A 72,089-nucleotide genomic window follows, 5' to 3' on the forward strand; every position below is an offset into this window, starting at 1 on the left:
ATGGCTTCCCAGGGAAATTCTACCAAAGATTTAAAGAAGAATTAATACCTATTCTTCTGAAACTGTTCCAAAAAATAGAAATGGAAGGAAAACTTCCAAACTCATTTTATGAGGCCAAAATTATCTTGATCCCCAAACCAGACAAAGACCCCATCAAAAAGGAGAACTACAGACCAATATCCCTGATGAACATGGATGCAAAAATTCTCACCAAAATACTAGCCAATAGGATCCAACAGTACATTAAAAGGATTATTCACCATGACCAAGTGGGATTTATCCCTGGGCTGCAAGGTTGGTTCAACATCTGCAAATCAATCAACATGATACAATACATTAACAAAAGAAAGAACAAGAATCATATGATCCTCTCAATAGATGCAGAAAAAGCATTTGACAAAGTACAGCATCCTTTCTTGATCAAAACTCTTCAGAGTATAGGCATAGAGGGTACATACCTCAATATCATAAAAACCATCTATGAAAAACCTACAGCAAATATCATTCTCAATGGGGAAAAACTGAGAGCTTTCCCCCTAAGGTCAGGAACGCGGCAGGGATGTCCACTATCACCACTGCTATTCAACATAGTATTAGAAGTCCTAGCCACAGCAATCAGACAACAAAAAGAAATCAAAGGCATCCAAATTGGCAAAGAAGAAGTCAAACTCTCACTCTTTGCAGATGATATGATACTTTATGTGGAAAACCCCAAAGACTCCACCCCAAAACTGCTAGAACTCATACAGGAATTCAGTAAAGTGGCAGGATATAAAACCAATGCACAGAAGTCAGTGGCATTCCTATACACCAACAACAAGACAGAAGAAAGAGAAATTAAGGAGTCGATCCCATTTAAAATTACACCCAAAACCATAAGATACCTAGGAATAAATCTAACCAAAGAGGCAAAGGATCTGTACTCAGAAAACTATAAAATACTCATGAAAGAAATTGAGGAAGACACAAAGAAATGGAAAAACGTTCCATGCTCATGGATTGGAAGAACAAATATTGTGAAGATGTCAATGCTACCTAGAGCAATCTACACATTCAATGCAATCCCCATCAAAATACCATCCACTTTTTTCAAAGAAATGGAACAAATAATCCTAAAATTTGTATGGAACCAGAAAAGACCCCGAATAGCCAGAGGAATGTTGAAAAAGAAAAGCAAAGCTGGCAGCATCACAATTCCGGACTTCCAGCTCTATTACAAAGCTGTCATCATCAAGACAGTATAGTACTGGCACAAAAACAGACACATAGATCAATGGAACAGAATAGAGAGCCCAGAAATGGACCCTCAACTCTATGGTCAACTAATCTTTGACAAAGCAGGAAAGAATGTCCAATGGCAAAAAGACAGTCTCTTCAACAAATGGTGTTGGGAAAATTGGACAGCCACATGCAGAAGAATGAAACTGGACCATTTCCTTACACCACACACAAAAATACACTCCAAATGGTTGAAAGACCTCAATGTGAGACAGGAGTCCATCAAAATCCTAAAGGAGAACACAGGCAGCAACCTCTTCGACCTCAGCTGCAGCAACTTCTTCCTAGAAACATCGCCAAAGGCAAGGGAAGCAAGGGCAAAAATGAACTATTGGGACTTCATCAAGATAAAAAGCTTTTGCAAAGCAAAGGAAACAGTCCACAAAACCAAAAGACAACCGACAGAATGGGAGAAGATATTTGCAAATGACATATCAGATAAAGGGCTAGTATCCAAAATCTATAAAGAACTTATCAAACTCAACACCCAAAGAACAAAGAATCCAATCAAGAAATGGGCAGAAGACATGAACAGACATTTTTCCAAAGAAGCCATCCAAATGGCCAACAGACACATGAAAAAGAGCTCAATATCACTTGGCATCAGGGAAATCCAAATCAAAACCTCAATGAGATACCACCTCACACCAGTCAGAATGGCTAAAATTAACAAGTCAGGAAATGACAGATGTTGGCGGGGATGCGGAGAAAGGGGAACCCTCCTACACTGTTGGTGGGAATGCAAGCTGGTGCAGCCACTCTGGAAAACAGTATGGAGGTTCCTCAAAAAGTTGAAAATAGAGCTACCATATGATCCAGCAATTGCACTACTGGGTATTTACCCCAAAGATACAAAAGTAGGGAATAGAAAGGGTACGTGCACCCCGATGTTTATAGCAGCAATGTCCACAATAGCCAAACTGTGGAAAGAGCCAAGATGTCCATCGACAGATGAATGGATGAAGAAGATGTGGTATATATATACAATGGAATATTATGCAGCCATCAAAAGGAATGAGATCTTGCCATTTGCAACGACGTGGATGGAACTGGAGAGTATTATGCTGAGCGAAATAAGTCAAACAGAGAAAGACATATATCAAATGACCTCACTGATATGAGGAATTCTTAATCTCAGGAAATAAACTGAGGGTTGCTGGATTGGGGGGTGGGGTGGGAGGGTTGGGGTGACTGGGTGATAGACACTGGGGAGGGTATGTGCTCTGGTAAGCACTGTGAATTGTGCAAGACTGTTGAATCTCAGATCTGTACCTCTGAAACAAATAATGCAATATATGTTAAGGAAAAAAAAAAATAAGAAGAAGATAGCAGGAGGGGAAGAATGAAGGGGGGGAAATTGGAGGGATAGACGAACTATGAGAGATGATGGACTCTGAAAAACAAACTGAGGGTTCTAGAGGGGAGGGGGTTGGGAGGATGGGTTAGCCTGGTGATGGGTTTTGAGGAGGGCACGTTCTGCATGGAGCACTGGGTGTTATGCACAAATAATGAATCATGGAACACTACATCTAAAACTAATGATGTAATGTATGGGGATTAACATAACAATAAAAAAATATGGTCAAAAAAAAAAGTTCATACCTCTAGTGTTTGTTTATGTTGTGTTTTGGATTAAGTCATGTTGCTATTTTTACCTTGCAAACAGAAAGTAAAGCCTTTCAAGTTCTGGATAGATAGATAGATGATAGATAGATAGATAGATAGATAGATAGATAGATAGATAGATAAGAGAGAGATGATGATGATAGGTACTCTGAATTATTAGAGTCAAAATAACGTTCCCTAAAGTGACAAAAACAATCAGAACATAAAAGGGGTCCCCTTACAGACTGTGGTTTTAAAAATGCTTATTCATACTGGATAGGATGTATTAAAACACCTAGATAAGCAGGAGGGAAAAAGTGGCTAGAGAAATGTATGAGGATGCTAACCGTGATTGACTTTGGGTGATGAAGCTGGGCAATTTGTTTTACCTTCTTTTTCCATTTTTCTGAATTACGCCAATCTTCCTTAACTCTCGTGTATTACTTTCCTATTCTTAAAAGAAAACCTGCACCTTGGCACAGATGCTGTCACAAGTGAATTGGCAGGGTGGGGACGGGGGACAGTATGGTGCACCAGCACATGGGGTCAATAACAGACAGCTCTCATCATGCCAGAGCTGTCCCCTGCCTGCCCGCACAGCATTGCTGATACTTCATGTCGTTGTGGTACTTGTTCTACTTGGGTGTGAGTATTGTGTTCCTCCAGTGCCATCAGCTCAGATGCCTCCATCTCAAAACTTAGCTTCTACCAGCGCTATCCCACTCCTACACCTGATCAGCAACCGGGGCTAGCAGTTGGTATACTCCTGCCCTCCATCTCTACAACTCATAACTAGGCTATTCCAGTTGGGAGCTGTGGCAGGTCTATCAGTGGCCAAAATCAGTGGCTTTCCTGGATCCGTGCACCTTGCAATGGATGTTGCTGGCCCCCTCTTCCAAACACACACACACAAACACATCTAAAGATGGTGTCTGTTTCCTCATGTCCTTGAATCCAGGTTGGCCTTCTGAAATGTTTTGGCCAGTAGAAGGTGACAGAAGTGACAGGGCACTAAGCCTAGGCCTTAAAAGCCCCTCATCTATAAGAGAAGGATAATCAAACCCACCTGAGTGTCATCTTAGGGATTAAAGCAAATGTCACTTGTTTCTTGTAAAGCACCTTATGCAAAGCAGGTACTCAATACCTGTTAGTTTCCTCTCTTTCTTTTCCTTCCTTCTTGAATAGAAATAAATAGTCAGCCTGTATTTATTTATATTCAGGGCAAAATCCAAACAACTAACCTCAAAGAGAATGTAGGGGAGAGGAAAGATTTCACAGGGTGTCTGGTTCCTAGAAACATGGTTTTCATTTTGGGAATCGAAACAAATTGATATTTTGAAAAAAAAAATTGTGTCTAATTCTTCCCATTTTAGAGATAGAGGAAAACTGATGCCCAGAAAATAAAATGACTTGAACAAAGTCACACAGAGAGTTAAAAGCGGGTCTTGTACTAGAACCCAGTGTATTAATCAGCTACTGCTACATAACAAACATCCACAAGTCTCAGCAGCTTAAAACATCCATCATGTATTCACATGCACAGACCCTCAAGTTAGCTAAGGCATGCTGGCTGAGGATGCTCCTCTCAGGGGAAAGGCAGCTGAAAGAGACTGCCATGGTACAAACACATTTCAAAATTTTTCTTACATCCATATCTGTTAACTTCCCATTTCTAAAACAAGTTACAAGGCCAAGCCCAACACCAATGGGGTGAGAGAGTATATCTCATTCAGGGAGGCTGACTTGGCCCAAGGTTTTCTCTTGTGGTGGTAAAAGATGGAGAGAGACCATTAATGTCTCAGAACCAGGACCAGAGAGAGAGAGCACAAGCAGGGGGAGTGGCAGAGGGACAAGCAGGTCCCCCGCTGAGCAGGGAGCCCGATGCGGGGCTCGATCCCAGGACCCCAGGATCATGACCTGAGCCAGAGGCAGATGCTTAACCAACTGAGCCACACAGGCACCCCTAGGGTCAAGTGGTTTTAAGACCTTTGTTAATAAAGAAAGCTTCCTGATTCTTAAATCCCTGAACAGGCCAACAGAATGGGCCACATTTCCATAGGCCCTGCTCTTCACCACCAGACGTGTTCCTAAGAATCCCCTTGCTCCTTTTGTGACTAAGGCTCTCAGAGTGGGTCCCTGGGAACATTCGCAACAGTCAGATCATGAAGACAGGTGGAATGGCAGCCCCACCTCCTGACTTGAGGTCAGGTAGCAGGTGCCCTTGGATCACATGGACGCTGAGCGGTCTCAGGGAGGTGGGAGACAGAGAAGAGTCACGATCTTAACTCTTAGCAGCAAGCACCTTCTTTCCATCTGTCCTCCAGCTACAAAGATCTGCAAAAGGAGTATCATTTTCATCCCATGTATCTTCCCAGGTCAAGCATTTCTAATCTGAGCTAAGTTGGCAAAGACTCCTACCTTAGCATCTGAGCTTTTTAGTATCCCAAACCCTGTTGTGAGGAACTTCACTGGATTCTCTGGCTGAAGAGTAACAGAATTATAACAATAATGATGATAAAAGTTACCATATACAGTGATGAGTCCTTACTTTATGCCAGGAATCATTATAAGCATCTTACATGTATAAAGACATTGAATCTTCTTAACTGTACTATAATGGAAGTATTGTTATCCCATTTTACAGAAGAAGAAACTGAGACAGAGAGGGGGAGTAATGTGCCTGAGGTTAGACAAGAAGGCATCCATCTATCTCAAAAAATAATTCTGACAAAACCAATGACCCAGACTTCAGAAAAATTCAGATAGCATCCCAAGTCACTTTTCTGAATCCCAAAGAGAGTTATTAAATCTCTACTCTATGGTCAATGGATCTTACTGAATCTTAACAAGAGCCCTAGGGGGGGGAGGTGCCTCTTATTCTCATTGTCACCAGAGGACAGTAAGGCTCAGAAATTTGAACTCGTTCACTCCACTGGCCAGACCATGGAAAAAGAGGGATTGGGACTCACCGCTGTCTAGCTCCACCAGAGGGCAAAGCCTCTGATTCACGAATGAGGCTGTTGAATTCTTCCTTCCCTTCCCTCCCAGGCTCTCACTCCTCATCAAAGACCCAGAGTCATCACAGCCTCCCCAGAGCCAAGTCCAGAGACCCCAGAAGGTGGGTCCCATCTTCTCATTCTGTTTTCCCCACCAAGCATTGTGCCTGCTTCCTCCAGGGGTCTGGAGAAGGCTGTGACCGGGACAAGTCCTCCTTCCTCTCGGCACCCTCCTCCTCCCCCAAAAAACCCAGATCCAGCTTGCTTTTTAATACCTAAGTATGGCCCTTCTCCTAAAACCCCAGGGCTCTAGAAATTTCAGGAGCATCATGAAGCTGAGAGAGGAAATAATCCCCTCTCATTTTACCGAGAGGGAAACTGTAAAGCTCTACGAGAATGCCAGCCCTCTGGCGGCTGACCCTCCACCCTCACTTTTGTTTGGTTGGGTTCTGCTGCTAGGACTGTTGTTTATACCACAGACATGAGGACTATATTTGTCTTATATGTTCTCTGCTTGTCTGTTTTGTATCTCATCTGTCAGTACAACCATCAGATAATCAGACATTCAAGCCAGAAGGGCCCTCAAGAATGCACGGGGTACAATGCCTTCATTTCCCTGCTGAGGAGCTGAGTGGAGAAAAAAGCAAAAACTTGGCCAAAGCCCCCACCCTTGCCCAAAGCTATAGCAGCACTGGAGGGAGCCACGGACCCCCGAGCTATAAGAGCAACCTCTTCCTACTCTACCAAGAGGAGGTGGCAAACTTCTGTCGGCCTCACTTCTAGACTTGCCCAATAAAAGCCAGCTGGTTAGAGTAGAGACCATCATCCGTGCAAAGCGAGCAGACCAGCTCTGAAACTGACAGTTCCAGCCAATGAACTCGTGTGACAGTAAGACAGGTTGGGCAGAGAAATACATGGGTGCAGAGTGAATAAAATTAAAATGATAGCAATAGCTAAAATGGGTTGCGTTCTCAACAGTTGGCATGTACCAACCACTTTGATCCTCCCAACAGTCTATGAGGGGAGCATTATTATTATTACCCCTATCTTTTAGATAAGAGAACCAAGGCACACAGAGATAAAATACTTTGCCCAAAGTCACACAGCCAACAGGTGGCAGAGCCAGGATTCAAGTCCAGACTCTCTGGCTCCAGAGGGCATGCCCATGACCATTGCGCCATGCAGTCTTACGTGATGATTCTCTTCTGGACGGTCCGCTCCTTGACGGCAGGGGCAATGCCTCATTCACTTGTCTTAGTCCATCCAAGCTGCTGTAACAAAGTATCACAGATCGGGTGGCTTATCAACAACAGAAATCGCTTTCTAACGGTCTGGAGCCTGAAGTCCCAGATGAGGCTGCCAGAATGGTCACAGGCTTGTGTCCTCACATTATATGGAAGGGGCGGGCTCGCTCCACGGAGCCTCTTTCATAAAGGCATTAATCCCATTCATGAGGCTCTGCCCCCATGACCCAAGCACCTCTCAAAGGCCCCACCTCCTAATAGCATCCCACTGGACATTAGGATTTCAACATACGAGTTAAGGGAAGGAGGGACATGAACATTCGGACCATAACACCCTTCTATCCCCCGGGCCCAGCAGGGCATTCAGAACTGAAAACTTATTGACTTGATTTAAACTGAATTGAACGCCTTTTATCACATGGTGAGGAGAAAGCTGGCTTAACTGGGGGACCCAGAGGAAGTGGCTTACTCTCAAGGAGGGCGTCTACAAATGGGGGTGGCAGTACTGACCCCATTGTGTTACTGGGATTGTTACTTATGACAACGGTGGAGGAGAACATTCCTGCACCTGGCACATGCTGAGCTGGCTGTCAGCAGTGATAACTATTGTTATTAGCGGGGGGAGGGGAAGCAAAACACGAAAATATACCCCAGTGGTGCTCAGAAGAGGTCAAGACAGAGACGTGGAAAGACAGAGACCCCATCTGCTCACACAGTGGGGAAATGGGGTGCCTGCAGCTGGGCCCAGAGTCAAAAAAGCATTTTAAGCAGGTGACTCACAGATATAGATTCTCACCCAAGTCTCCGAACCCACACGTGATACACGTGCTAGAGGAGCCCGGCTCTGGGATCCAAGGACAGCTGGATTCCCTGGGCCTGGCTCTGCCACAGTGACCTTGGACAAGTCACTCCGCCTCCCTGGGCCCCAGCTTCCTCATCTATAAAATAAGAAGCTCGAATTAAATGATCTCCAGGCCTCCTTCCAGCTTTAAATAATAATCACACTAAATGACTGGAAACAAAATGTCTTTCAGGCCATCTGGCTGGTTGGTGGGGAAACCAGTGCAGGGCTTTATGCGTCGGGGGTTGGGAACAGGCTCTAAATTGCAATGATAGCTTTGGGGAGGTTTTGTTTATTGTGACAGTAACTCCCAGTTCCGTGGTGTTCTATGGCTCACAGCAGCATCCTGCGTGGAGTCTTATATCTTCTATGCAGCGCCCCCCCCTCCGCCCGCACCCCCACGCGGGCAGCCGCACTCTGTTCAAGAGGAAGCACCTTCCAAGAGCGGATCAGGAAGTTGTTCAGCAGCAAGTCACGCAGGCCCTGACCAGTTGGTTTAAGGAAAGGGGAGCCTAGAAGTGGGCATTTGAGGGTGGGGCAGTGGCAGCTGGGCTGGGGACATCCCTGTGATCCCCGGGCACTCTCTCTGACCGTCCTAAAATGGCCCAGACACCCTACCTGTGGTCGGGAAGGAGGGAGATGGGTGCTGGTGACACCAGCCACCTCTCCCAGGAGAGCCAGGCCTTCTCAGAAGCCCTCCCAGCACACTTGTCCCTCACCTGTCGTTGCTAATGTCCTGTCACCTAGGCAGTCCTGGCAGCAAGGGCATCTGCAAAAGTCCTTTTTCCTGCCTATTCTAGTGCCAGGGCTGTCCTAACAAAGTATTACGGACTGGGCGGCTTACACAACAGTCCAGACACTAGAAGTCCAAGATCAGGGTGTCCAAAGGTTTGCTTCCTCCTGAGCGCTGTGCAGGAAGGATGCTGCATCCATGGCTTCGGTCACTGTCCTCTCCTTCTCTCTTGTGACATTTTACACTTCCTTCTCTCTATACATCTGTGTCCAGATTTCCCTCTTTATAAAGCACCAGGCCTATTCTGGTAGGGACCTTTTAACTGGATTACCTCCGTGAGACTCTATTCCAAAGAAAGTCACATTACTTGGGTCAGGACTTCAAGACATGAATCTGGGGGATACAGGTCAACCCACAGCACTGCCGCTAAAGTGGAGGCGTCTGGGGGTTGGCCAATGAGCAGTGTCTGTCCCTGAGAGTTGAGGGATTTCCTCAAAAGTAAGTGGCAACACTGGGATTCAAATTCAGGTCTTGACTGGAGGTTTGAGGGATTCCCTTCTGGAGATTTCCTGCCCCTCTTTTAGCCTCTGGTTGACAGGAGACAGTATTGTATGATGGCTGAGAGAACAAACGAGATTCAGGTTCCCTGGGTGAAAATCCACGCTTGCTGTGTGACCTTAAGCAAGCCGTTTAACCTCTCTGGCTTTCATGAATGAGGAGACTCATTCAAGATGTAACAACTATGAGCTGAGTCCCCTCCTACCTCTGAGGCACTGTTCTGTGCTGACAGTGACATTACAGAAATAAAAGTACCTACTGAGTAGTGTTATCTTGAGGATTTAATGAGACAGCCCAGGTAAATAAAATCCGTAGTTCTACAGTGTTTAGCACTAACAAGCAATCAGGAAATGGTATTATTACCATCAAAGTAATGGTTGTTAGCCGTTCTTCCCCTGTCCGTGCCTGGGCGCTCTGGGACTGTGCTTCACAGCGCAATCGCTGCGCATGTCAGGACGATGGATGTAGGTCAGCCGTGGACAGTGCGGCTGGGGGGCACAGAAGCTCGCTGCCCAAGATGACCTGGGAGCCCCTACTGCTCCCAGGTGAGCTGTGTGCTTGCTGGCCCAGAAGTCTGGAGAAGGAAGCCACGTTTCCCGTGATGCCCCGCAGAGCGGGAACCACGGCAAGGCTGGAGCCAGGAGCCTCCAGCAATGTCACAAGAAAGTGAGCCAGGGCAGGAGGGGGAGCGGGAGCCCCTCTGGGAAGACAGTAATGGGTCATAAACAATTTTCTTCAAAGCACTGGGTTCAGAGTATGATGTTTCAACAGGAAGAGTTAAGGTCTATATCCCAGTGGGAAAGGCAGGACCAAACGGCCATGACCTTGGACAGATTGGAGGGAAAAGCCTAACATGAGCATCATCCTACTGAGTGTCAGACCCTTCATGGACTGTGTCTCCTTGAGTCCCTGTGACAACCAAGAGAGGCAAATGGTGTAACAGTTAAAGGGGAAAGTTAACAGAATGGTCAGATAAAACTTGGATGTGAATCCCAGCTCAGCTGTTTGCTTCTAAATCCTGTGCTATCTCTGGCAAATCACTTAACCTCTCGGAGTTGGTTTCCTTATTTATTAAGAGTGGTGAGTGCCCAACATACATAATGAATGGGAAATGACAAAGAAAAGGGCTCAATAAAGAGCATTCCCTGCTGCTGTGGTTTCTTCTTATTCTTCCTGCTGCTGCCATCCCAACTATTAAGTAGATCTTGGTGCCAAAGGAAATTCTGGATGATCCTGACTCACTCTGCTAAAAGGCGTCTTGGCCGTTTGCATGTGAAGATCCATCCTTCTATCTCTGAACAAACGGGACGGGCACATGGATACCAGGAGACCAAGTCATTTTGTTCCCCGAGATAAGTAAGTTATAGAAAGCGATTTGGGAGGATAAAAAAAAAAAAAACGTAATAAAGGAAGCCCCGCCTCTTGGGAACAAAAATGGTAAAGCTGACCTTCCCTGCCCCCACCCCCCGCCACCCCACCCAGAATGCGGAGAGGTCTCGAGTCCGCTCAGATGGAGGAGACCTCACCAGCAAAGGGCTGGTGATACTAGCTTTCTCCTTAATACTCTCTTGAGTAAGAAACCAAAGACTTTGTCTTAAATTTTTAAAAAACCTTTCTAATAAATGTCTATCTCTTGGTATTCTTAAACTTTTATGCAATGCCTTCTGAAAAGAATAAATTCGGTGACAAGCAAAGAGAATTTTTGCCCGAAACTCCCCTAAAACATAACTTTCCCCATTTTCTGTATAAAGAAACTGAGGCACAGCCGGGGTAGGTGACGTGCCAATACACAATGGGCCTGGCTTTTGAGGTCACATCTGTCCATCCTCCGAGGATGAGTACCTCACCCTTCTCCTTCCTTTAGACAGAAAACCTGTACATTCCACAGCTCTGGGGCCCAGGAATGGAGTCTCCGCCTTGAAAGGCAAGTCTTGCCCAGCACGTGAGAATAATAGTAATTGCAAACCTGCAAATGCAAACCTCCCAAGTTCAGTCCCCATGCTAACTTTTTAGATTTACTTAATCTCCAGCAACCCTTTGAGGTGGGTACTATTATCATCTCCAGTCTGTAGAGGAACCTGAAATTAAAGAGGTCAAGTGACAGGCCAAAGGTCATTCGATTTTGACAACGAAGTGGTGGAGACAGGACTCGAACTCGGGCACAGGGACATGCGCACCCAGCATCCCAAGCAGCACATCCTGCAGGCTCTGACTTGAATGCACCTTTGAGGCTCTGGGGGAGGCCTGTCTCCCTGAGACTTTTCATCAGTGACTCGCCCTGACCAACACAGCCATCCCTGATGAGTGCTCCTTCGTTAAAGAGTACAGACCCCGAAGCAGGAGAAACCAGGAAAGAGAGTGAGCCAGGGAAGGACGACAGCCAACGTGCTCCCGAGCTGGCCACTGCTAGGGACAACAGATTTCTGCACCTTGCAGAAGCATCTTCCCATTGGCCATACCAAGTGTATCTTAGGATGGTCTACCCCCTGAGGTGGAGGGGTGGGGAGGGGACAGAACTTATTTCTCCACTCTTATGTTCACCCCAAGGGGACATAAGCAACACCCCCACTTCTAAAGGTGCCTGATACTTCAGCTTCAACAGGGAAGCTCTAGAGCAGAAAGCAAGAGGCCCACAGCATCGACGTGAGTGAGGTGCCGTCAGGTTGTGGCTACATGAACTTGGTCAAAGTCCACAGAGTGGGAGCTGCTGGGCCCAGTGCAAAACAAAAAGGCAGGGGCCCTTGTTCAAATATTATTAAAAATTTCAAGGCAGCTACAGCAGAACATTAAACCAAGCATGGAGCCCTTCTAAGCACGGCGTCCCTAAGCACCCCCCCTCCCCCCCGGTATCCTTGTGGCCCGTTCTGTTTGTGCAAGATGAAGAATGGATTATCCCATGCAAATGGCCAAGAAGTCTTTTAGCAGAGTGAGTCGGGGTTGTCTAAACTTTCCTGTCCGACTACACAGGTCTGACTGGTGGGTTTGCCAGGACAGTTGGCACGGAGGCCCTGATGACAGGGAGACGGGTGAAGTGGAGACCATCGCAAGTGGCTTCTGAGATGGGTCCAATGCAGCGTCTGACAAGGCGGCATCAGGAGATAAGCTCAGAAGAATAAGGTGGGGCCAGCACGGGCCGGGACATGGAGGAACCAGTTTCTATCTTGTAGGTGATGGAGCATTATAACAGAAATCGCGCTCTGTGAGCACAGTTGCAAGATTGTAAGGGCTTATCTAAAAAATGGGAGTCCAGGCAGGAAAAGTAGAGACGACCAAACTGGGGGGACGGGGGGGTCATGAGGTTTGCATTAGTCAGGGAGGACCTCAGGGAGATGATGAGACACTGGGGAGAGAAAAAGAGCGAGAAGGAAAGTAGGGTCTTTCATCTATGGTCTACCCAAGTACCCGGTGAAATCTGGAGCCCTGGCTGCCAGTGGGGGTCTCTGCCACAGAAGCTACTGAAGGAAAGCCTCGTCTGTGTGCAGCCATCAAGGACAATGGCTTCCATATGTGTCTGGAACCCAAACAGCCCTAAACATCCCTAAAGTCACGCATTGTTTCGTACGGGGGTACTGTTTCCCCATTATCCAGTGAGGCGAGGATCTCTTACTCTCTCATTGCCGTCCCTACCCGCCACCCACGCTGGACCAGGCACAGCCACCTATTATGTCCCTGCGCAGCCCTGGGTTCTGTACCCTTCCATGCATGATTCATAGCCGGGGGACTTTATCCCTCTGGGGCTGGTCTGCATTCACTCTCCTATTTCCACCGTGTAGCACCTCCTCAGACATGATATTCCACATTGTCCCAGAGGTCGATATCAGATCTTGAAGTTCCCTCCAGCATGACTTAGGGTCTCCCCAGCCACCCCACGTCATACTGTCTTTAGTGGACACCTAGCATTCTGGGACCAGGCCTCGGAAGCCCTGCTCCATAGCCCTGCACTTCTGAAGTTCACCGTGGTTTCGTGAACCAGTTGTCTCCAGTTCAATAAATTGATGGCCTTAAGCTTTGGAGTCAAGTCAGCCAGTCCCAGAGGGAGGAGGTTACATAGTTATAATCCCATCTCTGTATAATTCTATAGTTTAGATTTAGATCGTATGCATCAGACTCAGAATGCTGAGGCCCAGCCGAGACCGCTGGAATCAGGAGCAGCAGGTGAGGGCCCTGTGATTCCCAAGCCACAGCATTCCCCACCCACCCCGGACCCCATTCTAGTGGTCTAGTCCAGCTCTGCCTGGATCCACACTCCAGTTTGCTGGCTGACCTACGTTATGTCCCAGTGCTGGAAATCGGGGATTCAGCACACCGAGACCTTATATAAATCCTCACGTCATTCCTAGTGTTTGTTGCTCTCCTCCTCCCTGGTTCCAGATCTGTCCCTCCCTGTACCTCAGGCTGCTAACTGAGTCAGTCCCCACCAACAGACCCCTCACCAGTAACTCCCCCCCGAAGCCCACATGCTTCTTGTAAAGTCAGCCCCAGCCTGTTACTGCTTTACTCCTTGCAGCCCACCCATTCAGCTACTTCAACAAGCCCCACTGCCAAACCTGGGTCTAAGATGGATGCAGGCCCTCAGACCCTATCCTGGTCATCCCAGCTGTCCCTTCCAGAGCCCAACTCTGTGGCCAGGCTGGTTTCCCAGCTCCCACAGTGCATGGGCCCAGCTCCCTCTCCCACCATGGGGCCTGAGCCGTCAAGCCCCCAGCAAGCTGATTTCCAAGCTGCCCCAACACAAGCAAGCACCTTCCTGCCCTGAATGTCCTATTCATCGTGCCCTCACCAAGGACAGAAATCCAGACAAGAGGGGTCCCTGGGTGTCTCAGTGGTTTGAGTGTCCGACTCTTGATTTCAGCTCAGGTCATGATCTCAGGGGTATGAGATAGAGCCCCTCATCGGGTTCCATGCTCAGTGGGGAGTCTGCTTGAGATTCTCTCTCCCTCTCCCTCTGCCCCTCCCACCGCCCCCATCTCTCTTTCTCTTTCTCAAATAAATAAATAAACCTTAAAACAAACAAACAAACAAAAGAAATCCAGACAAGAGAGAGTTAATGCAAGCAGGAACCCCCACCAGCTCCACCAACTTCATCCATTTGGGCTTTAACCATTCATCCATATCTTCATAGTTAACAAATATTTTTGACCAAGTGCCATATGTCAGACACTGGAACGTTGTAGTGAACAAGAGGCAGAGGATCTGTCTTCTTCGTGCTTAACATCTAGTGGGGGGAGACTTCAGAGGGTCATCCCAGGCACCCCAGGGCCCTTGCACTGGTGGTGGGAGCTGCAGAGGAAATGCATAGCTCTGGTTCACAGAACACAGGGGGACCTGTGACTCGCCCTCCACTTTTCCTCAGCTGAGCATGACAAGAAGACTGAAACTGATCTCTCTGATTCACAAATTCTTGGGCATTACTTCTTTGTTCTTAACTTTGGGACAAGCCATAATTTTGCGATTCAAATACAAATAAAAAGCAACCTACCACCCTCTGAATTACCACCATCAGTTCTATTAATAGCTTTCAGCTCCTCGGAAAGAAAGAAAAACACAGAAGAGAATTCTCTGGATAGATAAATGCCAAGTCTTGTTTCCTGATTGTGGTTCACTTTACAGAGAGGAGCCAGGAAGCAGAAGTCAGGTGCCTTTGGGGTTTCACAGGCTGGAGACCCCATGCATTTTCCTAATTCAAATAGGAAAATCCTCAGAGGCCCTTAATGCAAGATGGTTTTTAAGTGTTTCCCAGCTTCCTGAGAAAGATAAAACCACCTTCTTCATCAGAATTATTCAGCTGTGGCACTACGGCTTAGCATGGGGATAGAGGGTGCTCGAATTTCTCCCCAGGCCTCACCCACCCATGCTGACCTTCTTTTCTCCCGGAGTGATTTGATTTTGGTGAAAGCCACCCGGAGCTCACTCCCACTTCCTTTCTTGGCCTCTTCCCATCCTGTCTTCCTGTGGCCCATCCCCCATGCCTCAAATGTCTGTGCCCCCTGAAGCCTCTGGCCTCCCAGGAGCCCCCTCAGGCCTCACGTTCTGAGAACCGGGGCAGGTGACAAAAGCCCTCCAACCCTCAGTTTCCTGAGCAGAAAAAGGAGGATAGCCATCATATCTCCCTGAGAGGGTTTTGTGAGGATTTAATGAGTGGGTCCAGATCGGGCCCTTGGACATATAAAGGTTAGCTGTTCTTTATAATAAGAGTAGTGGCTACACACGCTTTGCAGGATTCATGTGAAAACCAAATGCAGGAATGTTTCCGGACAAGGCACTTTGTACTCCAAGGACTGAGAGAAGTCTCCAACTTTGAGGTCAGTGAGCGGGTGTCATAGGAACAAAGGAGCGGTGACTGGAAGAATAGAAGCTGTCCTCAGAGATGGTCCCATAGGACGAGGACTGGGCCCATTTTTAATCACCACTGTTTCCCCAAAGCACAGTGTTGGGTCCCACATAGAGTTGAGACCCAGTAGTTATTGTGGAAAGGAAGGAGGGGAGGGGGAGAGAGAGGGAGGAGGGAGAGGGAGAGGGAGCGGGGGAAGGAGGGGGGAAGGAGGGAGGGAGGGAAACCGAGAGGGAGGGAGGAAGGGAAGGGGCAGGGAAGGCAGGCAGGGAGGCACTTACACAAAAATGTGGGAGTAACGATAGAGCAGCTGAGGCCAGGAGAATGTTCTAGAGCACTTAGCGCCATGTGCAGCTCCTCTTGAGGATGGCAGGCGAGGGCCGTCTGTAGGGGACAGACAGCCCCCACGAAGGGCAGGAGGCAGACAGAGCCTCCTCCGGGGAAGCCGGGGCGGTGCTTGCCCGAGTCACAGCCGGGACAGGATGGTCACAAGTTATCCATGTGAGCACGTAAACTCACTTCAGTTTTATACTGCCCATACTTTATTTTAACAAGCCTCTATTCCTACTTGACAGTAAGAAAATTAAATTTAGTCCATTTCAGTCCACACAGCCCCGTGTAGTCATTTTTCCAGAGTCACTTCTAAGACTTAGTCTTACGTCAGGCAGGTGTTCAACCTAATGTAGGTATTAATATTATTATTATTGTTATCATCAGTAATTAGAATGCGAGCTATACGTGAGCAGGGATGCAGACTGACTTGTTTACAACCGTAGGCACAGCACCTAGAACATTCCCGGGCTCATGGTGTTCAATAAATATTTGTGGAATGCATGACTGTCCAGTTCGAAGCCTCTAGCCTGATACACACTCTGTCCCCACTGTGAGGGGCCCCCATGCTGCCCATTCCTCCACGGCGCCACCAGCCACTGCATCTATTCTATGGCACATCCCATGGTCCCTGGGTCCCCAGCAGGGTCTTCGGTGCAGCCTCCCACCATGGGGAGTCATGTCAACATCACGCCCTTCCTTTCCCAGAGGTGCTGGCTCTTCCTTCCACCAGCAGGTGTCATGGGGCCGTGAGCCAGCCCCGGCCCTACCTAACTGCACATTCACTCCAAGCCCTTACACGTGCTATCGGTCACCTCCTGCCACAACAAAGCTGTGTGACAAACTCAGGGGCTGACAGCAATAAGCATTAATATGACACACACGGGTCTCTAGGCCAGCTGGAAGGCTCTCCTTCAGGCTTGGGGTCTGGGGGTGGTTGGCAGGGTATTATCGCTCCCCGTGTCTCTCGTTTCTCTGGACGAGCAGGGTACTCAGGGCGCTGTTCTACTCAGAGTGGTGGCAGATGTGCAAAAAGAGTGCCTCTCGAGCTCCGGGCTCAGGCCTGGGTCACCGTGACTTCACTCACACCCTATTGGCTAACACCAGCCCCAGGGCCCCCACCCCAACCTTGCTGGAGTAGAAGATCACACTCCACCTCCCAGGGGAAGGACTGCGGTGTCACTGGGCAGAGGGCATAGAGACAGGAGGGTCGCATGTTGGGAACAATAATGCACCCCGCCCAGCAGCCCTGCCATCCCCACGGTGGGAATGTGGCCATCCCTGGGTGCTGACCTCTCTCTCAGCCGTGTCCCTCCACATTGCTCTACACCCAGCTCATGCGCGGTCTCTGCGGGAGCCACCGGCTCTCTCTCAGGGTCCAGATGGGAAGCAAGCAACAGATCAGGCTTCGGTCTCTGCTCTTCGTGGGGAGACATGTGGCCTCCCAACCATTTCCCTCTTGTGGGGAGGGCAGGATGACCTCTCTCAAACAGTGCCCCCTCCAGCTTCCAGATTGCTTTATATGTCTTTCCACGGAGGGTGGGACAAACCAGCCATACTCACACTCCACAGGGACCCCTCTGAGGCTAGTCTTGGGGAAGCTGGTACCTTTATTTTTAGTGATCTGGGTGGAAATAGAGAAAAAAAAGCACAACTCGCTGTTCAAATTTTTGCCACTGGGAAGTCCTGGCTGTTCCACGACTCTGGGTAGGAACTGGGGCTGCAGAGGATAGGAAGAGAAAGCACAGAAGGCAGAATGGAGATGAAAAAGGCGGGTGGAAATAATGCCCTCTCGCAGGGCTTCAAGGAAACTCAAATAAGAAAAGGTGGGTGTTCCAATAAATATTTGTTTGATTTGGTTAAACTTCGCTCCACCTCTGGTGAAAGAGCTCTGGCCAGAAACACGGCGGGGTGACTTTCTAGAAAAAGAGCGGGAGCCAGGACCGTGGTCTGAGAATGATAGCGTGCCAGTGGATAGGGGGAATGGAGCCAAAAAAAGGGCATTATTCATCTTAAGCTTCTATAAGCGTCAGCCTGGTCCAGGCACAGTTTTTAAGTGTTTCATACACACACACTCACACGCATAAACAAACCCTGTTATTATCCATAGCAAATAATATACTAAACAGATTTCTCACTGATAGGAAATGGCATGAAACAAAGAAAAAGTAATAATGCCTAGAAAATGTGGTTAATAAAGCACAAAGCTGGCCAACTTTCGCTCTTTAATTTCCATATTAAAATTATTACAAGGCATATGCATTAGGTGGGCCGTAGGAGTAAGCGGCACTTTATCCGCCACATAAAAGATTAAATCTTAACTTAACCCACAGGCGGCATCTCCTACCTCCTACCACTAGAGCTAAATCTGCCCTGTTGGGCACAAAGGCATGGGCACAGAGAGGATTTAAAGAAACCAGAACGTTGCTGCCTCCTGCCGGAGGTGACTGGGGCATCAGGGTGTCTGGTGCATTTTAGGAAATGAGAAGAGCTTGTGCAAAGGCACTGAGGTAGGAATGGGGCATTCAAGGAACCAAAAGGCCAGTATGGTTGGAACACTCAGTGGGAGCGGGCAAGTGCCTGGAGGTGAAACTGGGGGATTATCATTGGCCAGACCATGCTGGGCCTTGCACTTTGCATCATTTACTCCTTGATTGACAGCAGCTCACTTTCGCTCATTTGGTGGGCAGACATGACTGATTGTCATACACAGAGTCCAATAAACTCTCAAACTGATGTTACTGGGCCTGCTCTCCTGGGGTTTTCTTTACTTATAGTGTATGAAGCCTGGAAAGCCATGCCCTGACCCAAATCAAACAAAGAAGAAAAAATCTTACCCTGGCCCATTGGTGATATGGATTTTTACAAAAGCACAAGTCTCTTTTCTTATCTGTCAGCTGAGGAATTAAAGGTCTGCAACAAGGACTAATTAGCTCTTCACCAAATCTGTGTTCCTTTCACCCTGGGAGCAGTTAGGCTAGGTTTCTAGGCTTCTCTGCTGTTAGGTGGGGACATATGGCTGAGTCCCGCCAATGGGATGTGGGCAGGAGTGATGTATGCCTCAGCCAGGGGTGGCCCACAGAAACCTCCCAGGAGAACCTGCATTCTCTCTATTCCTGTCTGCTGGTGGACCTCCATGCCCAGAGCAGCCATGGAGGCCACCATCTGCCTGGTTCCTCCAAAACAGTGTGGAGCAGAGCCCATTCCTATCTTCACCCTTCCTTTGATTAGACCTCACGTGAGGGTAAAATTACTTCTATTTTATAAGTCAACTGAGTTTTGGAGTGTATGTACTAACAGCAACTAACATTACCTTAATACAACATGAAATCTGGCATCTGACTAAGTTCCTGAAGGACAGTTTGACTTTCTCCCCACGTAGAGTTGCAGAAAGCAAGACTCGTGATCCTGGAAATTCTCTTTCAAAAAGGAGATGCACTAAATTTGTTGGAACAGGCTACAGTCACAGCAGGAGCCCAGTTATGCAATCCAGCTGTCCATCCGGGACTCCCCGATTATATTTTTATCATCCATTCCTGCCTGGCTGTTCTCCACCTCCAGGGCCAGCAAGGGAGCAGAGCAGAGATGTGGTGTCTGTTGCTCAGGAACCAGCCAGACCTTAGACTCCATCAACTTCTTCATAGAGGTTTTCCTTCGAAGCCCATTTGTAGATCCTGCAGACCCACCAGTCATTGGCATTGTGGGCAGGTCCTGTGAATGCCCTTCCAATCACTGGCTTGCAGGGACAGAAGGCACTTCGCAAGTGGGCATTAGGCCATGTTAGAAGTCAGCAGAGGTTTGGGATTGGCTGCTTCCTGGCCGTAATTTCACATTTGGAACCTTCCAGCAACTAGAGAGGAAACTGGATAAAGGGCAATATTAGGAGAGCTATGCCTCTTTCAGACCACTGGCCACTTCTCTCTGCCTTTGGTTCTGGGCATTGAACCTGAGTTTTCCCTTGTTAGAAGTCCTCTCCCTAGAGAAAAAGGCTGAGTGTAAGTTCCATGTTGTGCTGTTGCAGGGGGAAAGTGAAGTATGCAAGTGTGTGTATCCATCTGTGTGCATGGGCATGTCTGTATGAGTGCAATATGCAGATGTATCTGTGTGGTGAGTGTGAGTGCGCATGCACGCGTGTGTGTATATATACTGAAACAAACCTCTGTGACAGTCACAATTCTATTATTTGGGCTTGACATTAGCAAAGCCTTAAGTGTTTAATAAAATCTTCCGTGTTATTGTCACCCAAGAAAGAGGAGGGCAGCGACCGACCGAGCTGTTGAACACCCTGTGTAAAGACGGGCTCAACTATTGGAAGCCTGAGCGATGGAAGAAGCATGCATGGATGGCAAGGTCAGGCAGCCCTGAGTTTGAATCTAGGCTGCACCACGGAGCCTGGACAAGTTACCTAACCTGTCCGACGTGGAAATTTTCCTGCCTGCAAAGTGGGGATAACAGCAGCTATGCAGGGCTATTGGGAGCATCAAATGGGATCATGGATGGAAGCCTCTGGCACAGAGTAGATATTCAACAAATGGTCACCATCGTGGCCTTAGAATCAATCGACTCCTCAGGGGCCTGTTTGTTATCTAACTATTTCATATGTGGGGTTTTTTTGGTTTGGGTTTCGGTTCAGCCAACAACCTCAGCGATTGCCTTCTTGTGTCTGAGTCCCCAGAGCAAACCTCGAGACCTACACTGTCCAGTGTAGTAGCCACTAGCTTCCTGTGGCTGTTTAATTTTAAACTTAAATCAATGAAAAGTCAATTATTTTTTTAAAGATCTTTTATTTATTTATTTGAGATAGAGAGAGAGAGAGAGTGAGAAACAGTATGAGAGGGGAGAGTGTCAGAGGGAAAAGCAGGCTCCCCCCCAAGCCAGGAGCCTGATGTGGGACTCGATCCCAGGACCCCGGGATCATGACCTGAGCCGAAGGCAGACACTTAACCAACTGAGCCACCCAGGCGCCCCTGAAAAGTCATTTATATTAGAAATTTAGTTCCTCAGCTGCACTAGCCATATTTCACGTGCTCAGGAGCCTCATGCAGCTAGTGGCTACTGAGGGGATCGTGCGGACGTAGAACATTTCCACTGTCACAGAAAGTTCTCCTAGACAGCACTGGGCAACAAAGTAATATAAAGACTTATGAGCTATTTTCCAGTCATTCCAAAGGCCTAATGAAAACCATACATTTACCTACAATGAGACTGCCCAGGTTAGCTAATGCACCCGGGAGACTGCTTGGCTGGAATGAGAGCAGGCTCAGTGAGAACACTATTAGTCTCCTCTACTGCAAAGACCAAATAGGTGGGCTGAGGAATGAGCCAGAGCTCCTGGCCCTGCATTCAGATCCCAGAGGGCTGGGTTTGCTGTGGGTACAGTGACTAGAGGGCAGGAGAAGCCACCGGGTCAGGTCCAGTCCCTAGAAGTTCCCCAGTGGGGAGTATGCAGGAGTCTGGGGCTATGAAGCCCAAGTTTAAGGTGGCAAAGCCAAAGAGGCAGTGTGGGGATGGGAATAGGGACAAAACCAGGTGTCAGGGGAGTGGGAGGGAGGGTAGCACTGGTCCCAAGCAGAGCTAAAATACGTGATGGTGAAGATCACTGGGTGAGAGCAGTTCAGTGTCCCCACCCTGGGTGTGGAGCACAGGCTCTAGAAGGTAGGAGGAAATGGATTTAGATATTACTTGTTAACACCTAAAAATGCTCTTCTTAGGAGTTGTGCATTTGGCTCATGAAAATGGAGAAACAAATCATATATTACTTTATACATGCAGTTTATTTGGTGGGTGTGACTGACATTGCTGAGCGCTATGGGATGTATTCACCCCTTTTTCCTTCCTAAGAGAATCCCAATTGTGTCCAGTATGGTAACATCCCTAGTTATAAATAGCCATCTCCCATACTCACTGGAAGCTAGGTGTGGCCATGGAGCCCAGTCCCACCCAATGAGATTTAAGTGTGGAGCTTCTGAGAAAGCTACAGTTTCCTAAGGTTCACTCCTTTCATCCTTTGCATTTCCCCAAAACATCCCACCTGGAATTCAGATGTGAAGGCTGGATGTGCAGCAGCCACCTTGTGACCCTGAGGCTAGAAGCCACACCCTAACAGATCAGGACAGGTTGGGGAACTGGATGAACCTGGGTCTTTGATAAGTTTGTATCTGCTCTAAAACAACTAATTTTAGACTTATTACATAAAAAAAAGCAATCCTCTATTTGTTCAAGCCACTAAAATCACGTTTCTTTACATGCTATCATACACAGTGAACAAAATATATCAAAAAGCACTTTGTGGAGGGAACACTAGAAAAAGAGCTCTTTGGCATGGAAAAAAATAATGACCAGCTTTGCAGGTTCTAAGAGCAGGCTCTGAAATCAGACTGCAGGGCTTAAACACTGGTTCCACAAAGACCACTCTCCTATACCAAGCCTTGATGCAAACCAGAAAAGCCAGCTCCTCTGAGCAGATGCATTCCCAGTGGGCTCACAGCTTGGTGAAAATTGTATCTTTTAGGGCACCTGGGTGGCTCAGTGGGTTAAGCATCTGCCTTCAGGTCAGGTCATGATCTCCGGATCCTGGGATGGAGCCCCTCATCAAGCTTCCTGCTCAGGAGGGAGTCTGCTCCTCTCTTCCTCTGCCCCTCCCCACCACTCGTTCTCTCTCTCTTTCTCTCAAATAAATAAACAAAATCTTTTTTAAAAATTGTATCTTTTATTTAATTAGGTAAAAGTTCCATTCCTCTGGGCAAACAGCCTCATACTAGTGTCCATGACTTGCTAAGCAGAGTGCCAGCTATATTTCAGCCTGTTGAGCAGGCATCATTGAGCAGTGAAAAACATCTACGACCATACAGAGTGGTCCTGGGCTCCACCATCTACTGACTGTGAGGCCAAGTTAACTGACCTCCCTTTGCCTCATTTTTCTTATCTAAAAGATGAGCCTAATAATAAACTTCCTTGTTGGATCGTAGATTGGGGCACTGATCTGGAGGCTTCTTAGAAACAATGAATTTGAGCCTTAACTCCCCATCTTTGTAGCTATATGGCCTGGGCAAAGTCAGATCAACTTCTGTCAAATGGGGTAACAAGAGCACCTCCCTTTAAGGGCCACTGTGTGTATTGAATGTGTGTATCAACATCTGGAAGATAGCACGCAATAAATAATAACTGTTGTTAACAATATGGTGTCTGTCATCATCATCATCTTCACTTTCTTTCCTTTGTAATTTGTTTATAAACTGTATTAGTCTGCTTGAGCAGCCATAACAAAATATCATAGATTAGGTGATTGAAACAACAGAAACTTATTTTCTCACAGTCTAGAGGCTAGAAGTCCAGGATCAAGGTTCCAACTAATTCACTTTCTGGTGAGGACTCTCTTCCCGGCTCATAGATGGCTACCTTCTCACTATGTGCACACACGAGCTCCTCACTGCATATGTGGATAGAGAGAGAATGATCTCTTTTCTTCTTATAATGTCACCCATCCTACTGAACTAAGACCCCATTCTTATGACATCATTTAACCTAACTGCCTCCTAAAATCCCTGTGTCCAAATAGAGTCACGTTTGGGGTTAGGGTTTCAACACATGAATTTGGAAGGATGTAGTTCAGTCCACGGTATAAATCCTGAAATGTTGGCCAGCAAATAAGACCCCATTATTTTTAAATTCAGGATTTGATTGAATGGTGACACAGCCTCCACTTCCATCCATCGTCATATCTCTCAATCCATCACACCACTGCCTTGATTTCAATTAAGTGGCCTTCTTAACCTTTATCCACCTCTCTCTTATTGGACATGCATGTAGGAAGTATCCTAGAGTTTGAGAGTCTTTTTCAACATATATTTCACATTTTAAGTTAACCCTGTACAACAGAAGTTTGCAAACTTATTCTATAAAGGGCCAGATAATAAATATTTTAGGCTTAGCAGACTACATGGTCTCTGTACATTTGTAGCACAAATGTACACATAGACAATGTATAAACGAGTAGGCATAGCTGTGTTCCAATAAAACTTTATTTACAGCAACAGGACATGGGCCAGTTTTGACCACAAGCTATAGTTTGCCAACACCTACTTTAGAGGCAGCATGGCGAGGTAAAAGAGCATAAACTCTGAAATGAGACAAATTTAGGTTCTTATCCTAGCTCTGGAACTATGATGTTGAATGATTTTGTTCATGCTTTTAAGCCTGTTTTCTTAGGTATTAAATGAAAATATTCACCCCAACTTCGGAGGGTTGCTGTTTAGATATAAACTTGTGTAAAAGGCCTACACATAGTAGGCATGTGCCAAATGGTCTCTGCTTAGTTTCCATCAGCATGTTTGAAGCTGCGGTTGTTCTGATATACTTCAAAACAGGTGATAGCCTGGTCATGCAAACTGTGCTTCCGACCTTGTCAGGAAGACTTCTCTCTCACCATGACTGTGTGTCTGTCACCTCCACAGCAGCATTGGCCCAGAAATGAAGTAATTGCCAAAAGTTGCATTGGACCAGATGAGGAAGGAGGGCTTGCACAATGCCATCTAGATCTATGGTCACATCAGCATAAGTAGAAGCTTCTCTCAGAGGGAGAGGAAGGGGCAGAGCGTGGTCTGGGATGCCCTAAAGGCAGGAATAAGGGGCTAGCTCAAGTCTGGGGGCTCAAGTCAGGGTTCCATGGCTGAAAAATCAACAACAAGGTTCTGTACTTCATGCTGAGGCAGTGCCTTGTGGAATGTGGAACCCACCAAGTGCCAGGTCCATGGGTAAACAGCTGTGTGATCTCTCCTTTACTGCTATATCCCCAGCCATAACAGATGGGGTGAGAACAAGTGGGGAGAGTCATTGACAAGATGTCCACTTAGAAAGAGCAACATTGACATTTGGAAGAAAGCCTGGATGATGTGTGCATCTTGGAGCCCTGGCCCCCTCTGCCAAGCAACCCCCAGCCTGAGTGTGTCTGGCTCCATGTCTCCCATGGAAGGAGAAGAGTGAGAAGCCAAGCTGGGGACATACCGAGCTCAACTGAAGTAGCAGTGACACTCCACAGTGGTGGGACAGCTGACCAATAACACCACCAGGTCTCCCCACAAAATCTCCAGCCAGGTCTCCATTGCCCACTAATGGGTGTTGCGAGCCACCTCACCCAGTGGCGTGAAAAGAAGATGAGACACACGGCTCCACCCTCACTGTGCTGAACGGAACAGTGCACGACACCCGAGAAATCCGGGAACAGCGAGCCTCTGTGACTCTACAGAAACCCAGGGGGTGGGCTCTGGACTCCCTGGGAACTGGCAAGGGTTTCTGTCATTTCTGCTTTGGAGGGGCTGGGGCGTGTGAAGACCTGGAGTAAGCATGCAAGATGACACGCGCAGGAGCTTGCACGTTCCATCTTTGCCACAGCTGCTTTGGAGGGAGGGCTGGGAGCACTCAGAACTGAGACTCGGAAGATAGCCGTGCAAGCCCCGGCTCTGCATTTCCGGGCTGCTTGACCTTGAGCAAGTTCCTTGACCTCTTCGAGTGTCATTTTCATCTTCCACACTGCCTGGTTCCTAATCGTCCTCAACCACTCTTCAATGACTTGCAAATGAGCCTGGTGCTAACAGCAGAACTTATGCAGAGATAGTACGCAGACTCAGCCTGTGGGAAAACAGTGATGAGCAAGAGCGGCACGCCGTGTCTCTGGAGCGGAAGGAGGCTCAGGGGTCCGCCCCACCATCTGTCCCAGGATCTCTGGGGCAGTCTGCATTTCCCCCCAAATATACAGCTCTGTGTCATTCCATGTACAGGCATAGAATATAAGCTGGAATCATACTGAAAATTGCTCACAATTGGTACAGTCAAAATGGACCCCACCTGTAAACTGGTGTGCACCAGCCACGCATGTAGGGCATTCTCTTTATACCATGAGGAGAACCCCCATAGCGGTGGGCAGATGTTGCGGTCCACAGAATATCAATGCATGCCCTTTGGAGGAAGACATACTCAGCTCTCCATGGCAGAGCCGCACTTACTACCATGTGACATTAGAAACACCCCTTCCCTCCACGGATTCAAGTTCCTCATCTATAAAATGGGTATAGGAGGGCGCCTGGGTGGCTCAGTTGGTTGGGCGGCTGCCTTTGGCTCAGGTCATGATCCTGGAGTCCCGGGATCGAGTCCCGCATCGGGCTCCCTGCTCAGCGGGGAGTCTGCTTCTCCCTCTGACCCTCCCCCCCCTCATGCTCTCTCTCTATCTCTCAAATAAATAAAATCTTTAAAAAAAAATAAAAATAAAATGGGTATAGGAATAGCCTGAGGACTGACATCAGGATTGGACTTAATAAGTAACGAGCACCTGTTTGGGTCCATTTTCCCAGAAGCGGGCTCTGCGGCAAGGATTGGGAGTCATATGTTTTATTAAGGAGAAAGCAGATGGGGTTGGAGGGGATCAGGACAGAGAGAGAAGGGAACCACAAGGGCATATTTCAGGAGTCCCCGCCTGATGCCCTGGGGAGGGGGAGTTTTGGGGTGTAAACAGCAGCTCAGACTTGGAGGATGTTTGTCCGGAGGCAGACGAGCTGGGTGTTTTACACTCACACTAGTCCACTCCTGGTTACCAGCTTCTTGGAGCAGGGGCGACACAGACTCCCTGGCACGTCAGCTCTCCCTGTGGTCAAGAAGGCTCCAGTGCCCGAGGACAGTCCTCTGAAGGCGGCAGGGGCAGGTGCCAGCTAGAGCAGCAGAACACGCAGTGGCTGGGGGATGACACATAGAACCATTAAGGGATCGCGGGGATAGGGCCGGGGCCAGCACTGCCAACCACATTACCTTGCACTGTTTTGTGGGAATCAAATTAAATAGCATCGGTATATATCGGGTTTTTTCATCTTCTCACCTGTGGGTGTGACAGTACTGGTAACCACTTATATGGCTCTTACCATGTGCCAGGCACTCTTCTAAGTGCATTAACTTATGTGGTTCTCACCCAACCCATTACTATCCCCATTTTAAAGCTATGAAGACAGGACACCTGGGTGGCTCAGTTGGTTGAGCGTCTGCCTTCAGCTCAGGTCATGATCCCAGGGTCCTGGGATCGAGGCCCACATTGGGCTCCCTGCTCAGCGGGGAGCCTGCTTCTCCCTCTGCCTACCTCTCTCTCTCTCTTTCTCTCTGGCAAATAAATAAATAAAATCTTCTTAAAAAATAAAATAAAGATATGAAGACTAGGGCACAAAGAGGGTAAGTAGCTTGCCCAAGGTCATGCCACCAATTAGTGGCAGAAAGGGTATTTGTGCCCAGAAAATGGGTCCGTAGCCCCTGCTTTTAAGCACCATGCTACACTGCATCTAGGTGGAGCCAATCATGGCTCTCGCACACTCTGTCCAACATGTGAGCTGCCAGGCACCATGCGGCTCTATGAAATTAAAGTTAAAGCATTAAAATTAAATAAAATGAAAAATGCAGGCCCTCAGCCACACTAGCCACATTTCAGGTGCTCAATAGTCCCATGCAACCAGTGGCTACACTACCAAACAGTGCACACACAGAACATTTCCAGTAGAAAGTTCCACCCAACAGCCCTGGAGAGAACAGAATCCTAGGGCAAGGGAGTGCAGATGCTAAGACCCCAGGATCTGAACTAAGACTGATGTGGTCCATGGCCCAGCTGTGACACCATTAGCTGTGTGATACTGGCAAGCCTCCGTTTCATTACCCCTTAAATGGGCATGGAAATAGCATCTCAGGGGCGCCTGGGTGGCTCAGTCGGTTAAGCATCCAACTCCTGATTTCAGCTCAGGTCATGATCTCGGGGTCATGAGATCAAGCCTTGCATCAGACTCTGTGCTCAATGCAGAGCCTGCCTGTCCCCCTCCCTCTGCTCCTTCCCCTGCTCTCTCTCTCTCTAAAATAAATAAATAAAATCTTAAAAAGAAAAAAAAAGGAAATAGCATCTCCTTCTCCTGTGCTTACTGTGAGGATGAAATGTTTTCAGGAACATAAAGCACCTGACACAGCGCTCATGGAATAAACACTAGCTACGGTTACTCCGGTTAGGCCTGCTTACTTTTGTTATTGTTCTGATCACTGTTACTAAAGAGCTGGAAGGAACTCCCTAGGAGCTCACACCACAACACAGATGGAGAAACTGAGGCACAGAGAAGGAATTCAGCAAGGAGGTGGCAAAGCCGGGACCAGACTCTCTCTCCATTCCCTGGACAGATGTCTTTCGACTGATCTGTGCTATAAAACAATTCCACAGCCATTTTAGCTCTTCAGCTTCAAGCTTTGTCTATTGGATTTAAATATTCCATCTCTGACCAACCATGAAACCATGGAAACTGAGTGGCAAATTGAAAAGGCAGCAAACAAATTAGTTTGCAAAGCCCCACAAATGATATAATCGCTCCCGTATTTAAGCTGCAGATATTCTCCGCGTTTCAGCCAAGGCCTTTCTCAATTGCTTTTGTAAACCTGCACTGCGTGTCCCGCATTTAGCATCACCCCACACAGTATGGAGGCCAGGCTCTACATCCATCCTCAACCCCAGAGATTCAGAGCCGAACTCCAAGGGTGAAACCTGCCACTGACCCCCGTGGGGTGCGTTTTACCCTCCTGCCCTCTGCAGGAAGGCCAAGCCACATGAGCAGGTCTTCAATCCTGACATCTCTGCCCTCCTCAGAAGCTCCAAGAATAAGCAAATAAGAGTGGTGTCCTGTGGGTGGGAAGAGAGAAGAATTGCTTGGAGAGGACCAGGTGGGGAATTATAACAAAAGCTACCAGAAGCATGGCGGGCACCTGTGGTAGATTGCATTAATGGCCCAATTCTTTAGCCTGCACAGCATCCAGACTTTTTGCCATTTAGGCTTTCCCATTTTGCTGAAACGTGATTCCATGGCCCTGTGGGACTTTCATTGGCCAGTGGAATATTAGCAAGTGTGATGCAGTCTTGAAATGCTCTTGATTGCTTAGATGCTTAAACGCTTAGATTGCCAGCTCCTATACCTCTGCCATTACCATGAGAACAAGTCTGCTCGCCCAGAAGGAAATGGAATCAACTGGATCAGAGCTGCCTCAGCCTAGCTTACCCAGACGAGTGTAGATCAAAGTAGAGCACACATTGGGACACCTGGGTGGCTCAGTCGGTTAAGCATCTGCCTCCGGCTCAGGTCATGATCCCAGGGTCCTGCGATCAAAACCCACAACGGGCTCCTTGCTCAGCAGGGAGCCTGCTTCTCCCTCTGCCTGATGCTCCCCCTGCTTGTGCTCATGCTCTCTCTCCTCGCTCTCTCTCTCTGACAAATAAATAAAATCTTAAAAAAAAAAAAGTAGATCACACAGTACTCCCACCCCTGCTGAGCCACAAAAGCATGAACGAGTCCAGCTGGGATCAATAAGGAGTCCATCCTAGACCAGCCAATCCATAACCAATCCACAGAGGCATGAGCTATAATAATAAAGGATTGTTATTTTAAGCCACTGAACATGGGGTGATTTGTTACACAACAAAAGCTAGCTGATACAACATCCTTGACTCCTCTCTCCCTCACTTCCTCTACCCAGTCCATCAGGAAGCTTCAAACAAATCCACCCACCTCTTTTCCAGTTTCATAGCATCATTTTTCATGCACACCACTGGAGTTGACTGTCACCTGGATCTCTCACCTACATTCTTGCCTCCACTCCATTCTCTACACTGAAGTCAGGATTCTTTTCTCAAAGCAAAATTGAATTATATCTCTCTAGACATGGAGTTGAGAAACATCTGAGGATAAAATGCCTGTTGCACCTGCTGTCCTCTCTCAGCTCTGCTCATGTCCCTCTCCCTGAAATCAGACTGATCTTCTTTAGGTTCCTGGAACATGCCAAAATCTTTCCCACCTTGAGGCCTTCAGACCAGCTGCTTCCTCTGACAGAAATGCTTCCCTACCTTCTCTTAGCATGGCTGGCTCTTTCTCTTCCTTGCATCTCATCTTAAACTTTCCTTCCCTGACCAGACTCCTAAGGGAAGGCTCTCTCTCTTCTCCATCCCAAACTAGTTACCTCTTTCTTTCTTAGAATTACTGGAACTGGCTGTTGTTTGATTTGTCTCTCTATTTACTTTATTCACTTACCCAAGAATTATTTACTGAGCTCCTGTTGCGTGCCAGGCTTTGTTCTAGGTGCTGGGGAGATGGCAGTAAAGAAATAAGACCAGGTCTTAGCCTTCACTGAGCTTTCCTTCCGGTGCGGGAGACAATGAACAAGGAATAAACTGGCTCACACACCTTGCTGGCCTTGAATGTCTGGTCAACACACTAAACAGGGGGTGCTCCATAGGCTTTAGTTGTTCGACTTCCTGGATTGGCTGCAGGGAAAGATGGGGAAAGATAACAGGTATGTGCAGACCCAGAAACTCCAGGTCAGTCTCTTCTATACACCATTCTACACACCATTTACTGTTGTTTATTTCATTTGTATAGGGCTTTTCTCATTATTATTTGAATACCAAATTCCATACCTAAGCAACTGAGCATGGGAGAGGAGCCTCCAGTCACCCTCTGTCCCCTCTACCAAAATCCAGCTGTGTTCTTGGTTCATCTCACCCGTGTGCTCATCAGAAAACAGACCTCTGCTAGCTGCAACCTCCTTTTTATTTTTTGCCTATTTCTCCACAGGGTCGTGATGATTAACACCAGTTCCCAGGCATCCACGAACTTCCCACATTATATTTCTTCTTGCAAAACTTGATAACTTTTCCTTCTCCCATGCTATAAATTTACCTTCTGGTAAATACTACTCCACTCAAGAGAAATAATGTAATTGTAGATAGTGGTAAGTGAGATGAAGGAAACAGAGCCGGGAGAGGATATAACTGGCTGGATGGCGTGGATGCTCCAGTATGTGTCAGATAAACACTTGCTGAATTAATAAATTAATACATTTATTCATTTGTTAAGAATAAACTAAGGCTCCTGCAGCTTTTCTCCTCCTTCCCAGGTCAAGCTTCTCCCTAGACCTCCAGAGAGCTGGGCTGAATTAACTGGACAACTCTTCCTCCAGATATGGTCCAGGTAGAAATCCAGTATATTCGTGTACAGACTAAGCTGCTGTAATAAACAAGCCCCAAGTTATAGCTGACTAAATAACAGTTTACTTCTTTCTTACCCGACCGTAGAAGATGAGTGGTCCATGCTGACCAGGGAAGCTCTGTTCCACAAAGTCATGCAAGGGCCCGTGTCCTTCCACCTTCTTGCTACACCAGCCCCCAGCATGTTGCCTTCACCTTCATGATCAAAGCTGGATCATTACTATGCCCATGCTTTGCTTCACAGGAAGGAGGAGGTAAGCCATTTCTTTTTAGAAGAATGACTAGTAAGTTACACATTCCACTGGTGAAAAATTAATCAGATGACTATAACTAGTAGCAAGGGAGTCTGGGAGCTGGGTGGCCATGGGCCAGGATAAAACTAGAGATATGCTATTTCTAACAGAAACAAAAGGAGAATGGACACTGGGGACCTGTTGCCAGTCCTGGCCACACCTTAACTTTTGCAGAGGACCAAACCCTGGCAAAGCACCCCTGATCCTACTACTCCTTCTCTCTGAAATATCCCATTTCTTTTTCTTCACCTGTCAAACTCCTACTCTTCCTATAAAGCCCAACTCAAATGATCCCCTCACAGTTCAGCCACTGAGAGCCATTTGTGCTGAGGGCTGTGGAGGGAGTGCTGAACTCAGTCCTCTGGAGAGTCTTCTGTGAGATTCTGCAGGTAAAGCTCTAGCACAGTGCCTGGCACCTGCTACTTAATAAACAGCTGAATGATTAATACATGCTCAACACGTGCTAACCACTGTCATCACTGCTGTTGTTCTTATTTTTATTCTTTTCCCAAAGATTTCCTGGGAAGAGACACACAGGCTTGGGAGCCAGTAGACCTGTGTTTGAATCCTGGGCCCACCCCTTTCCTACTGTGTGACCATGGGCCTAGGGTTTAACCTCTCTAAGACTCAATTTCTTTGTCTGTTAAATGGGGATAATAATGGAGTTACTTTATAGGGTTAATGTATTTATTAAATTATAAGATCCATGTTAAGTGTTTAGCATGATGCCTGCAAAGAGTGTTTCAATAAATAGTGGTTTTTGTCATATTGGTAACATCAGCCTCATCATCAGAGAAAGATAATCATGTATATCAACCAGGCATGGATTTAGCTGCAGAATAACAGAACCTCATAACAATGGCACCAAAATGTAAGAGTTTGTCTGGCTCCCGAATCAAGGAGTCCAGAGGAGGAGAGGGCTGGAGTGGAGGCTCAGGAATGGCTCGAGGACCCAGGCTCCTTCTCTCTTTCCTCTTCACCAGCACTAATGTGTTGGCTTCCCTCCTTGTATGTGTCCCTCCTGGCCACGAAAGACTGCTGTACCTCTAACAACATACACGTGTTCCAAACAGAAAGCAAGAAAAAGAGGCTTGCCAGTCAAGTGTATTCCTACCTAGGAAAACTAAAGCTTTCCTGGGTGCCTTATCCCACAGACCTCCCTGAAGGCTGAGTGCCAGAACTGTGCCATATGGCTGTCCCTACCTGTCAGGTGGCTGGGAGAAGGTGCTTGTGAACAGTGGCTGGTTCAGCACCAACACTGACAGGCTGAATTGTGCTCCCCAAAGACATATTCAAGTCCTAACCTGGTACCTGTGAATGTGACCTGCTTTGAAAATAGGGGCTTTGCAGATGTGGTTAGTTAAGATGAGGTCACACTGGAGTAGGGAGTGTCCTTCATCCAATATAATCAGTGTCCATATACGAAGAAGAGAAACATGAAGGGAAAAGGTGGGCATGTGACAGTGGAGATGGAGGTCTGGGTGATGCTACCACAAGCCAAGGAGTGCTAAGAGCCCCCAGAAGCTGGAAGAAGTAAGGAAGGATCCTCCCCTGGAGACATCGAGGGAGCATGGCCCTGCTAACACTTTGATTGCTGACTTCTAGCCTCCAGAACTATAAGAGAACAAATTGCTTCTGTATTAATCCAGCAGTTTGTGGTCCTTGTTACGGCAGCCCTGGAAACCAACTCAGGGATGCTGCTACGCCAAGTAAATAAATGGATCACACTGTGTCAAGGGCTAAAATTGAGGGTTGGGTTAAGCAGACTTCATTGAATCATTCATTCATTCTTTCATTCATTCACAAAACACCAGCCTGACCTGAGCGGTTTGTCCAAGCTAATGTTACAGCCTCCTGAGGGCTGAGGGTGAGTCAGAGGGACTACATCAGATTCTGAACCCCTCATCTTCTTGATAACTCCTGTTCTTGGAGTCTCCAGGGCCCCTTGCTCAAGAGCAGGTTCACCTGACCACATGTCACTGCTCAAGCTGACATGGAGGGAGGACTCAGCCCCAACTGCCTTCTGTGCCTGCCCCTAGCTGCACCACTGGGCAAGTGGCTGGCGATGGGTTAAGTGTGACCTGCAGCCAAAAGGATCCAAGACACCTCAGCTGCAGGAACCCCCTCTGAGGAGCCACTGAAACAAGTTTGCTAAGAGCTGAGGCAGGGGGAGTCAACCTATGCCATGAGTTGGGACAAAAGACATATTTTTATGTAAGTAGGTGGACTTGAACCCTGGGTTATTATGGTTTATCAGAATGCCCTCCCTGCTCTGCAAAATCTCTTTAATGACAAAGAGAGCTTCTCTCCCAAGGTGGATCCCTTCTGTTACTTCTTTTTTAAGTTTATTGAGCAAGTATTATGCACCATGACCCATTCATGATTATATTTTTGCTTCATCACACAGGAGAAAATAGGAGAGATGCGATTTTAATCTTCACTTTATAGACAGAAAAAGAAAAGAAATTGCCCAAGGCCAGTCAGCAAATGGCAAAGCTTGAACTCAAACCCAGATCCATCTCGTTCTGATTCATGAGCTCTCTTTACCACTAAAACAATTCCACCAGCCCAGAAATTGTGCTTAATGATCTCAGGAAATCAGTTTCTTTATTCACCTTTTGTGGAATTCAATAAGATAGTTCTGCCATATTTCACAAAATAATATATTAATCTTCTCACACTTAAGCTTATTTCCCATAATCTTTCCTTAAAATATCATATATCTTCTGGTGTCTGTGGGCAAAAGACAAATGGACAAATAAAAACATGTTTTGAAAAGAACAAAACTGACCAAGTCTTTAAGGTTCTTTATGTATTATTTTTTAGATTTAAAGACCAACATACATACAGTCAGGTTTTAATCTATTTTATCAGCAATATTTTTCCTGGTTTGTCAAAGAAAACCCACGTGTGTGTCACAGTGTACAGCGCACAAATAAATGTTTCCAAGTACTCCCACCCCTGAATCAATTAGAGAGTTCAGAGAATTCTGGGTTTAAATCACAGTTCCCTTGTGTCAGGTGAAAAACCAATCTGGATTTAAGACAGGAGAGACTTTATTCAAAAAGACTATTGCAATAGAGAAAACATTTTGACTTCAAGATCTTTACACATCTCAAAATCCAACAGAAGACATATTTTCTTTTATAGGGAAGGGTTACAGTGCTAGCAAGGACTTTTGGGGAGGGCTGGTGAGCAGTGAGGCTGAGCAGACAGCACCGACTTGGGCAAGTTAGCAGGATTCCTCTTTGTGGTTGGAGCCTCGGAACAAGCTGTTCTGCACCTTGGTGCTTGCTTAAACTTGGGCACAGCCAAAGTTGAGGAGCCTGTAGGAAGGAGGCAAGCTTGACTAAAGTTTGGTCAAGTCAAGTTCATGGGTAATTGTGAGTACTTGGTCACCCACTTCTGAGCTGTATGACCTTGGGTATGTTCCTTTTCTGCTCTGAGATTTGGTTTCTTTCTTTCTTTCTTTTTTTTTTTTTCAAAATGTGGATCCTTACCTCAAAGCATAGTGAAGATTAGTTGAAGCCCTTCAGAGGGAACCTTGGATCTCTACTCCCCCGGGGCCTAGAAGGGTGCCCAATGACATAGTAAGTCTCTGTCCACTTTAGCTGCTATCCTTACACACCTTCACCAAGAAGACTGGGAGAGGCCACATGCACTGATGTTTGGAAAGTGCTTCTAACATTACAACATGAGAGCAAGGCTGTTCCCACATTCTCTGTGCTTGAGAACCCTTCACTTCCCTGCAATGACAACATCTCAGATGCAGGCTTAGTAAATTTGTTCTCAGCTGCAGAGAAAATGGATTAGAAAGTTCAATAAAAAAGGAAATTCTCCTTTCTGTTACTTTTTCTTTCATGCATCTGGTAAGGAAAACAAATACTTTTCATCAGCCAGGACATTCTTCAGACCCATTTTAGACTGCGATGCCAGAACTGAGCAAAATGCTCAAAATCTGGAAACATCTCAGACAGTCTTCGGTTCTTAGGAATAAGAGCTAGGAGTTGGGAATGGAGGAAGGGAAAGGAACGAGGTGGTTCAAAGAAAGGGGAGTGTGGCTCACCCATCTCTGCTGCCTTGCCCAGCATGGGGTCTGGCAGATGGTAGGTGGCAAGGAATCACTTGTCCAAGAGAGCTGTGAGCACCCATATGTCAGGCACTTCGCATGAACCATCATGTAGACTCTGATTCAAGACCCCACACTGAGCTCCCGGGCTCTTCATGACCCAGCACTGCCCCCTCTCTTCTCATTCCCCACCCCACCCCCACCCCCTGTCCCCTGTGTCCACATCAGCCTCCTAGCAGGGCTGCTCCTCCCTGGGGCAGGTGAGCTCCTCCCTCAGGTTGCTGCTGTAGCTGCTCCCTTGCCCTGAAATCCACTCCCTTCCTCACTTGACTCAAGTGTCTCCTCCAATATTATTTCCCCAAAAAGGGCTCCCCAACCCCCATGTAAAACAGCAGCCCATTTTGCCATGATTCCTTTTTGCTCACAGGACTTACTACACTCGAGATGATCTTTTTAAATTTGGTCTTCCAAGTTCTTGTCAAGCCCCCACTGAATGTAAGACCAATGATGACTTGGTCTTATTCACCACCAGCTCCCCATCGTCCAGAACAGCACCAGGCACATAACAGATGCTTGATAAATATTGCTATACCATCTCATTTAATCCAGTCCAGGAAGTAGGTCTGTGGTCCCCATTTGCCCGATGAGGGAATGAAGATTCAGAGAAATGAAGCCACTGGTCCAGGGTTGCACAGCTAGGAAGAGGCAGCCCTGGCTTTGAGTCCACATCCATCAGCTTCCTCTGCCACCTGCTGCTACCTTAGAAATAATACTGTTAAAAGGGACTCTGGGTTCCCCACAGCCCCTAGAGGGTAAGAGCTCAGCCAAAACCCTGCAGCGTGGATGGGCCATGAGCTCCAGCTCATCAAAGTGCCAGCCACTTATATAACCCCAACCACGCCTCCAGATTTTGATATCTGAAGACCCATTTGCCAAGTTCAAATGCATTAAGACTGCTTTCAAAATTATTTAAGCAGTTGATAATGGGAACACTTATAAAGAAGACGCCCACTTTAATAACATCTTAAAGTGGCAGACAGCAGGAGCAGTGATCCGCATGTCATCTGGTCTTTGTTAACCATCAGCTCAAATAGCCAAAATACTCCTTAATGGGCAGTCTCCATTAAAAGTCCAGGTGTAGGAGAGAGGAAGAGGCTTTGGTTGTACCAGGCCATGGTTAGAGCCCCCAAGTCCCAAGGAGGCTGCATGAGACCTGGCAAAGAACTCAGTTTTTGGAGCCAAATGAACATTACAGTCTCTCCTCCCACTTGCCACCTGCAAACTTAATGGGAAGAAGGGTGTGATTAACCTCTCTGAGTCTCATTTTCAACATCTGCAAAATGGGGGCTGGGAGACACAACAGTGGTACCAAAATCCACGGGTTATTGTGGAGAATAAACAGTAGTATGCATACAAAGTGCTTTTCACATTCCTTAGCACATAGCAAGCGTTTAATAAATGGTGGTTGACACATTTCTCCTCAGTGCACTTGTTTCCCTGAAACAAGTTGCCCAGCAGTGGAGTTTTGATTAACATTTTATTAAAGAGGATATATGATTGCCTCCAGGCCAGAATATACTTGGTCATTCTCTGAAAAACCTTTAGGGATCACCTGCCTTGTGCCAGGCCCTGTGCTCCACTCCAAAAAAGACAGAGATGCATCAGACATGAACCTCCAAGAAAAAGTCCCTGGTGAATATGTCCGTGTAGGTAATATTGCATTTTTGCCTTTTAAATTAAGTTTGTTTCCTCATGCTTAATTAGCATCATTTCTTCCACGCGCTTAGCCATTGGTTCAATGGATTGTTAAGACTGTGGATAACTATGGGCATAAAAGTATTCTGGGGGGCTGAACTTTAGCACATTCTTAGCTGTTTTATTCATTCGACAGATATTTATTGGGCATTCCCTATGTTCCAGGCTGTTTCAGGTGCCAGAGATATAATAGGGAACAAAGCATATTCCTGCCCCTGTGGAGCTCAGATCTAGCTTGGAGATGTGGTGGTTTTAAGACACATCTGAAAATTCTTTGGTCCTTTTCCCATCAAGAGTTGGGGTCTACATCCCTCCTCCTGAACCTGGTCCAACTTTAATGATTGGTTGGTCAATAAAGAGGAAGTGATACAATGTGACTTCCCAGCTAGGTCATAAAAGCCAATGCATCTTCTCCCTGCTTCCCTGGAATGCTTTTGCTGGATCCTCCATGCAAGAAGTCAGACTATCCTGAGGCTGCCATGCTGTGAGGAAGCCCAAACTAGCTCACATGGAGAGGTCTGAGTCTATGAGAAAAGATAGAGATGACAGACCAGATCCCAGCTGCCCCAGCCACCATCTTACAGCAATCCCATGAAAGACCACAAGCCAGAACAACCCAGGTGAGCCTTTCCTAAGTCCCTGACCCACACAGACTATGACAGATAATAAAATGATTGATGCTGTTTTAAGATACTAAGTTTTGGAGTGGTTTGTGATGCATCAAGAGATAACCAGAATAGAGAGAAAACAATAAGCAAATAAATAAACATTTATGAAGTAGTGATAAACACTACTAAGAAAAGGAAAGCAAGGCAAGAGAATAAATTGACAAGGGTGTCATCAGGGAGGGCCTCCTTAGGTGGTGACAGTTGCACAGAGACCTAAGGGAAGGATCCTCGTGACTATTTACAGGAAGAGCATTACCAGAGAAGAGAAGAGCAAGTACAAAGGCCCTGAGGCAGGAGTGTGCTTAACATGTTCTAGGTGAAATAAGAAGGAAAGTAGAGGTAGGACACATTAGACAAGGAAGGAGTAGAGGAAGGTGAGAAAAGAGAGGTGGCAGGCACCTGAACATAAAGCATCATTGCGATAAAAGTTAATGCACACAAAACACTTGCTTACAACGTATCAGGCATTATTCTAAGCTCTTCACATAAACTATCTCATTTAATATCACCACATCCCTCAGGTTAGGTAATGTTATTAACCCCATTTCGCACATGAGGAAACAGAGGCACAGTAAGGTAACTTGCCCAAGATCACAGGGTTGGTAAGTGGCAGAGCCCAGATTTGAATCCAGGTGATCTGTCTCCAGAACCCATGATCTAACCACTATTCTTTGATGGCATGGTAAGGATTTTGAATCTTATTCTAGGTTCGGGGGAAAGCCACTGAAAGTCTGAATGTGAATGTGACATTTCCTGACTGACATGTAGGCATGATTTCATGGGCTACTCTATGGAGAGTAGACTGGAGGGAGGAAAAGATGGGACCCCAAACGCCAGCCAGGAGCCTGCCATAGTCCAGGGAAGGGATGGTGGTGGCAGGAGTTGTACAGGAAACAAGAAGTGTGCAGACTGGGGATACAGCTTGAAGCTGACAGGACCTGATGATGGATAGAAGTGAAAGAAGAATCAAAGACAACTCTCTATATGTTTTAACGTGAACAACTGGGTAAGCAGTAATGCCATTTAATGAGAAGGGGCAGATTCTAGAATCAATACCTCCAGGACAGTGTTTAAATCTTAATCATTTCTGCATTGACCAACCAGTCCCCAGCATAGTGCCTAACCCCTGAGAGGCACCAATCAACACTGCTTGGATAACTGGTCTACCAAGATCTGGGTTGACCTTGCCAGAGTGTATTCTATGCAAAGATTAAAAGAAACAATTTCTCTCTAAAATTATCAGACTACTTCAAAAATCTTTGTCATTTGTAACTTAGCATGAATGATTTTTATCAGGCCCTCTCCTGGAACTACCTTTTAAGAGCTAGGGAAGAAGGAGGGTTGGTGAAGGGCCTGGATGCTTGAGTAAGAGATGGGACCATGACCTCTGGAAGTTCTCCGGACAAGCTCAAAAGGCTCCTGACCTCTGTAGACCTCAATGGGTGTGCACAGCACTGGAAGTAAAATGATTGTCATTGAATGAGTGGCTACCCTGTTTGGGGCCCCATACCAAGTACTCATCATACATCATCTCATTCGATGCCAACAAGGTTACATGAGGGGAGCACTATTACCTCCTTACAAGTGACACAATTATGCTCATAGAGAACAAATTATTTGCTGGAGATCTCACCACTCATAAGTGATAGAGATAGTATTTAACCCAAAGTCTATTCAAAAGTTGATGGGCTTCCACTGTGCCACCCTATGAAATAGCCTGGCAAAGTACAAGATACAAGGTACCACAAGGGGCCACTAACACAGCGCCCTCCACCTGGCTCCACCCTGCATGCATTGGGGAACCTCAGGCCAAGAGCTTCCTTTTCATGTGCCTCAGTTTCCCCATCTTTAAAAGGAGGATATTAATAATAGTACTCAATGTCATCATGTTTTCTGAGGTTATAAAAACTAAAGTATTGGCAGCTGTTCTTGTTATAGTACCAACCATTATGGCGGGCCCCTCAGAGGAGTGGGAAGGCAGAGTGCCAGGGACAGAATTGTGTCCCCCCCCCAAATTCATATGTTGAAGCTTTAACCCCCAATGTGACTATATTTGGCAATGGGCCTTTAGGAGGTAATTAAGGTTAAATAAGGTCATAAAGGGAGGGCCCTCATCCAATAAGATTAGTGCCCTTATAACAAGAAACAACAGAGAGCCCCCCTTCCTCTCTCTCTCCACCTGCACCCTGCCACATGCTCGGAGGAAAAGCCATGTGAGGCCAAAGCAGCTGTCTGCAAGCCAGGAAGAGAGTCCTCAGAAAATCAGCCAGCACCCTGATCTTGGACTTCCCAGCCTCCAAAAACTATGAGAAAATGAATTTCTGTTGTCTGTGCTGCCCAGTCTCTGTTCTTCAGTTATGGCAGCCCATGCAGACTAGGACACAGTTGCATGCTGTGCTTTCTCTCTCACTGCCCAGACTTTCCTGACAGGGCTTCCTGCCTTGTTCTCCCAGGACCCCACCCCCACCCCCGAACACACATGTTCACTCTAGTCCCAGTAAAAGCAAAGCAAACAGCTCTGGAATTCAAAACAGCTTGCAGAGCGCAGCCTTTTCTTTTAATGATTCTAATTTATCTCCAGCATTATCAATAATAAATCAAACTAAGTGGAATTAAAACAACTTTCCCTGCAGCTGTGTCATGTTCTGTTGGAAAAGACGACCCCTTTTGAAAGGCCGTACAGATCCCCGGACACCTCAGCCTGCCATCAGGGAGCAGGCTCCTCGGGATGGTGCCCAGTGGCTTTCCTCCGTGGAAGAAGATGCTTCCCATTTGTGCCCAGCATCTACTGCCCATACACCATTCTCAGCACACACGCATATTACCTTGTTTAAGCCTATGGAGTTGGAATGAGTAGGAGCCCGTTTTACTGGTGAGGAAGCAGAGACACAGAGGCATTCCTTAACCTGCTCACAGTCACAGAGCTGGGACACAAACCCCAAACCGCCCAGCCTCGCTCCCACATCCCCTCCCATGAAGAAATCACTCTGGTCTGCATATAGTAGCCTGGTGTTCTGGCAAAAGCTCAGGCTTTCGAGTGAGGAGTCTGGATCTGGGTCCCTCCTCTGCCTTTCATGAGTAGGTGTTCAGGGATTACGACACCTTGCTGAGCTTCCCTTCCCATCTTTAGAAGGGGCAGATTGCACTGCCTACAGGGCCACCATCTGCAGGACTCCAGAGAGGACCAAGCGCAAAGAACGCGTGAACAGCAGCCCCTGGAGGTGAACCATGGGATGAGTCCATCCCTTCCAGAGTTCTAAGGAGATTGTGAATTAATAGCTGCAGAACAAATAGCAAAATGTTTGTCACTTAATCAATAATCACAATTATTATTATTTATCTATTAGTGTGTTTCTCTGGGTTCTTACCGATACTTAGGAGCTGAACTTGAGGTGGAATAAGAATGGCATCGACTGTGCCACCTCCTGCTCAGTCGGTTGAATAATTGTAAATGATGGTCAATAGAGTGAAATGTTCTTGAAACCACGAAACTTAAAGGCACATCATGCAGCCTGAAGACCTCTTTTGGAAAATGAGGAAGATATGGTTAGAGAGGTTGCAGAGTCATTGGAGGTCACACTAGCACCCTTCAGCAGAATCGGGGTGAGAAGCCGGGTCTCTCAAAGCCCCGATGCTCTCTCGCCACGTCCCTTCCTGACTTCCCTCCCAGAATAGTGGCCCGTGTGTTGCACTTTGCAGTTGAAATGGTGCTTTTGTAGAACTTACTGCTCTTTGGTCCCTGTTGAAAGTTGAAACGTGCCCCCCCAAAAAAAATATATACTGGCGGTCCTCACCTGCAGTACCTGTTAATGTGATCTTACTTGAAAATAGGGTCTTTGCAGATGTCATCAAGTTAAGATGAGGTCCTACTGCACTAGGGTGGGTCCTAATCCACTACAACTAGTTTTCTTGTAAGAAGAGGAGAGGACACATAGACACACAAGGAGAAAACAGCCACGGGACCGCAGAGGCAGACACTGGAGGGATGCGTCTCAAACCAGGGGATGCCAAGGACGGCCAGCAACACCAGAAGCTAAGAGAAAGGCATGGAACAGAATGTCCCCTAGAACCTATAGAGAGAGCATGGCCCTGCTGCCCCCTTGATCGCTGACTTTCAGCTTCCAGAACAGCAAGGGAATAACCTTCTGTTGTTGGAAGACACCTAGTTCACAGGACTTTGTTGCAGCAGCACTAGCAAATGAATACCATCCCCAAAGCAGACATGGGAGGTAAGGCCCTCCCTGCTTTGCAGAAAGAGCCGGAGCTCAGAGGCATGAGTGGTGAAGCTGTGGACAACTCTCCTCTGTCATCTCTCCCCACCACGCTCTCTAGGCACCCTGGGCCTCTCTCCTCAAACATACCCTGGCCTTGGCACTTGTTCTGCTTTCTGGGGACACTGGTCCCCAGAATTCAAACTGTTGCATCCTCCCCTCCCTCAGGTCTCCATCCACACCCTCCTGGGAGGCCTCCCAGGCACCACACAGCCCAAGTCACACTTTGTGCATTCGCTCTTCCTCCTTCTGTGTCACATCTGTCAGACCTGGAATGACCTTGCTTATTGCATCACACCTGTCGGCACCTGGAATGACCTTGCTTATTGCTTGTTCACATGCTCAGTGTCCCTCTCCCCGTGGGAATGTTTCCTTCTTGAGGAGGTAGAATTCCATCAGCCCTATTCATTGCTGTGTCCTCAGATGGGAGCACATCATCAATGCTCAGTAAGTATCTGCCAACAGATTGGAAAGAGCAGAGCTTTGAGATCAGACCTGCGTTCATAATTCAGCTCTGCCTTTGTCAATTTGGTGACCTTCCTCATGTTGTGAAACCTCCTCTGTGCTCAGTTTCTTCTTTTGTCCAACACGCCCAGAATAGCCAACATCTGATGAGCTCTTCGCTATGCCAGGTGCTGTTCTCATCACTTTAAAGGCGTTAACTCATTTAAACCTCACAAAACCCTATGCTGGAAGAATGGTTATTATGCCCATTTTACAGCAGGGGAAACAGAGAGAGAAGTCACTTACCCAACAGTCACATGGTCGGCTGGGATTTCACTTGTTGTTTAGCCAAAGTACCTACACTTGAGCATCATGCTTCGCTCTTCCAAGAATGCCCCCAAAGATTTTTCTCTCATTAGATGGTGGGGAGGCCTGGAAACCATATATATCCAGAGGGCCCCTGGCATATAATTAGTGCTCGACAAGTAGAAGCTTTGTTGGTTTTGTTGCAACCCTTCCTCTAACACCCAAATCCAATGGTTTCTTACCTCCTCCAGCAGTTCTGCAATGATCTGCCCTTTATTACATCCTACCCTCCAGCCATAGAACTTAGCAGTAACTTCTTAGGTGCCCAGTTTGGCCCAGGGGGTCTGGGAAGGCTTACTCTATGCTGAGCTCCACAGAGCTCAGTTCCATTCAACACTCTCCCTCTGGGCACCATCCACACCTCTGGCACATGGCAACCAGGACCCAGAGCACAGACCTTCGACCCCCATCCCATCTGTCCATCCATCCCCCCATGCCCATCTGCCCAGCTTCTCTTTCCAACCCCGGTCAGCAGGGGAGGAGGGAGAAACCCAATCCTGGAAACACTGACCATAGCACACTCTCCCTGGGGACAACTCAAGTCAGGGCCAGAGGCACAAGCTCTGGTCTGGGAGCCAGAAGACGTGGACTCAAATCCCCAGGAGAAAGGATAGGATCATAGGAAACCAAGGGCTTTAGGGTCAGGCAGACATAGGTTAAAATCCTGCTTACTGGCCATATTGTTTTTGTAAGTCCCTTGACCCCCGTGAGCCTGTTTCTTCATTGTAAAATGAGAGCCGTCATAATGCCTGCTTTTAGGGCTTCTAAAGGATTATGTGTAACACGCACATCTGAGTACTCCATAAACAGCGGCTGTTATTACTAATCTTATTACTAGTGATGTAATCTTAAGTAAGTCACTTAATCTCCTTTAGCTCTGGTTTTTCATCTATAAAACAAGGATAATAATTCTAATTTTTAAAGAGAGGTTTGGAGGAATCTAAATGAAATACATATATTAAAAGCTACAGATACCATAGAGTGGGTGGTTGCACAACGTTGTGAATGAACTTAATACCCCCTAATTATACACTTGAAAATGGTTAAAATGGTAACTTTTATGTTGTGTCTACTTTACCATAATAAAAAGATTAAAAATTAAGCAACAACAACAAACATATCCATACCAGTTGGTATTCTTGGTTATGAACAACAGAGCCCACTCCGGCAAGTTTAGCAGAAGAGGAATTTATTAAAGAATGACGGGACTCCCATTTCCAAGGGGGCCAGAAAGTCACTCTCAGAGGCTACATAACCAAGAACAGCACCAACATCACGGTACAGATCAACGCTGGCAAAGACTCCACAAGGTCACATGGGCGCAGGCTGCAGAGGTCAGCTCTGCTAGAACCCCTGCCAGGCTACACACATCGTCCGTACCTGAGGGCATTCTACATGGGCCCCTGTTTCTCCATTCCACTCCCTCGGAAATCCAGGTTTTGCACAGATACTTCTGACTGTCAGCATGAAGATCACATGCCAGGGCCCTGGCTGCAGGAAGGCTGGGATAGCAGGTCTCCAGGTCTGACCTTAGGAAGGCATGAACCCCCGTGATGGAATTTCCCCAAGTTTAGGGGAAGTGTGTAAAGATGGCGGGCCACAGAAATCCCCTTCAAGTCCACTTCAGGGTTTTGAAAGCCAAGCAGACCTGGGTTTCAATACCAGTTCTAGCACAGCAAGCTGTATTAATCGTGGTAAATAACCTCTCTGATTCTGTTTTCTCATCTGTAAAAAAGGAGTATTATTATCTCCTTTCAGAGATTTTTTTTAAGGTTTATTTATTTGAGAGAGAGAAAAGAGAGAGTGGGGAGAGGGGCAGAGGGAGAGAGAGAATCCCAAGCAGGCTCCACGCCAGCAAAGAGCCCAATGCGGGGCTCCAGCTCACGACCCTGAGCTCATGACCTGAGCCGAAATCAAGAGTCAGACTCTTAACGGACTGAGCCACCCAGGTGCCCCCAGAGTATTTTAAAAAAATATTGAAAGTATTGAAAATAACACATCTTAAATCTAGGATATAATAGGTCCTTCCTTCATAAACCCAACAAATCCAGTAAAGCAACTGGACAAGAAAGCTTTTTGACAATGTACCACCCCAAATGGCCAAAATACCAGAGATCCCTGCCATGGGCTATTGTCCCCTCACGAATGCTCCAGATATCCTCCTCACAAAGACAGGGGCAATCCTGCGGCCACCTTCGGATTTCCAGCTGAAACATGGCAGACATGGCAGACCATGGAAGACCTGGGGATGGATGAGACAACCCCCGAGGTGGAAGCTGAGCAGGTGGGAGGCTCTTCTGTCGGCTGAAATATGCCCTATACCACCTGGAAGCAGAGAGAATTCCCTATCATGCCTCAGCAAAGTGACAAATTACTATCATAAGCTTAATTAAGTGCCAGAGCTGACACAGTCCAGTCTTGGGGTGCCTCATATGGAGTCCTACAGTCAAAGGTATTTCCAATCTGCATCTGCGTCTCTCAAAGAGGGTTACAGAAGACTCAAATCCTAATACGCAGCCATGCTATTTAAAGTTCCTCCCCATCCCTCGTGGTCTCCAAGCCTCCATGCTCAGCAGCAGCCCCAAAGTCTCCCCTTCCATCCTGTGCTCTGCCATCAGGACTCCCCAAATCAGCGGCGGGGGTTCTCTTTCTCCCACTTATTTTCTTGTTCTTCTTCCAAGTCTCTCTCAAAGCTTCCCAAAACAGATCTCTCAGCCCAACTCCTGTGTTTTCTCCAGGTGAGCAACTAGAGCAGTCTGCACAGTGTGTGTGTGTGTGTGTATGTGTGTGTGTGTGTGTGTGTGTGTGTGGCTGGGGCAGAGTTGCAAAATAACCCACCAGACAATGCTAGATGTTTCCTTGGTGCAGAGAGAAAGAGGACATGGCTATGCATCCATTAACAGTTTTGTCCCCGTTATATACTTTTCATGATGCTAAGTAAACCTGAGAGTGAAGTTTGTCAAAGACAAGGGTCTGGCAAACACCTCGAGCTGGGGTTTGCATGTCAGAATTCTCTATGGTAGATGGAGAAAATGGCCACAATGCTCTCCAGCTTCTCCCATGAAGAAGGGGGGTCTGCTTCCAACCTCTTGATCCAGAACGGCCCCCGTGGCTGAGTTTGGCCAACAGAATATGGCGGATACGGTGTTGTGTGAGTCCTGAGCCTCAGTCTCAGTTGTCGATGCAGCTTTTCCTTTCGTGGCTTTGGCAACCTTGAGACACGTGTGAGCAAGTCCAGGGGAGGGGGGAGAAGAGACAGTGGTCCAGTCACCCCCATCGCCCAGCCGACAGTCGCCAACCCCCAGGAACAGAGCCACCCAGCTGCCCCACAGCTGGGCACAGCACGTGAGTGAGACCAGTCGGGAGCAGAAGAAATTAAATATTCACTGGAGCCCAGCCTCACATGCCAGTCCACAGAACCATGAGCCAATACATGACTGCTGTCTCAAGTCACTAAGTTTTGGGGTAACCTGTTACATAGCAAAAACTGAATGGCAATATATGGTACCTCAAAACGTCAGGGTTCGAGGTTCTACGAGGAGGCATCTGAACCAGGGCCTGCCTGCCATGGAAAAGGCTCCCTGCCATCTGTGGGTGTGGGGTACTCACAGGTCTCCCAGGGGACCCGTCCCCGGGCCGGCCTGTCTGAGCCTCCGGAAGTGGCAGGAATGTTCTATTTGCTGCTTCTACAACCCCGTACAAGCCAGTACAACCCTGGGTCAGTTTTGTTTCCATCCCTCCCTCTTGCCATTTCCCGTTTATCACACAAACATATCAGAAAGGAAAAATGGTTCATTTCTGCAAGTCAGCAAAGTGCTAGGGTTGATGACTGTAAGGTAGTTTTGCAGCAAACGTAGCTGCTGAGAGGAGGGGAAGAATGAAGGGGGGGAAATCGGAGGGGGAGAAGAACCATGAGAGACAATGGACTCTGAAAAACAAACTGAGGGTTCTAGAGGGGAGGGGGTTGGGAGGATGGGTTAGCCTGGTGATGGGTATTGAGGAGGGCACGTTCTGCATGGAGCACTGGGTGTTATGCACAAACAATGAATCATGGAACACTATATCTAAAACTAATGATGTAATGTATGGGGATTAACATAACAATAAAAAAATTTAAAACTAAAAAAAAAAAAAAAAAAACGTAGCTGCTGAGATTGCTGGCTTCCATGGACTTCTACGGTGCTGCAGCATGCCTTTCCGATGAGAGAAGCAGCCTGGGACCCACGGCAGGAGGCAGCCCCGTCTTCACTGACAAACATCAGGGCATGAGAGTCAAGGAGCTTTTATGGGATTCCCCCCAGTGGCATGATGGGGGCTGTAGTGAAGGTCCCAGCTTCAGAGACTGCATCTTCCTCCCTCCACAAACTGCTGGGCTGACACCTGAAATGCCACCATTCGGTCTCTTCATTTTGTGTAATGAAAAATGCTCGGACATTAAAAAGTATACAGTCTGCACAACAAGGCCAGGATAAACGAAGTTAAAAGGCAATTGGGACATGTTTGCAAAGCACATGACCTACAAAAGATTAGTGTCTGGAATATATATAAAGAGTTCCTACAAGTCACTAACAAAAGGACAAACAATTCAGAACAATGATGGATGAAGGCCATAAACAACAATTCATGGACATGTTCACTTGAATGGCCAATAAACACATGACAAGGAGCTCAGCCTCATCAGGAGCCAGGGAGAGGTAAACAGCAAGCAATTATAAGATATCAACTCACTCCCTACCAGATAGGCAAAAATCATTACAGAGAGGAGCACAAATTGGCACAGCCACTTCGGTGAAAAATTCAGTAACACTTAGTAAATCTGAAGAAGCACATACCCTAAGACCCAGCTATTCCACATCCCAGATCTAAAAAAAAAAAAAAAAACTCACACATGTGCATAGACAACATGCCCAAGGGGGTCCACAGTGGTACTGTTTATAGTAGCAAAAAATTGGAAACCACCTAAATACCCATTTAGAGGGGAAATAATAAATAAATCTTGGTATTCATACAATGGAATTCTATACCAGTCTTAAAATAAGTGGATTAAATTTGCATATATCATCATGAATAAAGTATAATATTGATGTTAAAAGCAAATTGTAGAAGGTTATTTAGTTTATGTAAAATGTTAAAACCCCAGAACAGTACGGGATATATTATAAAAGTATAAACTCATGGATTATCTACCAACATCAGAAGAGAGTCACCTCTTGGGAGGTAAGAAGGGGACAGGGGCAGGAGAACAAGGGGGCTTCCAGCAGTGTCTAGAGCATTTTCTTTCTTTAGAAAAGAAAGAATCGAAAAAAATAGGCAAAACACCAACCCTCATTAAACCAGGTGATGGATGCACAGCTGTTTGTAATTTTATTCTCAATACTTTTCATTCATTCATTCACTCCACAAGTATTTATTGAGCACCTGCTGGGTATCAGGCACTGTTCTAGGCACTGGGACACAGCTGTGAACAAAACACGAGGACTGACCTTCTGGAGCTGACATTAGTGAGGATGGGCTGACATTAAATGAATGAGTGAGATTTATTTAAATTGTTAGGTGGTAATAAGAAAAATAAAGCAAGGAAGGTTGATACAGAATAGAGGGGACAAGAAAAGGGGGAAGAGGGTTGAAAGTGGAAAGCCAGGAAAAAGAGATGTCAGAGTCAAAACCTTCAGGGAGAAGAGAGTGAGCCTCGAGATGGCCAGGGGAGAACCTCCCGGAAAGAAGAATGGCAGGTGTGAAGGTTCAAGGCTGAGACAGCGCCTCAGAGGTGGGAGGACGGAGCAGGGGGAGAGGCAGGAGATGCATTCAAAAGGCAGTGGGGCAAGATGGGGGCATCACAAATTATTTCAATAGTTCATAATTTTTGACAGGGAAAGGAAGAAAGGGATAGAAAGAGAGAGGGCTTTCCAAATTATGTCTGGTTGAGTGCAAACAAAACTACAATTAGAAAATACAAATTTAAAAACTCAGTGAAGTCCCCAAAGCTTTGAATGCTCCGCTAAGCACAGTGACGTTTCAAGAGGGGGACAGAGCCGCAATCCCCACTCTGCTATGTGCCGGAATCCACCCGGGGAGCTTAAAAACCTCTGGATGCCCAGGAGGCACCCCGAGAGCTTAAGTCAGAATCTCTGGAGTCAGAGTCAAGCACAGATAGACACTAAAGACCCTTTGGGGATCGCAGCATGCAGTGAAGTTGAGGAACCACGGGAACAGAATATGCCGGGTGTCCCTACCCTAGCTGACGATGGAGCCCTTCTTATTTTCATTTTATTTTTCACAGACTTTTCCAATCACGGGACTAGGTTTCCCAACAGAATATAGGCTCATGAAATGTGACTCGGTTGTTTTGTTTTTGTTTAAAAAAAACCCTGGTTTTTAAAAAGCAGCATATTCCGTTAAATTTAGTCATTCAATAAAATCCAGATGAAGCACTTAAAACAGTGCCTGGCATATTGTAAGACCTCAATGAACAGATATTACTATTATGTTGTTGTTGTTGTTATTTATACGTTAGCGTGAAGTTATCCACCCTGTTCCTGAAAACAGATCTTAATTAGGACATTAAAACATTTACTAAGAACATCAGTAGAGTCCTAGAATATGTCAGGAACTTTATATGTCTGCAGGTCAAAAGACCCTGGTTTAAAGATGAGGGAACACAGGCTCAGGATGGTGTAGCAACCAGCCCAAGGTCACACAGCTCGTTAGTGGCAGAACCCAGGCTATGTGCGTGGCTGTTGCCCACCCTGACTTTATAAGATCTTTGTTCTTCCCTGATAAGTAAAGGTCGTTTTGAATTTTAGTCTTGTGCAAAGAAACACAGAAATAAGAGAACCAGATGCTTTTCTGGGCTCCTCTGGAAGAACTGATCTTTCCCCCCTCTCTGGGCTTCCACAAGCCTTTGTACATCCCTCCACAGCAGCTCTTCACACTTCAACTGACAGCAGGGGTTAGGATTCAGCTCACAGTTAGGCAGGGACTGAGGCAGCCTCCCCTGTGTATATCCGAGGACCAAGGCACTAAATCATGCTGTGTGCACGGGCTGTGGATTTGCTGGGAATGTTACCCACCCTCATGAGAGGGACGAGGAGGCAGAAAGGTAATGCATCCCAGTGGTTAAGAAGGGGAGTCTGGAGGCAGACTCCCAGGGTTCGAATCCAGGGTTGTGGTCTTTGGTTGCTGTGTGACCTTGGAGGATTTTCTGGACCTCTCTGTGCCCCCATCCTCTTATCTGTCAATCAAAGGCAATAACAGTATCTTCTGCACAGGGTAGAGAGGATTAATACATGCGAAGTTTCTAGAACAGTGGCTCCCATACCTAAGCACTAAATAAATGTTAGCTGTTAGTGTCGTGTTATGGTTAAAAACTGACCAGCCCAAATGCGCAGAGATGGAGCACAGATCCCTGGTTGCCAGGGGCTGAGGGGGGAGGGGAGGGGAGGAGAATGAGGAGTAACTGCTTAATGGGTATAGCGTTTCCTTTTGAGGTGATAAAATGTTTTGGAACCAGACAGAGATAGTGGTTGCCCAACATTATGAATGCATTAAATGCCACTGAAATGTCCACTGTAAAATGGTTAATTTTATGTTATGTGAATTTTACCTCAACAACAACAACAACAAAGGTTTGAAAAAAGAATACTAGCCAACCTGTCTTCCCGTCCCAATTTACCATGTTCTAACCAAATCTCTATTTACCCGTCTGTCAAAAGGAATGATAATAACCTTGACCATAGGTCACACGTGAGAGGTAAAATAGCTAATTATGTAAAGCAGACCATGCACTTGTCACAGAGTAAATGGTAAAGAAATGAAACAAATTATTCTTTGAGTTTAAGGGCTAAAGCAGTAAGCACCTTAGAAATGACCATCTCTGCCTTTTCACAGAGAGGATGGATGCATGCCACCCCTCACTGGAGGACTGTCAGAGCATGTGTTGGGTCTTATAAAAATTAAGTAGGGGGCATTCTCCAAGATCAGCCTTCTGAGATTCATCTGGGAAATCCATGCTCTGCAAGTCAAAAATTTTCACCCTTCGCTGCTTTAGAATACACAGTAATTGACTTAGCAAATATTTGAAATAAACCTGTCGAAAACAATCAAACATGTTACGAAATAAAGGAATTTCTGTCCCCCTTTGCTCGGATACCAGGAAATAGCTCCTACTCCAACGTTTGAAGTCACTGCTCCGACAACACCTTTGATGGAGACTGTCCCAGCAGAAGGAATTTCTTGCATGCTGTCTATGTGCAGTATTCAGTTTTGTTTAAAAAGAAGTCACCCAGGAATTTCTATAACACCTGTTCTGGCCTGGGGGAGGAGGACGGCTTTAATTAAAGAGACAAGTGTCTACACCATCCTCTATAATCTGGTCAAATTGCAACAGAAGGATGGGAAGGAAAAAAAAAACGCACAGAGAAATATTTAAGATCTAAATCATAAAGCCAACAAAAAAGACAGAAATATTATAAATGGAAGACCAGGTGCACTATTTCTAAATTATGCTGAACTGAGCCCAAATCCCTAACGTCTCGTTTTGTACTGGCTACCCAAACAGATGTCTTAGGCTTCAGAAAAAATTACTAAAAATGGAAGTACAAATCCTCACTGAGCTGCTGCTTTGCCCAAACCTCCTGCCGGCATTAAAACCATCAGCAACAGAGGGAAGATGAAGCAGAATGCCAGAGTGTGTTGTGAAACTTTTCTTGCTCACCTACTACGTATCAGGAAACATGCTAAAAAAAGTTAGCAATTATGAATCCGCTTAATCCTTAAAATAAATCTGCGAGGTAGAATTTATTAGCCAGTTTTTTTTAACATACAAGAACACAAGCTCAAAGCCCACAGCCAGGGCTGGCCGCATGGACGTGTGACTGCACAGTCATACAGGGTCTGGACTTGGTTTCATGATGCGTTGTCAGCTGTTTTCAAATTCTTAATTTTTGAATGAGAACCCCGTATTTTTATTTTTCACTGGGTCCTGCAAGTTACGTATCAGGTCCTACTAGGAGACACGGTGACATTTCCACAGGTCCACTCCCACCTTACGCGTGTCCCAAGGCACTAGGATCGACCCCCGTGGTGGCTGCCCTTTCTCTCATCTCAGAGATCCAGGCTTGCAGTAAGGATAAAAGGAAATGATGGAGTGACACCAGCCATCTGACAGTTTACAATGTGGTAGGCTAAGGTTATGGCCCAAGGGCCAAATCTGGCTCACCACCTGAGTTTTACAACCCACAAGCTAAGAATGTTACATAATTGGAGGGCAAGACTTTAAATAATATTTCATGACACATGAACATTGTATGAAATTCAAATCTCAGTGTCCATATGGAAAGTTTTACTGGAACACAGCCATGCGTGTTCATTTACAAAGCACCTGTGGCTGCCATCAACTACTGTTGGGTGTTATAGAAGAGACCATATGGCCCAATAGCCTAAAATATTTACTATCTTCCCCTTCACAGAAAGAGTTTGTCAACCCCTGTTGCAGATGTTTGATGAGTGCATGAACACATGAACAAATGGCTTTAGGAAATCATTGTTAGTATTATATTTATACAATGTCAGTGCAACTTAACAAAAAGTCCAAAACTCAGAAATAGTACCCAATCCCTCAGAATTACCCAAACGTTTTAGAAAGCAGACCATTTAAATTCCAGATCTCTTTCATTTCCCATCTATGGTTTGTTGGTTGCAAAAATGGCTCCAGTTCTTCTCCCTATCTGTGCCCCTTGCAGCTCCTCCCACAAAGGGGTACAATCAAGTTCCTTACCCTCAGAGCCCAGGCTGGACTTGGGACTTTCTTTAGCCAAAAGAAGTGACAAAAGTGAGGGGGTACCAGTTTGGAGCCCAGGTTTCAGAAGTCTATGGGCTTCCACTTGCTCTCTGGGAAGCCTGTCTGAAAGGGCTCCCTGAGAACAAGGCCGGGCTAGCCCACTGTAGAATGAGAGGCCACATGCAGTGGAGATAAGGCAGCTTAGTTGTCCCTGCTGAGGCCCTAGCGAGAGCACACCCACAACAGCAAAACCACCTCACTGGCCTGTGCTTGCCCACAGACATGGAAGTGAGCCCCCGCCAAGCCCAACCCAGATCAGCAGAATCTCCAAGGCAATCCATAGACTTGTGCTCAAAAATACATGTTTACTGCAGGATGTCACTGTGCCTTTGGGGTTGTGTGTTATGCAGCACTACTGTGCTTCTAGGTGACTGATACACCATCCCTTTTCTATCTACTCATATGCATTTCCCTTCTCCACCATCATCTGTAGAGAAGTAGCAATGAATATTTATCAAACCATAATAATAGCAGCAATAAGAACTGCCTTGGACATTTACTATGCACCAGACAACGTGCTAAAATTTTTCCCGAATCTTCTTATTTAATCCTCACAATGGTTTTGGCAGGTTACATACTGTAGGCAGCTTTTTTTTTTTTTTTAAAGATTGTATTTATTTATTTGACAGAGAGAGACACATACAGAGAGGGAACACAAGCAGGGGGAGTGGGAGAGGGAGAAACAGGCTTCCCACCGAGCAGGGAGCCCAATGCGGGGCTCAATCCCAGGACCCTGGGATCATGACCCGAGCCGAAGGCAAATGTCTAACGACTGAGCCACCCAGGCGCCCCATGTGGGCAGCTTCTAGGATGGCACCGAGTGGCATCTGCTTCCTGGTATTCGTGCCCTTATGTAATCTCCTCCTCTGGAGTGTTGGCCAGGCCTAGTGACTCACACAAAGATGATAGGATGTCACTTGTGAGATCGGGTTACAAGAAGACGATGACATCCATCATACTCGCCCACTCTTGCTCTCTCTAGCTCACTCTGATGGAAGCAACTGCCACATTGTGGGCCGCCCTGTAGAGAAGCCTATGTGGGAAGGAACCGAGGGAGGTCTCCCACCAACAGCCAGTGGGAAACAGGCTTTCAATCCAGCCACCCACGAGAAACTGGATCCTACCAACAAGCACTCGGTAATTAGCGGATTCTCCCCTCAGTCCAGTCTCAAGATGGCTGCAACCTCAACTGACACCTTCATTACAACCTCGTGAGAAACCCCGAGTCAGACCCCTGACCCAAAGCAACCATGAAATAGTAAGCATCTATTGTCTCAAGCTGCTAAGTTTGGGGATAATTTGTTACGCAGCTCAGATAACAAGGACACCGTATGATGCCATCTTTACAGATGAGAAAGACAAAGTGTAGAGATTGAGCCAACCCACCTACATTACACAGCTGCCTCCAGAGGCCTTGTTCATACCCACCCCACTGCTGGCTGCCCACTGTTTCCAGAGACACGAATTTTATTCTCCATCCCTCTCCTGCCCCGATGCCTCTCACCCTCACTTCCTATTCCTCTTGGCCTCATTGCCTTGTCTGGTCTCATTCTTCCTCTGCCCCTAGTTTTCTCTGTGTTTGTTTGCTGTCTCTGGCGGAGTCCTTGTCTCAACCTTTCCTTCCCCCATCTTTTCCCCTACCCTTCCTCTTTCAAGGTACCCATAACCCAAAGCACCGTGTTTACAAGTAATACAGCCTCTATGAAGGCTCTCAACTGCTGGTGTTCAAAAGCATCAACTAGAATGACAACTTTATGAAATGGCACTTGAGAAGTAAACTAGCCAAACACCCCCTCTCTGCGGCTCACTTGGGGGAAATTCTTGTTACCTGATGATATTACATGACATAATAGCTATTTTCCTATTCATTAACTAATGTCCCCAATATCTGTAAGCTCCAACAAGGCAAAGACCTTGACTTTTTCACTACTCTTTTATCCAAGCTTAAAAGAGATCTCACCCCAGAGTAGACAGGCAGAAAGATATTCTCAGAATGAATGAAAATTTTGTGAGGAAGAGGAGGGGAAATAAAAAGGGAGAACCATGAACACCCTCTACATGCCAGACATTTCACCAATATTATCTCCTATAAGATCGCAACTGCTTTATGAGACTTCCCATCCTGTAGGCGGGAAAAACTGAGGCTCAGAGAAGTCAGTTAATTTACCCAAAGTAGCACGGCTAGTAAGTGACAGAGCAAAGACTTAAACCCATGTCTCCCTGGCCTCAGAGCCTGTTCTCTTTGATCCGCATGCCACTGTCAACCTATGGGTTTCTAGAATGGCACTCCTCACCCTCAGATTAGAATCTATACCTCCTATGACCTGGTTTCCCAGCAACTAGCCTGGCCGACCAGAAATGTTACCTCGGTCCTTGCATGACAGCTTTAGAGATGCAGTCAGATGTCTCAGCGGCACTACTCGCTGGTCACAAACAAGCAAATCCCACAGGGATATAGGGCAGGGGTTGAGGAGATGTGGGAGCTGCATTACAATCCAGTTCGCCCCATTACTAACTGCATGACCTTGAGCAATTTACCTAACATTCTGTGCCTCGATTTCCTCATCGGGGAAGTGGGGATAATACACAGACCTAAACGGGGTTAGCTGGAAGAATTAAGTGAGTCAATACCTGTGAGATGCCCCAAAGAATCTGACACATAGTAAGTGCTCACTAAAACTAGAAGAATTAGCTTCTCTTTGAACATCTGCCCCACAATCCAGTTAAGTATGTCCCCTTTTTCTGAATGAACAAACTGCCTCAGAAAATGTAAGTGACTTGCCCAGATCATGCAACAAAGCCAGGAGAAATGAGACTCCACGCCCCGACCCCATTCTGTCCCCTCCCCAGACTGCGGGGGCTCCTCCAACAGCTCCTGCCCACCCCCTCCCATGCTCCATCCTGAATCTTCAGCCTCACGTTTCCAAGCTGTACCGAGTCATCCTTATGGTCAGAGCCCAGAGTTTTTATGGGTTGTTCAGTCTTCCCTTCTTGAAAGGAGACTTTCTCTAAGAGAGCAGAGTGGGAGCTAGAAGATGGGGCCCCCAGTGAGGGGGCTGAGCGGTAGACAAGGAAGAGAAGCAATCAGGGTCTTCCAGCCGGGCCCCTATCTGTCTCAGGGATGCTCAGCATATTTATTTCCCGCAGAAGACTTATTAGCTGCAGAATGGAATGGGGAGCCCACAGTAATGAGCCTTTAATTACGAAACTCTTTTACCTTATTGCTTTTGTGTGGCCCCGATGAAAATGAGCAGTGGCAGTTTCTATTAGAAATGTTAATTACTTTCCCAGGTAATTAGACTCGCTGGGTACGGTGAGCACCTGACCTCACTTCATAATAGCGAGACAGGAGGAAGGGGAAGAAATTGGATGGGGGAGGGGTGGTGACAGGGGAGGTGAGGGAGAAAGGGAAAGTGTTTATAAATGCTGAGAAAAGCAAAATCTTCCAAATTAGTTGAATGGACAAGGAAGCCTCCGAGGCCCCCAAGGAAGGCTGGTGGAAGAGAGGGTCTACTGGGGACCTGGGGGGCTTTCCAACACCCAGGACCTGTCACGATGATGGGAACAGTGACAAACCCCTCTCGAAATGCAGGACCCCATTGGACAGGTTCCCACTCCTCTCACAGTGAGGCTACGGAGCCCCCAGGCTGCTCAGAGACCCCAGGGTCACACGGCAGTTGAGGCAGGGCTGGGACCAGAGGCTGCTGAGAATTTCCTCCTTTGTTCCTTCTACAAGCATTTGCTGGCCACTCAGGGCTACTTTGGCTGGAAGATCAGAACTGACACAGTTCCAGTTCCCAAGGAGTTCAAGGTCTGGGGGTGCACACAGATAACAGCGCCATCGCTGTTCACAGCACATGGGAACACAACACGTAGGACGCACACAGGAGACTGTGATGAAGAATAATTGGGCAAGAGGCACTCCATGTGGATGGAGTGGTCAGGGAGGGCTTCTCTAGGGAGGTGGCTTTTCTCTGACTCCTGAAGGTAGGAAAAAGCTCTACTATTTGCAGAGTTGGGGTAAAAGAGCATATCACCTGGTGTGGTGGGTTGAATAGGGTCCCCCGCAAAATTCACATCCACCCAGAACCTCAGAATGGGACCTTACTGGAAATAAAGGTCTTTGCAGATACAATTAGTTGAGATCACAGTGGATTGGGGGGGCCCAAATCCAATGACCGGTGACCTTATAAGCAGAGGGAAACAGGGCACAGAGACACAGACACAGAGGAACGATGCCGTGTGACAATGAGGCAGAGAGTGGAAGGATGCAGTCGTAAGACAAGGAGCCCCAAGGATGGCCAGCAACCACCAGAAGCTGGAAGAGGCAAGGAAAGATCCTCCCCTGGGGACTTCAAGAGGAGCACGGCCCTGCTGACACCTTGATTTTGAACTTCTAGCCTCCAGAACTGAGAGAATAAACTGTTTTAAGCCACCTGGCTTGTGGTCCTTTGTTACAACAGCCCTACGAAACTAATATACCTGGCTTCTATAATCCCATAACTCTGTCACTATAGACTAAATTCCCAAAATAATATAGGATGAGGTCATGGGGAGAGCACTGGACAAAGAGTCCAGCTTTCCCATTAACCTGTCTTGTGACTTTGGGCAAGTCACTCCCCACCTTGAGCCTTATCTAAGTCAGGGAGAATTTGGGGTTCCCAAACACATGGTCAGGGACAAGCTGAATCACAATCACCTTGGGGCAGTGTGTTTAGAATACAGATTCCTAGGCCTGCCCCACAGGGGTTTACACAACCAGCATTTCTGGGTAAGGCTGTGGAATCTGAATTTCTAACAAACTCCCCAGGAAAAAGATCCTGACATGCCACCCAGTTTTTAGATTCTCTGGGTTCAAACACACAACCTAAAGGCCCTTTGAAAGCAACATGTATTTTACTCTAAGGACTGTCCACTCTGGCCTTGGCCATGAGCCATACCTGCCCATCCACGCTGACCTAACTCACTGCAGGTGTCTGTTAGAAAACGCAGGCATTCAAGAGATCGGGGGATGCTCGTGCCAAAGAAGAGAGGCAGGCTTGCTCTTCAGTCATTAAAGAAGCTCTTTACATAGCCCTGCTCTCCTTTTAATTTGTTTGTCTTTTTGATTGTGTAATTGAATCCCAGCCACAGAGCTCAGCCGAGCCTTGCCAGGGAAGGCAGAAAGCCATCAATACCCAGGAGTGACCGACAGTCACTTCCAAGGCAAGAGGTTCTCCAGGGCGGACAGTGGAAAGGCTTGAATCTTGCCATGCTTCTCAGGTCAGACAGCGTGGGGCCAGGGACAGCGCCTGGACTTTACCCATCGGACAAACCAAGGTTCAAATCCTAGCTCTGCCATGAGCCAGCTGTGTGATCTGGAGCAAATTTCTAAGCCTCTCTGTTCCTCAAATTCTTCATCTGTAAACCCAAGGGTAGCACACCCACCTACCAGGGTAGCTGGGAGAACTGCAAGAAGCAATGACCATGGGGGGCGCAGCACATTGTCAGTGCCCAGCAAACTATAACCATATTGTTGGTGTTATTACTACTTTATTAGTGGTATTAACCGTAGAAGGCTTGCACTGGAGGGTGCTAGTCCATTGGGCAGGGCTGGCCCCTACCTGTTAGGGCTACAATAGGCAATGGAGGGGGGCTGCCTCATGTCATAAGAAGGGCCAGAATTTGGAATCGGAATGTGTCATTCTGAAACCCAGCCCTGCTATATTTCCCCTGTGTGGATGTGGGTGAGTCCCTCAAACTCCATAAGCACTGGTGTCTTCATCTCCTAGGCGGAGCCCAGAATTCCTATCCCCTCATCTCTTGTCACAATCAAATAAGACAACGCGTGCGAAATTGGGTAAACTCCCAATCTTTTTACTAATCCAAAGAAGAAATCACTATTATCTAGTCAAATTCATAAGCCTGGCTGAATGCTGGAATCCCCTGGGGAGATTCTTAAAAATACCAGTGCCCATACCTCTTCCCAGGCCAAACGATGGCAGGCTCCCAGGCTGGGGTGTCAATGTAGCCGGCAGCCTCTAGGGAGCTGCTGATCTGGCCCAAGGCTCCCTGTCTGCAAAGGAGGAAGGCAAGGCCCAGAGAAGGGAGGGGGATTGCTCAAGTTTACACAGCAGGAGGCTCAAAGTTTACCCTTTGGAGCGCCATTTACTCTCACTCCCCCTGCCAACATAAAATTCCAATAGGCAGCTTCCCAGGGCCAATCAGGAAGGATTCTGTGTGTTGGGTAGCCTGCCTCGGAAGCCAGGGGATGCATAGCTGGTGTTGGCCAGGAGGGCTTTCTGCCCAGAAGCTTCTGAACAGTGGGCACGGACCCAGCAGAGGTGTCCCTGTTCCTGGGCAATCGGGAGAGACTGGGACCTTCCTGCAGAGTGTCCTGGCAGGGGACAGGGGATGAGAGACACGGACATGGTTATTGCAGACCACCATTGAGAGAAGTCTGTGGGAGAAAGCATGAAGATGGCAAGGTGAGCAAGCCTCAAAGTCAAACCCATCTGGTTCTGAGTCCCCCTCTGCCACTGACTGGCTGCGCACCATTAGGCCGGCAGAATAAGTGAGAATTTTGCTATTTAAACAGTGTTTCCTGCCAGGCTGGCTCTGGATCCTGCTTCTTAGAAATGCTTCCTTCAGCCTTGGTGTTCAGCCCGCTCCTTGGGATGAATCAGCCCTTTGTGGGCAAGAACAATGTCAAGCGGGCTCCTTCGTCCATAGTGGCACAGCTGGTGAGTTGAAAGAATAAGGCTGGGTGTCCAGGAGAAGAGGAGGGAACAGAGGTAGTGAAGCCTCAGCCCCTGAAAGCCTGTGCAGGGAGAAAGCCCCAGGAGCAGAGCTAGGACCCTGGGAGGAAAGCCCAGAGAGAGAGAGTCAACCCACCGAACAGAAGAACTTTGTCAATCTAAGTCATATAACACAGGAGCCAGCTGCCTGGTAAGGTAGTGAGCTCCCCGTCACACTGGAATTACATTAGTGAAGGCTACATGGCCACTGGTGAGGCTGGTATCGATGGGATTCCTGTCTTCAGTGGACACGTGGGCTGAATGAACTCCAAGGGCCCTTCCACGCTTAGATTCTGGGTTAATGACTCTGAGGTCCCAAGGATGAGATTTATAAGAGAAGAATTAGGTGACGGCCAAGTCCTAACCTCTCTTGTCAGTCACATGAACTTGAGCAAGTTATTTCACCTCTCTAGGGCTGTTCCCTCATTTTAAATATAAGAATAATCGTATGCGTTTTGAATAAGCAGGGTGGGAATTCAGCCGCATACTGTACACAGAGTACCTGAACAGCCTTGGAAACAGTCGGGTCTGAAACAGCAAAACACCCAGCCGCAGCCGCCCTCCTAATCTCCGTCAGCAGCCTCCCAGCGGTCCCCAGGTTTTCCAGGAGATACACTCATTAGGCAGATTAGTGCACAAAACCAATCGTCGCTCCCATCCTTGGATGCCCGGGATTAAATACTGTCACAGGATCTCTTCCCATTAAGCTCATGCCTTGCAGAGCCCAGGCTGTGTCACAGGAAGGAAGGTCTTCATCGCCATGCCTGAAGGGAAGGTGTTATTGAAAGGAAGGGAAAAAAAAACCAAAAACTAGATGTAAAGGATCATGAAGAATGCAGGCACAGTGTTTGAGCTGAAGATGCACACCACTGAGTGCTGGTCTGCACTGTTGGCAGGAAGGCAACTTCCTTCTGTAGAAGACAAACACTCTAACCCCCAGGGCACCAGCTGCCTATCTCCTACACCTCCCCTAGGCTCATGCTAAAGATGGGAGGTGAGCATCCATCTACCCAGGCAAAGCAGCCAGGTCCAGAGTGACACCACACACCCCTACCTTCTATGTGTGTGGGGTAAGTAGGGGCCTCCTGGTGGGATTTGAGGGGCCCTGAGCATCCCCCACCTTGGTCCCCCAAACATCTCTCCTATTAATTTACCACCCATGCTTGGAACTTAGGACTTCTCGGTTTTTAAAGTAACTTTGTTTTTGTCTCCTACAACGGTGCATCCTCAGCCCTCAGGAAATCAAAGCCAAAATGCAACTAAGAATTCTCAGTTGGCTTGGAAATCACCTCTGGGTTAACCCAGCTACCCTGAGAAGCTGGGAAGGGGATAGACTCCGTCCCTGAAAAGAGAAGAAATGCATAAAGTGTCCAGAGGCCCCTTCCTCCTTCCCCTCCTCAACACACACACACACACACACACACACAGACACACACTCACTCAGCACCACCAGAATCCACCTGGGAGCTATCAAATGCCTAGGCGGTCCATCCATTCAGGATGACGGCATCCAACACTCTCATTTCACTCATCCATGAGCGACTGTGGCCAAGTGTCCAGATCCTTACTACCTGACACTATAAACACTCTAAATGCACTTTAAACTTCAAAGAAGTTCCTGACACACCTTCCAGCCAAAACACAAGAACAGATGCTTCCTTGCATGGGTCAAATCAGGGAAGGGGAAGGTGAGGATTCACTACGCATCACCACAACCATTTTACAGATGAGGAAGTTGAGGTGGTAAGAAGTGACTTGCTCATTACAGCCAACAGGTGGCAGAGGCAGCTTCCAATCCAAATCGGCCAAGCACTGAAAGGTGTACTATTTTCATTATGTCCCATGAATCCTTACCAGAAAGCCTAACTCTGCTTACTCCACAGTGTGGGGAGACTTGATCTGGGCCCTGTGGAAGCAAAGTTGCTCCCTTAGGCCAGTAGCTGTCAAAACTTAACAAGCATAAGAACCACCTGGGAGCTCATTAACCTTGCCAAATGTAAGTTCCAGTGTGGTTGAGATCAGCTCTTCTTAAACTTTCTCGTGCACAGGTATCATCTGGGGATCTTGTTAAAATGCAGATTCTGATGCTGTGGCTTTGGGGTCTGGCTGAGACTCTGAGCTCCCAGGTGAAGCCGGGGCTGCGGCTCCATGGACCTGACTTTTGAGTGGCAAGTCTAGTGAGTCTTCCAGTGCCTGAATCCTAGCATCACCACCTCCCCAGCCACAGAATGCCGCTCAAGTTACTAAGCCTCTCTGTGCCTCGGTGTCTTGATATGTAAAATGTGCATCAGTACAGCACGACCTCATGGAGTTGCTTTTCAGATTAAAGGTGATCCGTGGAAGTCGCTTAGCACACTGCCTGGTGCATAGAAAAATCACAATAAAATATGATTATTACTGCAGCTAGTCTAGTAGTAGCAATAGTGAGTTTTGTGGCACATGGCAAGATTTCAAAAAACAAATGCAAACTCCTTGTGTTATATTTTCCCAATAGCTCACGTTTATTCAGCTTTCCCGAGTCCTGAGGTGCCCCTAGAAATGAATTTTAGAGTTAGTGGTAGCATGGCAGTTTACATTTGTATAATGCATTTTCATGTATGTTTGTGCTCACGGTATCAATGCTACTCAGTGCTTAAAACAACCGTGACTTATTACTTCTCTAATCCCGTGGCTGTCTGAGTCTAACTGGGGGGTTATTTTGCTGCCCGTGGAGATGCTGAGGGCCCTCTGCATTCATCTGGGAGCTTAGCTGGGATCCGTCTGGGGCTGGACCATCCAGATGGCCTCTCATCCCCCAGGACACCATCCACCTGGATTCTCAGCATCCAGCAGTTTAACTGACCTTCTCCCACAGCACAAGGCTGGCTTCCAGAGTGAGGATCCTGGGCGGAGAAGCTCCAGCATGCAAGTGTGTATCATTCCTTTACCTGCATTCTGCTTCCCAAGGTCGCATCAGCCCAAGTGAGCCACGTGGGCACAGAGTGCACGGGGCGTGAACACCAGGGCGTGTGGTTCCCAGGGAGCCACTGATGTGAAGTCGACCACGATTAACCAGCTGGATTATAAGTCCCTTGAAGACAGCTCACCTGCCATGTGCACTGTGGTCTCCTCAGTCCTAGGAGATTGTTGGGTACATCTGATCCTGCAACCAGCCTCAGATGCAGTGAAAGTCAGAAGATGTCCCCATTTGCAGGTGGCCATGAGGGCTTGTGTCACGCAGCTAGTTAGAGGCTGCTGCCCAGGACATCCAGCTCCAGACCTGTCATTCTTTCCTGTCCACTGTCCTGCTAACCTTGCAGCATGAAGTTTTTCTGCCCGCCTCTCCTTACCCTGTATGTCTCTTTTCTCCAAGCTTCCTGGTGACATAGTTAATTATTTATAAATGAACATTTAAATGCACCAGAAAAAGTGCTATTTAAAGAAACTCTATGGTGACTCACTGAGTAATTAAAATAATCATTTATTCCATAAGCATTTATCAGGTTCTTGGTATGCACCAGGAACAGCAGGGGCGGGGTAGGGAATGGAGGGACAAGGGAGCAGTACAGAGTTAGGAGCTGGGGCTCTTGCCCTCAGGGAGCTAAATCGCTTAGGCTTCCAACAACAGACATTGATTAAGCACCTACTGTGTGTCCAGCTAAGTGCTGGGCTACAGAGGCAAACCCAGCACCATTTCTGCCCTCAGGATGTCACAGGCTGGCCGGGAAACCAATCAGCAAGCAGTCCCATACCATGTGGTCACTATGTGATGGCTGCATTTGGAAAAGGTCCTCTCGGAGCAAAGAAGGGCTGAACTCTGCCTGGTGCAGAGACAGGGATCAAGGAAAATCTTCCTGAGAACAGTGACCCACAAACTGTCCTTGGACACACAAGAAGTTGACCAGGGAAGGGTCTCGCAGGCTGAGACAAGAAGGCACTAGAGACAATACAAGTCACTGGCTGGGGGGACAGAGGGTCTCCTGCATCCTGTGTGCAGGGCTGGTTTCCTAAGACCCAGAGCCCAAGGCTGGTCTAGCCAAAGGTACCAGCAGCCTCACTTGGCCGGAAGGTGCCTTCCCTCCGAATCCTTCAGGACTCCGGGCAAGGTCTTCCCCTGTGACCAGAGTGGGCCCCTCCTTTGCTCTTTCTCTGTGTTTATCTACCTCACGGTGCTTAGCACTGACTTGGCCTCCTTGCTTATTATCTGCCTGCTCCCCTCAGACTAACTCCGTGAAAGCAGGGACTCTGCTCCTCTCTGCCATCCTATTAGAATGTATGTTGCACAAGGACAAGGACTTGGTTTGGTTCATGTCGCACCCCAAGCACCTAAAGGAGTCCCTGGCACCTGGAAGGTGCTTCAAGACTAAACGAAGTCGAGGTCCTTGGGAGGAGGAACGAGCAATGTGAAGTGGGGGGGGGGGGGGCGTAAATACCTGGAGTACTGTAACTTCAGAACAAGACTGTTTCTGTTCCAGTCTCACCTCTGTCCCTTACTCACTCAAGGACTGTGGGAAAGCAGATCCCCCCCAGCCCCCAGGTTTCTCATCCCGCCCACTGTTGGGCATCCTTTACTAAATTGAATTTCAGAACAGGTAGAAAGGTTCTATTTCTGACAGAACTTGGGATGGTAGAGGCAGCCTTGTGAGTCTACCCGGGAGGTTGGGCCTGGCAGGAGCCCAGCCAAACCCAGCTGGGCTTGTTTCCAATTCAGGGTCATGACACCCGGGTTCCCAGGGGAGCTGGCAGAGTTCCATTGGAGCCGATGCAGCACTGAGAACTGATACCTGGCCTATAACACACAAGACTTAGTTGCTCGGCAGGTCTGTCTGGAGCCTCAGCCTAAGAGAGAGAGGGGGGCAAGAGAGATTTCTAATAGGCCCCTGTGCTTTCATACATGTTATCCCTCTTCAGGAAAAGACTTTCTAGCCCTATGCATGGTGAACTCTTATCCATCCTTCAAAACCCCTTTGAAATGCCCCCCCTTCTCTGAAAACTGCTCTGCCTTCCCCATGTGAAGTTAGTCACTCCCTCTTCTGTCCTATAATGGCTGAAACACACTTCTACAGATGCTTTATTATTTTCCCCATTCATCCAAGAGCTTTCCAAGAGCAGAGAGTTGGCCTTCTCTCTCTCTCAAATGCCCAGCACAGCACCTCCTACATACTACTCCTAATAATAACTACTGTTGATTAGGCACACACTTGTGTTCAGGCTTCGTGCTAAGAGCTCAAGTACGTTGTTTCATTTTTTCCTTACACAAGCCCAGTTGAGAAAACTGAATCATGGAAATGGAATTTACTACATGTCCAATGAGCATGTGTTAGATAAATGGGTGCATGAAGAAGTGACTGAGTGGAATAATTAAGTAGTAAAAAGTCATTTTTATGTTTTGGCTCTCTTTACCTTCTGGAGAGCAGACGATCACTGGGACGTCCTATTAAACTGAAGTGTCCAACATCCTGTCCTGAGGATCCCCGGGTGCCCATCATGGGAGGGATGTTGAATAAAAGGTATGGAATAAAAATCCCTGGTTACAAGACATAATTTTCCAGCCCCCCTGTAATGAAAGAGAGGCCCTAGAAATCGTGGCCTGTGGGCAGATCATTATCTCTTGGGGAGTGCCCATTCTGGAATCGCTTTCCTTCTATACTGCATGCCCCTAGGCCACCTGCCTGATCTGCCAACCCCCCCTATGGACAGATCCGTCTGTGATTTGTGTGTCTCCTGGCCTGACTGATATCTACGTCTGTGGTGTTGATGCACACACGTTTCCTCTCCAGCCTTGACTGGCGAGAGCCTTCAACAGGAATACTGTGGCCGAGTCCACAGAGACTGAAATGAATTTCCTCTTCTGCAGCTTCTCCCCGAAGCCTTGGGCTGGGCAACAGCAGGCTCTTGTAATGATGGCAGATTGGTGGCTGGGGTGTGAGGACAAGAGCTTGTGGGCCTCAGTCTCAGAGCCACCATTCGGGGCTTTTGCATCAGTTAGGGGCCAGAGATGTAAGGTGGGTGAGCTCCAGACCCTTGCATGGGCCCCAACCCCAAAGCTGCATGTTAACTGTCCCGGGAGGGCAGAAGAGATTCCTCCTCACAGGTGTCAGCTGGAGCCACAGAAATGGTTTCCACATGAAAAATCGAGAAGGTGGATGCACGACATGTTAAGCCCCGCGGCCGACTTTTGCATTCATTTCAGATCAAGATTGTGTAATCTGAATAACAATCAGGCTTTGGCATATTGCAAAGTCTTGCCAATTAAATCACCTCTAATAATAGCTAGTATTTTATTGGGCACTCGTTGCAGTTCAGCCCTGTCCTAAACAATCCACAGGCATGATCGGATAGATCTCCGCAACCCAAAGAGGAGACAATTGCTAGTACTACTCTCATTCTATAGTTGAGGACACCAAAGTTCAAAGGACTGACACACGGTTTCCCAAGCATTGGTGGTGGACCAGGGATCTGATCCCAGGTCCGTGTGACTCCCGAGACTCCATGTTATTGGGCCGGAGTATGAGTCAAGCTCAGATTTGGTCGACCCAGCCACTTAACCTGTAGAGTTTAAAGGCCAGGGATCTCCGAGTCACTGAATTACACCAGGGCTTCTCAGCAAGTCCTAAGAGTGCAGATGGCAGGCCCCCCATGCAGGGAGCCGCCCACAACCAGTAGTCTGAGCAAACACTCTCCCCTCCCCAATCAGCCAGGCAGGTGTGTCTACCTCTCCCATCCCTGTGCACACCAGACTCTCTCAGGATTCAGCATGAAGGAACTCACTTCCCTTCTGGAAATGCCTGGAGCTGCTAACCCCACACCCAATGCATCTGTTGATTCTTTAAGATCCTAAAGTCACCATCCAGGCACTTTCAGCACACTGCATCCCAGGACAATTATACTTCTCTGCACCTCTGTTGCTTTCTCCATGAAACTGGGAATCAGATAACTTGATCAGTTTCGGCAGTGCCAGATCTTCTGGAACAGCACTGTTCAACACAACTCCCCGCAAAGATGGAAATAGTCTAAGTGTTCTTCCATCCAATATGGCAGCCACTAGTCACATGTGGCTCTTGACACTTGAAATGTGGCCTAATGTGACTAAGAAATTAAATTGTTAATATGACATAAGTTTGATAGATTTCAATTTTTTTTTTTTATTTTAAGTAGGCTCCACACCCAATGTGGGGCTTGAACGCACAACCGTGAGATTAAGGGTCACATGCTCTACCGACAGGGCCAGCCAGGCACCCCAATAGATTTCAATTTAAATAGCCACAGGTGGCTAGTGGGTATCATATTGGATACTGCCATTCTAGAATTAATATTAAGATAACCTCTGGGTCCCACAAAATAGGGAGGACTATTCTGTATTATCAGTAGTAGTAGACACCCCAGGGTGGCTTGAGGGGTTGATAACCCCTCCACACGTACATCAGCCATCCAGCAACATCGCGGGGGGGAGGGTGGTGATGGTAAATATTCTTAAAACAAACCAAAAAGCAATGCTCCCTGGGCAAACAAGCTTCAGAACTCTTTGCCTGGCTGTCCTGCATGACGACACTGTGCCCCTAAACCTTCTATAGGCATTTTGTTGCCACCACAGCCTCTCACATTGTATTTTTAAGTTCATGTATTTTTAAGTTTCCATGTTAGCTAAGCCATTAGCACAGCAGCTGTATCATGATTCCCATTTCCTAGATCAAGACACTGAAGCTCACGGAGTTAAATGACATCTTTGAACCACAGAAAACTGCCATTCCATACAATGAGGCTCAAGGCAATCGGCCTATCCTCTCACATTTAGAAATGATGGAAACTTGAATCTTTGACCCTTTTATTTTTTTAATTTTTTTTATTGAAGTATAATTAACATAGAATGTTATATTTGTTTTCGGTGTCCAGCATAGTGACTCAACAATACGATACATTACTCAGTGCTCACCATAAGTGTGGTCACCATCTGTTGCCACACAACATTACTGCAATATTATTGACTATATTCCCTATGCCATACTCTTCATCTCTGTGACTTACTTACTTTATAACTGGAAGTTTCTACCCCTTAATCCTCTTTATCTATTTCACCCAGCCCCCCAACCATCTTCCCTCTGGTGACCACCAGTTTGTTCTCTGTATTCAAGAGTCTGGTTTTTGGCTTGTTTTTTTTGTTTCTTTGTTCATTCATTTTGTTTTTTTAGATTTCACATATAAGTTGAATCATATGACATTTGTCTTTCTCCGCCTGACTTATTTCACTTAGCATAATACCCTCCAGGTCCATCCATGCTGTCACAAATGGCAAGGCCCTTTTAGATAGGCAGGCTGTGTATACTTATGTGGCCTGCAGGTATTTACTGAATACACAAAGCTGAGAGATGAGCTCCAGGCCTGAGCAAAGAGCAGATGGAGCCTGGTTCAACAGAAGGGAGAAAGTACGGGCACATCACACTTGGTACTATAGTGTCCCTTTGTGGGTCACTGTTCAACTTCACTCTGCTCTGTAACCTCCAACACATCTCTCTACTCTGGCTTTGGTCACCTTCTCTGGACAACACAGGTGGGGTATACCAGATGTCTCTAGGGACTCAGGTGCCTAAGACTTGAGAAAGTAATATAGTGCTTGCTGCTTGCCATGTGCCCAGCACCAGGGAGATCCAGGGAAGCAGGACTGAAAGAAGCTTTGTCAATTGGTCCTCACCATCTGCAGAGCTACCTGACCCATGGAAGTGTGTGTAGAGAGGACAGACAAGGACGTGGATTCGCCATCCTGGGCCTGCCAATTGAAGCTGTGTGACCTTGAGCAGGTCATATAACCTCTCTGAACCTTTGCTAAGTCAATTTTAAGTAGGGAGACCACCACCCACCTCAGAGATTGGAGTGAGGACCACATGAGACAACTAAGCTGTACATATCAGTGATATTTGTACCATGAATGTCACTTCTATCCCCTTCCCTTTCTCAGCCAACTGAGAGAGAGAGAGCACCCACTGTCTGCCAAGAAGCTTCTGTCATCAGTCTAGATTCGCTGCAGATTCCCACCCAGCCCATCTCCATCCCTAATCTATGCTTCCAAGCCCTGCTGGATGCCCCAAACATACCAAACCTGCCTGGTGAGGCAGGAGACAGAGATAAGAGGAGAAACTCAGGTCACAACAACTGGGAGTGAGGCCCCTCTCCCCAGGATCGGATCCTTGGCCAAAACTTCTCCCTTCTTGGCCCTGACAGGCTGGAAAGCTGCTCTTCTGAAGGTTCCACCCAAAGATCCCACTCATACATCATCCTTCAAGCAGGAACAGCTCCCACAGCTACAAGAGAGAGACATCTGTCCCTCTCCTTCCCACCAACACCCAGAATGAGCCTAATTAGACAGTATCTTCTTTCAGCTGCCACTGTGATCAGTGCCATGGAAGTATAGAAACAGGGTGGCTCCGGGCACAGATGCCCAGAAATGCCACACATTCCCCAGCCCAGGGCCCCGGGCAGCTTGGCCAGTGTTGAGAGCGTGGAGTCAAACTGCAGAGATCTGTCGAGGGCACCATGAGATGAGACCAGGATGAGAACTGTTTTTCTGGAAGGAAGTAAACATTTTCTCAAAATGGGCTCTGAGCCAAGCTAACTTTTGAAATTTTATTCCTGAATTTTGGATCTCTGATGAGAAATTATATCAGTCAGGGTCTTGGCAGGAAACAGAAGCTCACTCAGCTGCTATTTTTGAAGAGATATTTAATGAAGGTACTGGGGTGGCACACAGGGCTTGACAGGATTTGGAGAGCCGACAGGGCATGTTGAGGCATCCAGGGACCAGCAACAGCAGGAAGACAGGACCACCCCTAATCCCAAAAGGACAGGGAGAGAAAACGTTACTATCAGAGTCCATGTAAGAGCTGGAGCCTGGAAAGGGGCCGGCTACACCCACTGTAAAACCACAGCAAAGCAGGGAGGAGCAGGGTACACTCAGCCAGACCCCAAACACCTCTCCTCCCAGTGTCCAACTCCCCCCACTGGCTGAACCCAACCAGAAGTCAAAGGTCAAGAGCCCTGTGGGTAAAGCCCAGGGGAGCAGGGTCCTGGAGCACAAAGCAGGGCAGAGAAGGGATGAAGATGGATACAGACAGACGAAGAGTATCCAGAGCAGAAGAAAAAGCTATTGGTATCATATCTCAACACTTGCATGTATTAGCTAAGTAACACCAAACAAATTCTTTACTTTGTCTTGACCCTCAGTATCCTTGTCTATAAATACATATCATCCAGTTTAGAAAATCAAAAACCATGTTTATTGAGCACTTTTATAGTGGCTGGCACAGAAGAGTCAGAGAGTCAGTGATATGGAGGTGGCTGGAAAATCACAGGCTCTGGGTTCAGATACCTGGGTTTCCTATCCTGACTCCATCAGTCCCTAGTTGTGTGACTTGAAGAAAGGAACTTAACCTATGGGAACCCAATGGCATCACCTGTTAAACAAATATTGTAAGAACACCTGCTTCAAAGGGTGATATATGTAATGTTTAGCACAGTGCCTAACACAGAGAGTGCCAATAAATTGTTGACATTGCTTTTCTAGTTGATAAAAATTGAGTAAAAAGTACTTCTCAGGTATGGCTAGAGGCATGTACTTCCCTCATCCTGACTTTGCTTCCCTTAGGAGAGGCTGCTGAACTTGAATTTCTGTGCTCTCCACTCAGCAGAGCCTCTTGCATGCTTGTGATTCTTTACAAGCTCAGACTCACAGCCCCAGGAAAGACAGACCTTCCCAAAGACTTGGCTCCCACCCTCCTCAATCCAGCTGTTCCTCCACCAGAGAGGAGAGCTGCACTCAGCTGATGGACTGTGGAAGGAGGCCCAGCTAGATGAAAGGACGTTTGTCCCCTCGGTGTCCTACAACAAAAGTGATGATTTCCCTAAATCATGATGAAGCTGGAGACACAGATAGTCCAGAAAAACTGGGCTTTGACAATCCTTTTCCAGGTGAAGAAATGGATGTGCTCTGACCCAGGCTCACATCTCAGCTGTGAGCAGCTAGTGGACCAGGGTGTTCTTACCCAACTTGCTGTCCTGGCACCTGGCACAGGGCCTCAATGATACCTCAATGATATCTCAATGTGCCAGGCTCTGGGTGTACTTCACTGAACAAAGCAGACACATCATACCCTCATGATGCTTGCAGACTGACAGGAGAGTCAGGGATTCTACAAGTACAAATTTTCACAAATGATACATCTGTTATGGAAGGTAATATAGGAGATCCTTGCTGATTAGGATACATAAGGTTGCAAAGGACCATTTTTCCCATGATTAACAGAAGAAAACATCAGATAAAATAGATATCATACTTTTCCTTAATGTCACCAAAGAGAGGTGGATGCAACAAAATTTAAATGAACCAAGCTCCAGAGAGGGACAAGCCCATTATCACTGAGGAAACAGCACCCACCATCCTCATACCTGGCATCTGTGGCCCAATCTGGGTATGTGCGGGCAAAGCAGGAGGCTTGCCATAGGCAGAGGAACTTTGCTGAAACAAGCATAAACCAGCAAACTTTTAGTGACAATGTGGGCTGGCACGACAGATTGGAAGAGTCAAAATGCAATAATAAATCTCTTGGGCAAAGAGTCCTCTCCCACAGGAATTGTGCTGAGTAAGCAGCTGTGGGAGTGGAGCTAGAAAGCAGACGTGGATTTTGCCATTTTGTGCAAGTGCTTGGGTTGAATCTAGAGATGACTTGAAGCTAACCAAAGCTGTAAACCAAGACCCTTCTAGCCCTAATTGTGATAAGATCAAAGAACCAGCCTCTCAGCAGGTGGCAGTATGGAAAGTTCAATAGCAGGATGAAGACAAAGAGAGACCTTTGCTATCTCCTTTGAGACCACAGATAAACTAAATTAAATTAATCGGGTTTCATGTTAGCCCAGCTCAGCTTCATCATGGTGGAATCTGAATGATCACCTCTCACCCCAGCTTCCCAACAGGGAAAAGTGATATGCCTTCCCTGGAAAAACAAAACAAAATATATTGTCTACTTCACCCTCTACTGTTCTTTTTATCAAAATGTCCAACATAGAATCAAAAATTACAAAACAATGCGAAGAAGCTGGAAAATGTGACCCATCATCAGGAGGAAAGTTAGCCAATGTAGATAGACCCACAGAAGACCCAGACCTGGGAATGAGCAAATAAAGGACTCTAAAATAATTATTATAAACACGTTAGAGCCGTTAAGAAAAAAAACATGCAGAATGAGTGGGCAGGTAGGGAATTTTAGAAGCTAAAGGAGAGATTTATAAAAAGAACAAATTGGAAATTCTAGAACTTGAAAACACAATATCTGAAATGAAGAATTCAGTGAATGGGCTGAACATCAAACTGGACTCAGCAGAAGAAAGAATCCATGAACTCAAAGAGCAGTCCATATAAATACTCAAACTGAAACAGAGAGAAGAATATATGGAGGGAGGGGTGGGGTGGGGGGGACAGAAACTTGTAAAATGACATCTAATGATGTAACATATGTATAATTGAAAAAGGAAGTAGAATTACTATAGGAATATGTAACCCGCATGCACTTCCCCATCTCAGGTCTTTAAATGTGTTGTTCCCTGTGCCTGGAACTCAGAAATCCACATATATCATTCCATCACAACCTTCAGGATTTTGCTCAAATATTTCCACCTCAATGAGGTGTCCC

The sequence above is a fragment of the Phoca vitulina genome, unplaced genomic scaffold (genome assembly GCF_004348235.1).
Source record: "Phoca vitulina isolate PV1807 unplaced genomic scaffold, GSC_HSeal_1.0 scaffold19, whole genome shotgun sequence".
In the NCBI taxonomy this organism is placed as follows: Eukaryota; Metazoa; Chordata; class Mammalia; order Carnivora; family Phocidae; genus Phoca; species Phoca vitulina.